The sequence below is a fragment of the Larus michahellis genome, chromosome 10 (assembly GCF_964199755.1).
Source record: "Larus michahellis chromosome 10, bLarMic1.1, whole genome shotgun sequence".
Classification (NCBI taxonomy): Eukaryota; Metazoa; Chordata; class Aves; order Charadriiformes; family Laridae; genus Larus; species Larus michahellis.
Genome location: NC_133905.1, coordinates 3,213,987 through 3,276,555, shown reverse-complemented (window position 1 = coordinate 3,276,555; position 62,569 = coordinate 3,213,987). Strand labels below are relative to the sequence as shown.

The window sequence follows — 62,569 nt, the reverse complement described above, 5'->3', positions numbered from 1 at the left end:
TTTAACGGATGTGGAACTCACGTAAGGGCTGGAGGTGCTGAGGTGCAAAATATTTTACAAAGTTTTTAAGGGGGTCTCAGGAAACGTATGTTTTAGTGACAGGGCTGGGAGCCCTTTGAAAAGTTATCCAAACCAGGCTAAATACATTGGAAGGTGTGTCAGATAAAGAGCTGGTCCTGCAAGCCCCTTACCACCGTGCGGCAGGATCCGCGGAGGGCTCAGCGCGGCGGTTTTGCCAGCAGATGACAAAACAGTAAGTAAAGACTCGAAAACCGAAACGATGGTTTTATGCATCTCTGTTTAAAGCAAATAATTAAAGTGAGGGTCTTTCCATTTGCTTCCAGCTCCTAAGTGGCAAGTGAATTGTGGTTGAACCCGACCTTCGTTAGCCACAGGACCAGAACCCAATTTGTGGATAAACACAAGGTGATGTCCCCACCAAATGGCATGGCTGTGGCAGCCTTGAAGGAGGATGAACATTAGGAAAGCTGGCGCCGGTGACGTTTGGCTGATCTCTGCTAGCTTTGAAGTCGGTGTGTAGAAGGAGCTGGGCTACTGCTGGGCCAGTGTGGGCAACCGAGGGGCTAGTCTGTGTGCCAATGTCTGCGTGGATGCGTTGTGCCGTGGGTGGAAGCTGAGAGTGAAGCGAGCCCCTGCACTGCAGGCGTGGGCTGTACCATGGCGAGCCTCGGGTAGCTCTGGATCCCTCAGCGGTGGAGATGTTCTGCCTGCGCGTCAGTGGGCTCAGCGTGCGTGTTTAAAGAACGCAGAAAGTTTTTGCCAGTTACTTAGGAGAAAGGTGTTACAGTACTTGCAAAAAATGTGCAAGTCAACATCAAATTTTTATGCGTATTTACGTGTGTTTCCAGTTATACTAGAAAAGTAGACAGGACAAAATACTTGGGCTGCAGATCAGACTTACATCAGTTGCTATGGGAATAAAAGGGAATACAGAGAATTGAGGGAATCCTTTAAACTACAGGATTTTTTTTTAAATTGTGTTCTTATTTGACTGTTTATTTAGGCCCTACATTAAGACAAAAATGTGTGTTTAGCCAGCTCCTCCTGCTGGATCCAGAGCAACTATTAAAGCTTATTTCCATAGAGAACATTGCTGATACTGGCCGCAGAACAGAGGAGAGAGAGAGGCCTGGGAGAGCCGCTGGGCTTAGTGGCACCGGGCTCGCTCTGCGGCCGGGGGCTCGCGCAGCCCCCTCCCTCGCAGCTTGGCAACGGGAGCCCGGCGTGATGCTTACACGGCAAAGCTGCTGCCCGTGGTTTGGCGAGGCTGCGGAATTCGTCTGCTCCAGCGTTTGTTTCCTGGGTTTGGGGGAGACCAAAATGGTACCCGTTTGGTCTGGAAACTATGACTCCATCTGGCCAGCACGGGAGGGATACGACGCTGCTTACAGTCAGTCGTATGGTAATCGTCTCGCTGCTGGGAAGAGTCACGGAAAGGTCTGCTAGTTAATTAGCAGGGGGGATTGTAAATAGCTAAAACCTGACTGAATTCCTCTGTCAGCTCAGGACAGGATCCTCCTGCCACTTCTCTTCCTGCCTCTTCACTCTTTGACCACAATCGGTTATTCTGGAGATAATTTTTCCTCTCACGGCTGCTGTTCCAGTCACTACCACGACGGTCACTGTGGCTGTTATTCATTGCCTATAAGAGGAGGAGCAACTCGGCGCTGTGGGAGAGCCGCATCCCCTCAACACCCTTCACAGCCTTTGTGTTTTTCCCTTTGAAAAGCCCTCTGGCTGAGAGCAGAGGCAGTCGGCCCCGCACTGCTTGGCTCGCATGCTGCTGTCCTCTCTTGCGTCCACTGATGGAAGGTGCTTGAGGTACATCTGCCCAGCTGTGACTGTGGCCGAATGGCATATAAGTTTCCTTGAGCTCATCTGCCAGCCTAATTCTGGCTGCGTGGAGGGCCTAGCGCCTCCACCAGCGTTGACTTCATCAGCATCGACAGTGGGCGTTGCGTGAGCCAACGTTGATGGCATCAGGCCCCTGGTCAGGGTTCGTGTGTGCGAGCGACGGGCAGAGGGGCTGTGGGCTGGGAGAGCTTTGCGATGGTGGGAAGAAGAGTGTGGGAGGGGAAAAGGGAAGAGTAGTTTGGTTTAGAGATACTGTCCGCAGCGCTGATTCACTGGGCTAATCGGATCTTGGGTGGCGTTTTTCCTCCGGTATCTGCTCTGGGCGTCTGTCACTGTTTTTGAGAATTTATCTTTCTCATCAGAACTTGGTTTTTTGTTGGGTTTTTTTCTTCTCTTCATTCAATGCCTGTAAGAGGAAAACATTTAAAAACAAAATGTCCTTTTCTCAGAGTTCTGTCTAGTAGGCCTGAGCCGTGATAAAGTGTCTTCCCATGTGGATTGCCAAGGAACATGGTTTCCTCGTGGGCAACAGCCAGCCGGGACTACCTACAGCCTCTGCTGAATTTTTGCTTTTTTGGTAGGAGTTCTCAGTTACCCCCAGTCTCCAAACAGTACTTCAGGGCCATGCAAGTATTTCCTTTTCTCTGCAGCAAAGGCTGCTGTATAGTCATTTTTTGTTGAAGCACGTCCTATGCCGTAGATCCTGGGGTGTTTCCTTAAGTCCCCCTGTTTCAGGCAAGTTTGAGAAATGGCAGACTGTGATTTAAACTGGCAGCCCTAATGGGCAACGATGGCAAGGAGCACTGTCTCACCTAGTGGGTCCTTGTCCATATCCTCCCACAGAAAAAAAAAACCTAATGAAAAATAGTTGAGAAGCTTTTTATTATAGTTCAGGTTCTGTTACTGGAGGGTTTTAAGCAACTGCTGTGGAGCTCCACCCTGCCTTGGGCAATCTGACCTGCATGGATTGAGGTGAAGCCATGAGGTGAGTGCAGCTCGTGATGACCGGTGTGCCAAACCTCCAAACTCTGCAGCACGGAAAAAGGGGGTCCAAGTATTAGTTATTATCTGGCAGCTGAAACCTCCCCTCCAACCCCTGTTGCATCAGTTAAGCTGAGCACAGCATGAGAAGGGGGCTGTTTGGGGAACCTCTGATAAAAGAGCTTTAGCGGTGCAAAGCTCTGTCAGTGAGACCTCTCCACAAACGTCATCTGTTGTTAATTCAGCCTTGCATGCTTACAAACCGACATTTGTGTTGATTATTTCCATTTTCTGGAGGAGAAATTTTTAAATATGGAAATGAACAGAGATAGTTGCACAAGCAGTTAGCATCGATTTCAGATTATTATTGAATATATGTATTACGGAAGTGCCTAGAGACCTTAGGTTATCTCCATCAGGAGAAGCGTGGCCAGCAGGTCGAGGGAGGTGATTCTCCCCCTCTACTCCACTCTTGTGAGACCCCACCTGGAGTACTGCGTCCAGTTCTGGAGCCCCTACTACAAGAAAAATATGGACGTGCTGGAACGTGTCCAGAGAAGGGCCACGAGGATGATCAGAGGGCTGGAGCACCTCTCCTACGAGGACAGACTGAGGGAGTTGGGGTTGTTCAGTCTGGAGAAAAGAAGGCTCCGAGGAGACCTTCTAGTGGCCTACCAGTATCTTAAGGGGGCCTACAAGAAAGCTGGGGAGGGACTTTTTAGGATGTTGGGTAATGGTAGGACTAGAGGGGACGGATTAAAACTAGAGATGGGTCGATTCAGACTGGACGTTAGGAAGAAGTTCTTCACCATGAGGGTGGTGAGACACTGGAACAGGTTGCCCAGAGAGGTGGTGGAAGTCCCATCCCTGGAGGGGTTCAAGGCCAGGCTGGACGGGGCTCTGAGCGACCTGATCTAGTGGGAGGTGTCCCTGCCCGTGGCAGGGGGGTTGGAACTAGATGATCTTTAAGGTCCCTTCCAACCCAAACAATTCTATGATCCTGTGATTATAGCAGGGCTTCACTGAACAAGGCATAGAATATGCCTGGGGGACCTACGCCTTCCTGCAAATAGCTTGAGACGGTCCTTGCCAGGGCAGAGAGTTAGGCAGAGGGAGGGAAGCCCAAGGGGTGAGGTGACCTGCTCAGGGTAGGAGCAGAGCTGGGCTGGGCTGCAGGTCTCCTGGCTCTGCCCAGCCCTTAAACTCTGCTGTCTTCCCCCCCAGGCTTCGGTGGGCAAGTGACAAATAAGAACGGCCATCTAAGCAAGAGATGATATTGCTATAACTCTCTCCGCGGTGTTTTTACCATCCTTCTCATGATACATCTGGCCTTAGACCCTGAGCTTTTGAGGGGAGAGAGGTGCTGGTTTTCTTGAGAATAAAGCATGATGCTAATTTTACGCTTTTCCTGCATTCGAGGCGCTAGAGAGGATAAGAAAAAAAAAAATCTTGTTATTTAAGTAATATCAAAATTCAAAGAGTGGTCTCAAAAGCATGTATAGTAGTTTATAGGTCTGTATAAATCAATATATTTGCTTGTTTAAATTCAAGAACTTGGGATGAGGTAATGAAAGGAGATCAAATGCAATTGTAAGTGGAGACACAGGGTGTTCTGACCACCTTTTAGGATACTTTGAGGATTTGGGTGTGAGTGAGAATCACAATGCTCCTTTACTGGAGCTGATGTTTTGTGCATTTGAATTTCTACTACCTTGAACATGGGGAACCTCAGGAGATCAGCTAAAGATTGTAGCCATCATAACTGCGTCCCAAACAGGGCTGGCGTGGGACCAACCCCAGCCTTTTTCTTGCAGACAGGTTCCAACCTAAAGAGTTAAGTTGTCATTTCCAGACACCAAAAACTATGAAATGCCAACTGGCAGGTGTGTCCTGCTCTCATGGAGTGACACTTGTGATGCCTCTCTTCTTGCTGAGTTTCCAGAGGCTATTCTTGGAGTAAAGTGGGGTTTGCTTTGCATGCCTTGTCCTGTCTAAGCTATTGCCATCATCCTTCCTGCTCACTGGTGCCTTTGGCCTGATCCCTTATGTCCCAGGATCTCTGTGTTTGTTCTTTTTGTCCAATAGCAATCCAATAGGATTTCCAATAGTGTTCAGGTCTGTTCCTACTGAAACCAAAAGGCGTTTTTCTGCTGACTTTGTTGGGAACTGTTAAAGCAGGGCTTGGTGTTATTGGAGCTGACTGAGCAGGTGGGGAAGGGGCTCGGAGGATCTAGTGTGTTTCATGGCAGAAGCAGTATTTTGGAGGGAAAACTGTCATGAAAGGCAATGTCTCTGTGATGTGGTAGGTTACCTTGCTTAGGATTGTTGTGGCAGGCATAGGACAAACAGCCCAGTGCAACTGGAAGAAGTGGAGGAGTCACTGGAGATAGATGGGAGCGTTTGTTCCTGAAAGGAGTGTACGTGTTTCCTTCTGTCTGGTCTATAAGATTCCCCTGATTGACTTGGTTTTTAACCCTTCAGACTATATTGATTCTTCACTTAATGCTGCAACAGCCCTTTTATTGAATACTCATTCCCACAAGTCTGAGAGCTGCACCAGCCCGACAGGGACTGGAACAATCATGGCAACGCACAGGACACGTGGCAAGCCTCTATTTTCTGGAACCGGCAGTAGGCCACAAGAGCCCTCTCCCATCTCAGGGTGAGCAATTTCAACTGCCGCAGCTGGCACGCTCGCTGCAGGACCCCAAATTGAGAGCATGGGGAAGGCTGTACAGAGGGAGCCCAGGTTTACGTGGCTTCAAGGCAACCTGTCCACAGCCACCGTCTCATTGTCAGCACCCAAAACTTCAGAACCTTCCTGTGATACTGGGATGGCCATTTGTTACGGTTATCACAACGGTAAAATTGTCATGGGTAAAAACATCCCATTGTCCAGAAATGCAAGACAATAGCATCGGCAAAGAGGGCCCATCCTCCACACCCCCCTTCCCCTCGCGACTCCTCCACCCTCAGGAAGTGGCAAGGCTGTACCGTGTGGCCAAAAACAAGGCAGAAAAACTCTAGAGAAAAAGGGAGTTAGAGCTGATCGGTAAGCCAGGCATGGGCGCTGAACATCTCTCAAGAGATAAGTCTCTGACGCTTGATTCTTTTCAGTCCTTTTGGAGACCGTGATAAGGAGGCGGCAGTTGCTTTGTCAGGGTTGCTCACGCTCTTTTGTGCGGCGTGTTCAGTCACTGAACTCGTTCAGATAAGACAAACATCTAAACTCCATTTCCGGAGACACATACCAGTCTTTGCACTCAGGCAATGGTTATACCAGGGGTGGGCTACTAGAGACAGGACTGATGTTGAACGCCCGAGAGAAGGATGATCCATAGTAGCTGGTGGTTCCGTGTCTCCTTTGTTTCCCCAGAGCTCCAAAGTTGGACTCCAGACTTTGCAAGTGGTCCAAATGTCTGAGGTTTTTTTGGCAAAGGTGGCCCACGAGCATCCCAGTAGTGGTGGTGGAAGTACTTCTGAAAAACTGACCAAAATTCTGGGTGCTTTTGGGCTGAAAAAAGCTGTGTCCTCCCAAAGTCTGGTGGCGTCCAGACTGGTGTGTATCCCCTTCGCAGGATTTCCCAGTCCTCAGCCATCAGAAGAAAACTTGCTGTAGTTAGTGAGTGCTTCAGTCGCTGCTGAAAGGCAGCCACAAGGGAACGGGAACATGATTGATTAAAGAGAACAACGTCTGGACGCAATTGTTTAGGACAGACAGTGCAGGAAAATAACGTAGGCAACTGGAAATCTGCAGAGAATTTTGTAAGGTGTCAGGACGTGATAAATGCCCAAGGTAGAAATCAGTCTGGGTGTTACTTAACACCCCTGCTGCAAGAAGTGCTGGAGCGGCTCTTGTAACTGCAGCTGGCAAGAGTTTCTTTCTAAAAATCTCATGCAAAGGAAGAGATTTGCTCTGGGGGCCGGTCCTGACTAGAAGGAAGAGACACTCCCCATTCAGTTGCCCTAATTTTTTCAGATTCTTTGCTATCTGTAGAGGGCTCCCAAGTAATTGCTCATCTTGCTTTTACCTGTGAGCTCTGAGAAGTCTTTGCCTGAGTTGGTATGGGCGGATGTACGTCAAATGGCTCGTGCTGTCCCTGCTTCAGCAGGAGCAGCGGGCTCAGGGCGGTCGTGCTGTCTGGGCAGCAAGGGTGATGGGAAGCTGTGTCTGCCGGTGTTATGTTTCCTATTTTGAGACTCAGCACGAAAAGACAGATATGTTTTGCTTAGAGACCTGTGGGTTTCAGAGGCATCGTAATATCTCGGAATACATCTTGCTTGTATGATCGCTGGCATCTCCCAGTCTGGCAAGAAGCAATCAAGCTTTTGCCTTCTCCTGGCCAGCTGGGGAAGTAAATACATCTAACAAACCCTCACACCCCAGAAAAGACTCAATTCCTCGGCAAGGGGATGACTCCTCAAGTTGGACAGTGGCGACCTGAAAAATGTTTGTCTTGTTCTCCTGGCCTGGGATGAAGCGTGTCCTCGCGGCCTGCTACACACCGTGGGTGACCTGAGGGCCCCTTTTCTCTCTAAAAGCTCCATTTTATAACTCACGGTATTAGTCTGCAGCTCTGCGCTCAGCCTAGCAGGAGGCTGATCCAGTTAGCCTCGGAGGAGATGAGAAAACGTGTCACTATTGGAAGGGAGGGACTGCAGGAAGAAAATGGCATCGTTTGACTTCTGTGTGAGCGACTTCCTGGTGGTTTTGTTTTTCAGAATAAAAATAACGTGGTTAAACTTAATTACACAGGTGATGTGCATCCCTGGCTCCTGACTCAGAACTAGCCCCTTGCAACCTCCCGAGGCCTGGATTTGGTAGACCCGAGGGTACAGCCGAAGGAGCAAAAAGAGCCGTGCACTGCTTCTGAGGAGATCCCCCATGGAACTGCCATCTCACACAGGGCCAGTTTATACCAGTAGCAGACTGGTGTTGGCTTGCTCTAAACTGGGTGCCTAATTTTGCTGATGTTCTACACTGAAAATGGACGTACTTTAGATGCCTCCTAGGAGTCCTGGAGGGAGAGAGTTCTCAATCAGTTCTCAATGCTGAAACATTGAGAACCGGCTTCATTATTCTGTCTGAACCTCCTCCGAGATCCCTAAGTGAAGGGATTTAACTGGGAAAAAAAAAAAAAAAGAATCTTTCCCCTCCTCAAACCGATTTCAACTAAAAGCCACCAAAAGAGCTGGGGATCTTCAGCACTCAAAGGATTTGGCCCCCATTGAAAGTACTGTCACCACTATGTCCTTGGGGGATGTTCCTGCCTGTGGCCCCACACAGTGCTCAGCTTAACCCTTCTGTGAGCAGCAGTTGCATCACTTATGTAGGCATCTAATCCCATTTATAACCCGAAATACCAGTTATAAGATGCCAATAAATTTTAAAAGCCCTACAATGGGAAGGCCTGTTATTAGGCCATCTAGGATGCGGTTCTGTCAGCGCAGGGTTATTCAATTAACTGGGATCCGAGTCATTAGTATGGCAGGTGTTTTCTTGTAAATTGCTACTACCAGAGCAATGATTTAAAGCATTTCTGAATTTCAGTGACATTTCCGTTTACTGCCGGTCGCCCAGGGTCAGATACTGGGCCTAAGGCGTGCGATGGTGTCCTCCTGCTGCGAACGGCTGAGAGACGCTCTTCCTGGGAGGCGTGGATGCACACAGATCTCCTCTCCTTTCTCCTGCTGCGTTGGATTCTCTTGCACGGATCGCTCAGAAGTGCTGTGTAATGGTGTGGGTTTCCCAGCTTTTCCCAGGCTGTTTTCTCCAGGGGCTGGGAGCAGTTTTGGCAAGCGGCGACCTAGTCGTGGTGCCGGGGACCAAGCGAATTCATGACGACCTGCTCCACAGTTCTCCCCTGTGTTCTGCTGATGTGCTGTGGGAACTGGAGTAACACGTCCTGCCTGCGGGGAAAACCACTGAGTTTTGCTGTCCTACGGCAGCGTTTTCCGGGTGGGAGTGCTGCTCCTGCTTTCTCTGAATATATCCATCTGTGTCCGAGGTAGGATGCACTTGCTGTGTGCCAACCCCCCCCTGCCCACGAGGTGCCAGTCCATTTTCGTGCCCCCTTCTTGCCCTAAGCTTTCATTTCATTCTTGCTCCTCTCATCTCCAGATCATCTGCCCGTGTCCTTCTTGTGGAAGGCAGCTCCCTGCGCCAGGGATCTCCAAGAGCTGCCCAAGTTTTCCTGAGCAGGAAAACTTTGTTGTTTCAAAGTCACATTGACCTGAGCACTGCAGCAAACGTGTATAGCGTCTGCTGCCGTTGTTTCGCATGAGGGAGCTGCAGTCAAATATTAAAAAGGCAGCAAGAGCATTAAATTATTCGGCAACGGAACACTGTCATTCCTCCATAAAACTATTTTGACCTGTAGTTTTCTATGGAGTCCATTGCTCTTAAATGTGCAGTGAGAAAGGAAATTAAAAATTAATCTTTATTTCCATCTCAGAAGAAAACCTTAATTCTCTGCATTGAAATTATACCCATAATCCAGGGTAATAAATTATAGTTTTTAATTGCAGCTAGTCACAGCCAATCAAATAGGAACGTCTCTCTTTCCCTTGCTTTAACTTTGCTATGCAGGAGAACACATGGAGCCCTGGAAAAAATTCACGTACGTTGACCCAGGCTCTTAACGTCATGTAGAATAAGCTCAGGACGTATCACAGCAGCCAGGCTCTGCTCTTCTCTGGTACCCTTGAGCCAACGACCTGGAAGTACCTCATGGGCACCAATTGCACCATACACACAAGGACGGGGAAATGGGTAAATTCTACCGTTTCCACGTGGAGAAGGTGCGGTGTAGCATCTTGTTCAGGTTTATGTAGTGAGTCGGTGTTGAATGAGGAACAAAAATCTTCATCCTGGTTCACCTGCTTTTGACTATCAGAGAGCACCCTGCTGAGCAGGGAATAGGAGCCAGGATGCCCTGCTCTGGCCCTCCGAGCACCTGAGCTCTGACGTTGTACCTCTTCTGGCAAAAAGGGCTGCTGGTTAAAGCAGGTAATTGTTTATGCTCAGTGCCTGGTGCAAGTGATCTCTGTGTTCTTTCACATTACAGCATGTTGCAGAGGCACGAAACGTTTCTTGGCGTTTGACGTGGCTGTATTGCGTATGACGAAAGCTACCTTGGAAATGGGCTTACTAAGGTATGGCGTGCTGTAGCACCGTCAAGGAGGTGCCTCTGCTCCCAAATAACCGATGCTTTGCATGTGCCGGCTCTTTCCATTGCCGTCCCACAATGTTTATCGCAGTTCTTGCATACTCGCCATGCTGCTAGATCATCCTGGCAGGCTGTCATCTCACCACTCGCAAGAGAGGCTTTGGCCAGCGTTTGTCGTCTCTAGAAGCAGCCCATAAGGTGTTCAAATACCTGTGCGGTGCAGGTACCTGAAATGTTTACGTAGCACGCTTTCTCCAAGCACCTCAGCCTTAGCGTTTTTTGGGTTTTTTTTTAACCTTTCATATTCCAGGCAATAAGATAGACCTGTGCTAACAAGGTGCCTTGGCACTTCTGAGCGCAGCTAGGAAAAGGGAGCGCCAACAGGAATGTAATCCTCAGCTGGAAGGAGAAATAGGGATGGTTGAAGTCCACAATTCTGATAATAGCTCCTGGCTTTTTTCCCTTTTTCTTAATTGTACCTTTATGTGGAAGAGTGGACAGGAGAGAAAAAGGATGGAGAAGTGGCTAAAATATCAGGCACGGCTGTGGGAATTAAGTGAGGTTCACCTGACCTAAAAAGTCTTCTGTGGTGGCACAGTGTTATCAATATAATCACAGTGAAGGTGTTTGTTACTAATCAGGATTAGCCTGGCACGTCTACAGTCATTGATTTGAAAAAGACTGTAAAATCTCCGCAGTCAGGGTCTTTGGCCTGTGACCATTCCTCCTCAGGAGCTCAGTACCGTCAGTTGGAATGAGAGCGAGGTGGAGAAATCCTTACCCCAGGATACCTAAAAAAAGTACAGACAAAAAAAATCTAACAACGTTTTTGCCCAAGAGCACTTACGTTCCTGATGAGCAGTCCCTAGATTCCAGGCAGGAGGTTTTATGGTGTCTTACTCTGCCCTTGTTACGGGGTCTCACTCTGCCCTGCCCTTTCTAGAGGGCTTGAGGTGGACAAAAGGAAACATTAGCGTGGGCGAAATGTCCCTTTGCCATTCTGACAGGTTCCCGCCCTCAGAAATTCGGCTGCCCACCCCACATTGCCGGTGGGGAGCTGCTGTGCCCGTCAGCCAGGGCTGCTGTCTGCGGAGGCTCTCTGGACCCTGCGCTGGCTGCGTGAGGGAGCATCTGTACGCCCTGCAAAGGGCCCGGCTGCAAACCCAAATGGTGCAAGCCCTTTTCCAGGTGACTGCCTTTCCTGGTGGGATGATCGGCAGCTCTGCATTAGCGGGACACACGTGTGCTGCAGCGGTTGTGCAAAAAGGCTGATTTTACCCACAAGGAATTTCCCGAGGGAAGAGGAGCGGTCTGGGTGGGAACGGCTGTCCTCCTGCCTGCCGTGGGGAGCGCTCCTTCCTTCGTGCGCTCTCCTGCCCCAGCCCTGGGGCAAGCTGGGAAGTGAATTAGGTGGTTACAAGGAGATAAATTTTGACATCCTGGAGTTCTTCTGCCATCTCTGGGCATCTCAACCCTTTCATGCGTTTCGTTACCCAGAGCTCACGCAGAAATGCGTGTATCGGCAAGGGCTGCTTCCCTCTGAAGTCACGGAGGCGTAGATGTAGATGAGCAGCTTTTATTTTTTGTCTTTGCTGCTGTCAGCGTGCAAGTTTTAGCTAGCTTAAAGGTAACTTGTGTGCGCTCACATATGGCAAGCACGCCTCTGATTTATTTTATCCAAGCTGCTTTTAAATGTGCATTCTGTCCCTTTCCTAGGCAGGATTCACCACGGCATAATAAACTGAAGTGCTTGGAGGCTCTTCCTGGTGGTCCGGTTGAATTTTGCAGACAGCTTCCTTCTCTTCTGGTCCTACCAATTGGATTTACCTCTAAGTAATTCTCCTTTCTTGGAGTATTTGAACATGAGTGAAGGTGCGTAGCTTTTCCGCTCTCACTGTTTTCCCTCCTAAATTAGTTCCTCACAGCTCTTAGTCATTTTTTAATTCTGTCTTTATTTCCCAGTTTCTCTCTTAGTTTCCTACAAATAATGCAGTGGCAAAAAGCAGTTGTTGGGCCTCTTCTCCTACTTGTTGAAACTGCCGAACGGCATCCTCGGATGGCTGCTGAGGTAAGTAACAAATGCAGTTTCTTACGGCTCATGAAAGTGGTTCTTAAATTTTGAATGAGACAACTTTGTGCTGCGGAAAGCAGAGAACTGCCAGTTACGCACGCACCCGAAACCTCTGCTTCCCAACAGGGAGCGATCGGGGCGAAGGGGAGGACACCCAGCGGACTATAACTTGTATGTGTACACAGACAAGGCTCCTTCTGGAAATTAAACGGTTTATCTGAAGTTATCAGACTGCTGACTGCTCTTTAAAAGAGGTACTTCGGGGTTGGGGAAATAACTGCAGTTCTGCTTGTCAAAGCCAAAGGACGAATGAGTGGTCCTGGAATTTATTATCCTGTATGCGTAATTTCTGTATTTAGCAAAATATTGAAACTAGGATTTATGAACTAAACAAACATGTTTCCGGAAGATGATGGCAGCTGTACGCCTGTAGCAGTAGTGGCGGCATGGTGAATATATCTCATCAGAAAATCTTTTGTTTTATAGGACAATAAAATTAGCGAATGAAAGCAAAGAGAGAGGTAAAATGGATCTGGATTTTAACAAGCATATGAATCAATATCTCATGAGATCTTGCCTGAAAAAATTTAATTGTATTTGACTGAGCAAGGACACGCAGAAAATAAGGGAAAGGGAATAGGAGGGGTAATCTTGTGACCATGGCTGGAGGTTTGACTAAGGCGGGAGGGCCTGGTTTTCAGGGCCTGGGCCAGGGGATTTAATTCCTCGCTCTGTCAAGGACTTCATAAGGGCCCATCGCTTCTTTTCTGTGGATCTTGGTTTGCCATCGTTAAACCAAGAACGGAACTATTGCTCTTCTTGCTCGTGAGAACAATGGCATTTAAAATTGAGAGGTTCCGTGAACCGTGGGAGTGGAGACCCTGTAACAAGGCCAGATTTTTCCACTCTGCCATAAGAGCAATTATAAGAAATTATCCATTTTTCATCATTTCATGCTTCATGCACAAGGAGGGCAGACTCTGGTTCCTATTAGAATCGTGACATTTCATACACGCTTTCCATCGGTGCTGCTGTTGACGCAAGCTGTGGAAACAAGAAAAATAAGGCAAAAGTTCTTTGTGACTATGGGACAACCCCCTCCCCGTAAGTAAGTGTTATACATCTGTTACAGGCAACTGATTTTTTTTTTTTATTATTATTTTTTTTCTTTGATTTGACTAGGATTGTGTGGGAAGAGGAAAAAAGATTTGCCCGGTGTTCGGAAAATTCCTGTAGTGACAGCAGGAGAGAAAAAAAGTCTTCTGCTTTTCCTCCATCCTGGAAATAATCAAGAGCAGCTCTTCAGTGGGGCTGTGCAGTGATCCTTTAGGCTCGCGACCGTGCCGTTTAGTGTTTGCTTGGCTTCCTGGCGATTGGGAAGGAAGGGGATTGCCTTCCCTGTCCCCCAGCAGCCTGGGGACGCTGCTGTTCCCGGGCCCAGGAGCATTGGCTTCTGCCCACTCCCCCCAGCACGTGTGCTCGCCGGAGAGATTGTCTCTGACGCAGGCTGAGCGGCTCTTCCTCACCCGCTCTTCTGTATCAAACACTTCCCACCTTGAAAACTTCCTTGGTTAACTGCTCATTTCAAAATCATCATTAATGTATTTGCACAGGGATTTTGGAATTTAATTAGCCTCTTTTGAACTGCTCCTAGTGTGTTTGTCTAGAGAAACAGAAAATCCCTCCCTGACTTGTTTGCTTTCTTCTTTCGTTGGTTTTCACTGGAAGGGAAAGATACCGATGGGTTTTCGCAGGGTTTGCATCCTCCTGATGCGACTGGTGCTGAGGATAAGCCGTGGGGCTCTCCGAGGAAGCTGCTGCTTCTGCATCAAGACCTCTCCGGTGCAGGGGAGGGTGCGGGAGCGTTGGCACGGGCCGGGCTGCTGAGCACAGCGGGACTTGGTCAACTGGTGGTGAGGATCTGTGCCGTGTCGGAGCACACGGCTTGCTCTTGCTCCTGACCCAGGCACGGCTGCACCGTGGCAGCTGTGCTGGCTGAACCGGGTTCCCGTTTCCCTCTCCTTGGGAAAATCAAATCCCTGACTGCGATTTGAACGTGTCCCGCTTCCAGAGGCCAATTGGCACAACGTTATTTTCACCTTGCCTCTTGAAAGCGCGTGTTGAGGGCGGGGGTTCTGCTGCGCCGCATCCAGAGCGTGTTGCAGGCGTCTGTACACGCGTGTGGATCTGCAGGCACTCGGTTTTCATTTGAAGACTGTTTTAAGGTGTTTTGTGGGTGGTTTGTGATTGATTCTTTTTTTTCCTTGTGTCCGATCCTGCTTTGAAAAACAAGGCTGGGCAGAGCAGGACGGGGTTTCTGGTGTTCCCGGCCGCCGCGGGAGCACGCACATGCGCTCTCTTTCTCTCTCGCAAACCACAGTGGTTACGACCACTGCCTCTGGTACTGTTGTAGTGGTCCCAAATAGAGGAAGGATGACTAACTTAATCACTCGATAGTTTTGATTTCTAAAATTAAACAGCCTGCCATATGTGCAACCCTGTTACTATATTTACGCCAGCAGTTAGCAGACAGCATCGGCCGAGTTGGAGGGGCTTCGCAGCTGCAGCTTGTGCCTGCGCTGCTGTGGTGTGTACACAGATGTTTCTTCGCCCTTTCCCTAAAACGCAGCCCTGTAGACATTTCTCTTGTAAAAACAAAAGCACTTGTGCTCGTAGAGCTTTCTGGACTAACTCTCAGCCATCGCTTTGTAAGCGTGTCCCGATGCTCCTTGGTGCGTCTCGGTTCCAAAGAACAGTTGGAAGGGTTGAGGGACTGGAGCAAACCCAGGAGACGGTGCAGCAAGCCAGAAGTGCAGGCTCCAGCCCCAGTGCAAAGCAGCTGCTCTCTGAAGTAGTGGGGAGAACGAGGGAGCTCTCAGGGGAGCACCCGCCGTTTCCCCAGGGAAGCCCAGAACTGGGTTTCCCTGGGGAAACGGCGGGTGCTCCCCCAAGGAATCGCTCGGAAAGCCGTGCGCGGCCCCAGGGGACATGTGGCAGCACCCTGCCCTGCGCCGCCTGAGCTGTCGGGTGAATAAGGGGGGGATGAGATGCCTTTCTTCCACCGTTGGCTTTGTTGGAGCTCAGTTAGCACCGTGCTGATTTATTTGGATTCTGGGAGAGAGGAAATAAGAGGAATAAGCAGTGGATAAAAGCCAAGGTGAAATGTACTGGAGTGGAAGGAGTTGGAGCCTCGTTCTTCGGAGGGGGACAGACTGAGGGATGAGATGTTAGTTATTATTTCGGTTCAGGCAACATTCCTCTGTGATCTTAGACACTTAACTTTGTTTGCTAGCAGGAAACCTGGCGTGCCTGGCAGAAGGATTAAGAGATGGCATGAATATTTAGCGCTAACTAACTAAGAGTGTTTGGGTGAAACTGAAATATTTTGACATACCAAATCTGATTTTGCCAGCTGACTTGGTGACTTATACGTGCTTTGTTTGGTGTTGAGCAAGTGTTGCTGCAAAGCGTTAGCAGCAGTGTGTTTTGGTAGGGTTGCACGTGCTTGTTGAGTAGGTGGCAGGAGAGGGTTTGTTTTTCATTTGCTTAGGCTTTTTATTTAAAACAATTGGAATCCCTGGAGATTTCTTTCTTGGGGAATAGAGCTATATGGATCTGGCAAGCGTACGTAATGGAAGCAGAGAGTATCTCTGTCCCTTAGGACAATGTCAAATTGAGAAAATCGTATCAATTAGATTAGAAAGAAACAGATTATAGACAAGTTTCTGGGCTTGCTGCACACTCTCCTATAAGGATGCGTGAAGATCCTGGGGTACAGGGACACCTCAGAGGACCCAGGGGTCCCCTGTGCACTTCGTAACCCTGTGCACTAACCTATCACTTGTCCTTGCAACTTTTGGAGGTGGTTTTCCATACCTGAACCATCATTCCACTGTCTGTAAACTGCCTATAGCTAGTTCTTGTTTGACTCTCGAAGTTGCTTAAGACTTGCATGCGTGGACCAGTTTTCATTCTGGAATTTTCCCCCCAACATGCAAATTCTTTCAGATTTCGTTGATACGTAGGGGCAAAATTAAACACTGACAAGTTGCTTTTTCAAAATCTTCCCTCCGGTATTTGTTTTGGGGTAGTGGTGCTGTTTCTTTCGATCTGCTTCCTTCTGCCCCTTGTTTATTGGGAGCCAAGGAGGAGGCCCGTTGGACTGTTTGCTGTTGTTTATTAAACTTGCTTCCTTCAGGAAGATTTTCAAGCCCACTGTGGGCAAGGCAGGGAAACGCCTTCCTATGCTCCACCTCTGCTCAGAGGGCAGGAGTCTGGTATACAAAAACAAACAAGCAAACCTTGGGCATAATGCTTCCTTAAAGAGAGACAGACCAGACTCTCAGCATTTTAAGTTTTCTTCTGAAAACAGGCATCAGCATTTCCGTGGATTCACGGAACTGCTTTTGTATACCTTAGAACGGCATTTGCCTTTGCAGGCAAAGGGAGCCTTTATGATTCCCGTTTTGCCTGTGGATAGTTCCAGGTAAACCACTTACAATTCTCGGGTGCCTAGAAAGCAGGGAGCGTTGGGAAAGGAGGAGGGACGCGTCTGTGCCAACGGCAGCACGGGCAGCGGGAGGGTGAGCTGGCTCCTCTCTCCGGCTTGTCACCGCGGGTAGCTCAGCCTCCCTGCTCAGCTTCTGCACCCGAGCAGTACTGTTCGCCAGTATTAATAGTAATGATACACGATAAACATTTGGAAAAGGTTTGAATTTGTTTGCAGAGAGCTGCTCTGGGGACGCAGGGTTGACTTTTTCCCTTCCCCCCCCACCTCCCTTTAGTTTAACTAACTTTGAGTCCATACTTGGATTCATCTTTTAAATGGTAAAACTGCAGTGTCAAGGAACTTGCCGTTTATGCCAGCAGGGCATTTGGCCCTCTCCTTTTTGCTGTGCTCGCCCTTCCTCCCATCTGAACGGCGATGGGGGATATATTGATCCTAGCTTTTAGGACTTGTGCTATTTATGAACCCAGATTGCAGTATAAAGGTACGAACACCATTTGAAAAGGGAAGATCCATATTAGGATGACAAAGAGAATAAATTAAAGCAGCCTCCCCTCTCTAATGGTCTGCCGGGCCGCCGTTACCGGAGGGAATGCCCCAGTGCTGTCTACCTGAATGATGCTTTAAAGTCTTCATCGTCGGGAGATTTTCTTGAGCACGGTATTGATTTTTGTTGCTGCATTAAGCTTTTAGCTTTGCAGATGGTTTTCTTTGAAATCGTTAATGTTGCGATGCGCAGCATGAGGGGTGAAATAGCTCTGCTGCCGTTGTGTAGGTACGGTCCGTGGTCACTTCCTTCTCCCCTTCCTCTGTGGAAGTCCCATTCGGCTGATGCACCTGGAGGAGAGCGAGGAGAAAAGGAAGTAAAGTTGCAAGCCGGGATGGCCTCTGATCTGGGTGAGGAAGACCAGTTTTTTCAGGAAATTGAAAGCAATGGCTTAAGTTTTCTTGGTGGGTGTGGGGTGGGGGAGTCAGAGCACAGCCGGGGGCTGTGGCTGGGGTCTTCTGGGGGAGTAGAATGGATGTGGGGAGGCTGCAACAGCTCAGTGGGGCCCGAGAGCCGTCATCACCGTGCTTGTTCCTGCTTCAACAGGGAATCTTAGATAAGCCCAGTTATCAGGTAAACTCAGACTTTCCCACCTCAAGACCGATGATGGTTAAAGGTAGGTGGTGACAGGGCAGGGCTGGAGGGCTGTTACTAGCATTGGGCTGAGGTCTAGAGCAGATCCCAGGCTTGCTCCTGTTAGACAGAGAGACTAACACAGCTGAAGCAGTAAGTCCAGATGGTTATGGTTGTGTCGCATCCGTCCAGCTCCCTGTTTGACAGGAACAGCTCGCAGGCAGGAGCGTGATACTGCAGTGCAGCTATGCTGTTTGAAGCAGCTCATTCCCTCCATCCCTTGTCTCTTCCTTCTCCATGCCCTGCTTCCTAGCCTGGCTTCCCACTTTCAGGGCTATCCCTCACCCCAGGGGAGTGGGAGGGATGCTACAACACAGGCTGATGCTGCAAAACTGTCATCCTCTGCCAAAGTGTGCAGAGACCCCCACCGGGATGCTCAGGCAGGGTAGGGATTATTCACAGTGGGAACGGTCTCATCTTGCAGTTGTGTTGCGGGGGGCGGATGTTAGTACCAGCCCTTTTGCTCTGGAGGAAAGAAGGGGGAGAGGGGCTGACCCACCGCTTGGCTGTTTCCATTTGCTGTTGGCTGTTTCTCAGCCCCTGTGCAGTATCACTGCTGTCTCGAAACAGCTTTGTCCCAGGAGCTCACAGGGCTTTAGAGACACCTGTGTGCCAGTCCTCCTGCTGCTTCCGAGTGGAAGGATATGGGCCTTCTCCGTTCTTCATGGGCAAACTGAGGTCTCGCACGTGCCAGGCAACCATCTAGCAGTGCGCATCCGACCTTCACGTAGTTATGCTTGACCCTAGATGTTGTTTAGCGTAATGGGCCACAAGCCTCTATCCAACAGTACTGCCCCCTCTGCCAAACCATCAAAAAGCCAGTTTACACAGGATTTCAAGTTTCTAGGGGTTTCCCACTGGTCAGGGCAGGACCCAACACCATACTGTTGACCCATCCACGGTTGCAGGAAGTCCGAAGGCTGCTGAAGACGTTTCCTTTCAGATTGCGTGCAATAACCCCCCCCACCTCCTTTGCTGCACAGCCGTTGGTAAAGTTGATAAAGTCCCCTATGCTTTATTACAAGGGATGAAGCAATGATATAGGACAAATAGAGTCTTTGAGGGCCAGAAATAAATCACTGCTTTCCCAGGCTGTGATGAGCCGTTCTTGGATCAGTCTGGCTCCCTGGTCCTTCAGGGTCTGCCTGCATGAGCCCAGCAACCTGGGTCCTTCAGGTCTAACAATATTGTTTTATTTCAGGACAGGGCAGGGAGCTTTTTGCCCTTAACAATCCTGACTTCACTGCTGTGGTGAGTTCCTGGGAGACATGGAAGTCTCGGAGGCAAGAGTACCCTGTGAAGAAAGGAGAGGGATGTTGTGATGTGGTCACAGAAATGACAAGTGCCAAAGGCCTAGTGGCTTCTGTCTCATCGGGCACTCACGGTTATTTTAATGTCAGTCCTTCAAGGGAAGGAGGGCTGGAAGGGACCTGGAGAGATCGTCTAGTCCCTTCCACCGCCCTAGGATGGAATCAGCTCACTCAAAGCCTTGTTTTGATGCAGTGTAGCGCGTTTGGGCTCCGCTCTCTGCTTCTCTTACCTGCTCTGCCTGCCCCACTCCCACCAGACCCTGTTGGACAGCCCTCTGCAACCCACGGGGATGCTGCTCAGGTAGGAAGCTGTCCTGCCCTCTTCTCTTTCGTTTCGAAGAATGCCGCAAAGCCAGCGCGCAGTTTATTTGCGGCGGCAGTTAAAGGCAACGCATCCCGTTGCTCTGGAGACACCATATTTGTTCTTCCGCGTTGCCATCCTTCACCGAACGCGCTAATTCATACGCGCAAACTGTCTGCGTAAAGCCGGAGCACTAGTAGCAGCTCTCCCTCTCTGCTTTGATTTAGTTCTTAATATTTTGCTCTCTCTCGTGTCTCCATCCAGAGAGCTCACATAAGAGGGCAGTCCTCCTCATTGCCAGAAGGTGTTTCCCAGGTTGGCTGGCAGCGTGTGGGCTTGGGGAAGGGACGAGCCTCCTACCTCAGCAAGTGGCAGAGCACATTTTTCTTTTCTCCGGACTTCCCCCCTCCCCCAGTCCACTAGTGTGTCAAAACCTTGAGTTTTGTGTAAAGTTGTTAAATAAGCTTCTAGGCAAAATAAAAGATCAAAAGGGGTCTAATTAGCTGCAGTCTGCTTAGGAATTGTGGATGTTCACCTAGTTTTATAAATTGACACTTTTAATGTTAAAACTCAAAGCAAAAAACGATGTAATTATTCCCTTTTTTTGAAGCTTAGGTTTAATGTCTTTATTGAAAATTGGGTACTTCTGTGGCATCTCGAGATGCTTTATTCTATCAAATCTGGAGCAAGTCATTTTTCATTTTGGATTGTAATGTGGTATAAATGATAAGGGCCTGATTCAGAAAGCTTTTTTTTTTTTTTCTTCCCCCCACTGGCAGCCTGACGAGAAAGCTTCATAGTCACATCACAATAACCCTGAAGATAATCTATGGTTTGAGTCTTTGTGAAGCTGCTCGCTTTAATACAGGGGAAAGAGTGAGACTTTGAGCTCTTAGTTAGGGTGCCCAAACTTAGCTTGTCATCACGGGATTTTTAGTTCTTTTTGTTTTTATGTCTTTTCCCAGACACAGGATGCCAAGGCGAAAGTCTATTTCTCCTACGACGTTTCTGTGCTGCGATCGCCTCTCTGGGAGTACTTTGGGTCTAATTTAAATCTCAGGGAAGGTAACAGGTAGTTGAATGGAGAACATCTGGTGGTTAAAGCAAAGGAGGAATGAGTCATAGATGAGTTTTGTTATATGTTTTTCAAATTTATTCTGATACGACCTGATCATGTGTCTTGTTTCCCACTCTCTGATCATTTGGGCGTGCCACGTATGATTCACTTTCACATGTTAAACCTCGCTGAGTTTGACCTCAATAACCTCAAGTGGCGTGGACAGATGAGGGGAGGGTCATCAAGAAGTCATGTGTTAGAGCTGGATGGCTTACAGATATTATTTACACCGGGGCAGGACACACGGGCTCCGTTTAGAACCAGAGGCTGATGGTGCTGGCGTTTTGCTAATGCATAGGAAGTCCTGGTGCCTGCCCTGAAGACCTTACCACCCATAGGGAGGAATGGCAAATGCAGGGTTTGTGTGAGGGTGGCTGCAGAAAAGGGTCGGTCCCTCAGTGAACTCTAAACTTTTTTTTTCTTTTTTTTGGATGTTTACCTAAAAGTTCATGCACATGGAGGTAGGCTTCTTTGATCTGAGATTCTCGTGAGAGCTGTCTTTGTAATTTCAACTGCTCCCTGGCTTGTGTCAGAAATACTGTGAGTGGGGTCTCCCTGGGGATTTGGCACAGCCCAGGTTTTTGCTGGGCTGGAAGGGAAGTGGGGTGAGATTTATGCATCAGAACAGGGCTCGCAGTCAAGAAATTTTTATTGGCATCTTTTATATTGTCCTTATTCGAAAGTTTCAATTCCTGATGATCACGCTGGGCAGGGGTTCAAGGTTTCATTTGCACTTGGCTCAGCTCAAATGCTGGAGGAAACTTCTGTGATGGGAGACAGATCCTTTTCCTTCAAATGCATGATTTCTCAGTAGACGGTAGGATCGGATTAGAGCTTCCTTTCAGAATCCAGTAGGGATTTGCTTGAATATTTGCAACTCTGCTTCTCTGATGCAGTGTGGTGATTAGAGGAGAGCTTTTCAGGTGTTCCTCTGAGGGTCTGAGAGCAGTGCGGCTACCTGCTGCTGTGGCTTTTTCAGTAATTGGAGCTCACCAAATGAAAAGCTTGGTACGTCCATGTATTTTCCTGAGAAGAATGGGTGTTCAGTCTTTATTACTCCTAAATTATTCCATCGGCTAACTAGTAAACAGACATCGCTTTCTATCCGCGAGACAGCTGCTTTCTGGAAAAGGTTCCGTTGTCCTTTTTTGTACATACTCTGTATGGACTTTTCTGCCACACACCACGTGTATGGTCTGAGGCCTTTTCCCGTGTGCCTACTTAGCAAGGTGCCCAGTGGCTTCGGTGGGAAGAGACCGAGCCCGAAAGCATCACTGAGAGCCACTGCAGTTTGATGCAACGAGTGCTCGATGCGATTTAGTGGCTGGTGGTAACAAAAGGCAGCTTTTGTTTAGCTGCCTTAGGAGCAAGCGGAGATGCCCACTGGCGGTACGTAAGTTGGCTACGCGTCGGGTTGAGGACTCGACCTCCAGTGAACAGTCAAATGTGGAACTACTCCATGCTGTTGGCCGTGTTGCTGGGAGGGTTTATGTCGTGCAGAGCATCACTCCCGGGAAGCTGAGCTTGGACAGCACGGAGCAGCTTGCATCTGGCTCTCATACTGCCGTAATGGTCATTAAATAACACTTTAACATTTCAGAGCTCAGTGCTTTTGTATAAGCATTAAATAAAGATTTTCTTTTGAGGAAGTTTAGCTTAATCATCTGGTTGCGTGGCTGACTTTGAGTAGCAGCACTGAAAGCCTGCAAAACTCCCAAAATGCACCAGAGAATGAAAGTCCTTACGATTTCATGAACCATACAAGATGAAGTAACTGGACTAATAGGTTTGTGATCTGTAACTGAGGGACGTGAATGTGTGCACATGTTAGAGGTAGGAAACCAGCGCTTCCACCAGAATACACGGCTGCATCTTAGGTGAAGTGAATACACTCTTCGGTTTTTGCTTCATCTTTCCTAGGTTGCTAACACCTGCCCGCCTACTCTAAGTGCTTCCGTTAGAAGTATGTGATTATTTTTTTTTTTTCTCTTCCCTTTTTTCCTTGCTCCTCAGGAACACGCAAGTCTTATAAATTCCCGTTATTGTTTAACCCTTCAGGAAGTTGCCTAAGTTGGCAGATACGCTGTACAGCTGCCCCTCGAATCCACCCTGTTACCTCCAGGTAATGCCTGGCGCTTTAGTGCCAATCCAAAAATTCCTGGGTTGTACATCACCAGTTAGGTAATAACGAGAGAAATTCTTATCTGAACATGGGATTATAACTACACATTAAAGAGTTGGATTAGACGGGTTATTGTATGTATTATTACTAGGTTTTGACTACCTACAAACCTAAGGCATTAATCACGTAATTATGTAACTTATGATTACGTAAAAATGCTCCCTCTTCAAATCGCTGTTGCAAATTTGATCTTTCCTCTGCTGAAGTGACCTGTCAGCTGCTCGTTGTGATTCATTAAATGCGTTGCAGCTGAGTTATAATCATCACTAGTTTTACAGAATGCACCCAAAACCAAGGATAACCTTTTTTTTTTTTTTTCCCACTGGAAGAAGCTGTCATGGGTGTTGATGTGTGTCTCCCTCACCTAGAGAAGCCCATGAGGTCTTGGTCCTAAAGCTCACTTCCGACGTTTTTGGCTGTTGAGAGTTTCTTAGGAGTTTTCAAAAATAAGAAAGGCCTCTTGAACGCAACGTATCAGCATCCAGAAAACAGAAATTTGTAAAATAATATTAACTTCTATAATTGCTTGGGTTTTATAGCCTTAATTTCAGATTACTTTCTTTTAACCATTTTGTTTTCAGAAGCGTTCATCAGAGCACTGGGTTTTAATTTCTTTTCGACTGACAAATTTTGGAATCGGACAAGATACGTCTCTCCAATTACTGCTGGACAAGGCTTATAGGTAGAGATAATGTCTTTTATTAAACAAACTAGTACGGCTGGAGAGCACAGGCAAACTTTGAGGCATATGAGCCCTTCAAGCCCAAAACAGAAGCTTTCGATGCTAAGCGCGTGCTGAATAAGCAGCTGCGTGGGGTTTAGTTATAGACGTGTCAATTAGACCATCTTAACGAGGGGGAAGATAGTGAGTACCCCTATCTCTAGGTCAGAACAGCGACTACAAAATGTTGCTAGATTATTTGTAAGCATTGTCTGGGACACAGATGAAGGGTGGCAGAATTTTACGAGGGAAAACTCAGGTGTGGGAAAGGCGTGTTTTCCCTTGAATGATCTAGTAGCAACATATGAACGTGAAAGCTCCTATTTTATGCCTAGGAGTGTGGTGTGTCCTCCAGAAATGACTCAAATGTGCTTCAAATTTTCTTCCCTTTTAATCTCTGCAGGCTTTTGCAGGAAGTTCGGAAAATGGCTTTTACATTTACAGCCTTTTCTGCTCTGACACAGGCAGAGTAGTCTTCAACGTGGAAGCTGAAACCCCGTCCCTGGGGTAGCGAGCCCATGGGGAAGGTCACATATGGCTGACAACGCTGAACTAGTGAGATCTGCTGTTCTGGTTTTGTCAATGATTACCCTGGCCTGACAAAGGTTCTACCATGAGCATTGTGGTAACTTCTTAAAGCTGATTGGGAGCTGTTACAGAGTGATAAAAATCAGATATTTCTGACCATGGTGATCAAAGGAGGAATTCAGTGATACTACAATAGGTGCTTGGAGTTCTGCGGGCATTGCCATCAGTATTGTTTAATGACCCAAGCGCTATGGCTACGTTGGGTAAATAGCAGCTTTGGCAGGCATATAGAAAAGAAGTTCTTAGGAGACAGGGGCTTCAGGGCGACAGCATAACCCGCTTGCAAACTGTCTGCTTTCCCTGGGCGCTGGCAGTTGTCATAGTGTGACTATCAGCCAGGAGCTTGACCCCGCTTCCAGAATCCTGATTTATTCAGAAACCTGCGTATTTCCTCTCTCGGGTTTCAAACGCATTTCTTGTGGTCGAAAGACAACAGTTCCACCAGTTGAGGGTTTCTTTCTGGCCGAGGTTACAGGACACATGTTAAAAGCTGGTGTCAGGTGAACGTTGCCTAATAGGATTCTGAAATTTTCCTCCTCCTTTAAGAGCGGAAGTAATTTAACACTTGGACCCTACCTATAGGAATATGCTGGTTCGGGAGCACAAACCCTCCGCTCTGCCATGCTGAAAGATTTTAGCAGCCTGTGCTAAGAAGTTGGGAAGCTGGGTGCACGGAAAGCGTTACACCGAGGGCTGGGCGAGGGTAGCCACCAAGTCCCCTGGCGACCCAGAACAGTTTTCCCCCCATGTTGGCTTTCACCGAAAACTTGTGGGCATCCTCGCGCTGCTGGGTGTGCGTGGAGCGGTGGCTGGGGGGATGTTGGCTTCCTGCATCTCGGGTCTTTCATGCCAGAATCCCCCAGATTTGCCTAAACCTGCCACACGTTGGAAGTGTGTGAATCTCCTCCTCGTTCCTGCCGACCAACAACCGGCAATTTCCCAGGCATCGAGTTCGTGTGCGTGTAGTATTGAGACATTTCTTTGGCGCCATTGTTTAAGTCTTCAAACCATGGAAGGAAACCAGGAGCCTGTTTAGATGTCACTAAAGGTCGCTGGCTATTTTTATAGATCACATTAAAGAAAACCGAAAGTGCACAAAAAGAATATTCAGATTGTGAAGTCAGGACTTTGAAAACTATTTTCGCTGCCAAACTATCACCGATCACTGTAGAGCATCTGCAAGCTGGTTTTTCATAGCTTGGCTAAAGGTGTCTTACTCTCCCGGTAAAAAATATTATTCCCTGGCACCATTGTGACCTTCCTGCCAAATTTTAAAGCAGTGCTCCAAATTGTAGCGCTGAGACTGTTCAACCAAATACTTGCAAGGGACATCAGTTGTTTGGTTTTGACTTTTTTTTTTTATTTTTTTTTTTTAACTTGGGTAAAAAGTTTTCCTGCAGTGGATGAACTGCATTAACTGGAATTTTCACCCCGAATTCCAGCTGGGGCAGACAACCACCGTGGAAAGCTTTAATTCAGCAGATTAAAGTCTGGCAAAATTCTAAGCAACCGGAGTCTCATAATAATAAGTTCTGTACAATGTGGTCGGCCTATCAAAGGGAAATCGTTTTTTCTGTCTGTTTTGGTTTTGATGTCATTCCATCAAATGTTTAATTGGGAGACACAGCATTAGCTTCAAACTCATTTTGAAGCAATGAACATTAGTCAGACGTAAACAAAGGGGCTGGGGGCAAACGACACGACTGCCGAGTGGTGGGAGAGGTTTTAACTGCTCCCCTCGATGAACGCAACTGCCGCGGAGCAGAAATCAGCCCTCGGCCTGGGCTCTGGTGGAAGGAAGCGGGGCTTCTACAGCAAACGGGAGGCACCGAAATTGCGGAGTCGTGAGCGAGGTGTGCGAGCGCTCAGAAGAAGCGGGTCGGGGTGGGGATGCTCTTCGTGTGCAGGGCTGGCGTTGGAGTGAGCCGGGCAGGGAGGTGGTGGGAGATGACAATTTTGGTGCAGCTGAGTGGTGGCTCGACCCAAAAACCTGCCAGCCTGCTCTCCGCGGGGACAGCAGGGGTAATAGTCCGGTGGTTGAGAGGTAAGTTATGAGGTTAAACTGGAGGTTGTGAGGTTAAATTGGCCCCCGTGCAAATGTGGGTCAAAATGCTAATACGTACACGTCCAAAACCCGTGCTGGCAGCGAGCTTCTTGAAAAATTGCACTTGCAGTGACCAGACCTCAGACACCATAAAATAAGGAATAACCTTTGCTAATTCCGAGGCATCGCCACTGCGGAGTATTACAGATGAGGGACCGCAGGCCAGAGGGGCCGGTGGGACCCACCCAAGGTCTTATCTCAAGTCGGGGCACAGCTGACGGGTCATTCCCAGGTTCATGGTCTCACCACTGGAACAGGCTGCCCGGAATTACTGGGAATACGTTTGTTTTTAATCTTTGCACTGTTCTCCTTGCTTGAGGTGCCTGGAATTTATCTCCAAAATATTTTGGAGGGGAAATGTGATCATAAAGCTAGAGCTTTGGGCTATGCATGCTTCTTTTCAGGCTCCTAATGTCTTTGAAAAGGGGTAAGTGTTACTAACCTGCCTCCTTTGTTTTTTGACAAGGAGAGCAATTTAAAAAAGAAAAAAACCAATTTTTTTTAATCCCTTACACCGAGTTCATGTCAGCTTTAGCTTAACTCAGCCCACATTGCGGGAGCTTTGGGAGGCGTTTCATGTTTGTTAAAATAGGTTTGGGTCTTTTATTGCTTTTACGACTCTATCAGGAACTGGGGCCAGAGCCTTGTCGTGACTGGCACGTGCAGCGGGCAGAGAAGTCCTGCCCTCGGTGGCGTAGGTGAGAGCGAGCCGCTCGGCCCCGGGGTGAGGTTTGCTGAGCAAACAGCATGCCCAGCCTCCTGCAGAAGGGCTGAGCCTTCGGTTCCTCTCCAGCTCCTCGCACAAAGCCCCGCGCTTCCTCTCCTGCATCTCTGGAGCCTCGTAAGACCCTTCCTCTTCCCAGCGTATCGGGCTGCGTCTCTCTCAAGCTGCCTGGCAGCGAATTGCCGCTCCCCAGTCTGCCCTTGATTTTTATTCCTTCCACCCCCCCCTTCCCACGCAGAAGGAAAAGGCTGAAAGTTCCCGGTTTCTGCGGTCACCGGCTGAGCGTCCCAGCGAGCTCATATCTGCCCTGTTGAGAGACGTCTGGGCAGGGGGAGAGCATGAATGCGGCCGAGGAGCGCTGGTGTCAGGCAGGCATCGTGCCCGCCTTTACCAGCCTGATGGGAACAGACAGGGACAAAGGTAAAGCTTGTGGCATGAAAAGGCCGCTTGTTGCGGCGTTTCATGGCCAGTGAGCGTGACCAGCCTTTAGGGCTAATTACCAAAGGGGAGAGAAGTATGTTCTTGTCAGCAGACCTACAGGGTTACTATTTAATGAAGCAGATATGCCGGTAGCTTGTTCAACGGCATGAGCAAGTGACTGACTTGTGTCCACGAGGATGTAGGTGCGAGTGGCAGGGCGCTTCAGGTGGCGTTCGACCCCTGCTCTTCTCTCTAAGTGCACTTGGGCACAACCCTCCTCCTCTTAGCAGCAGTGACCTGCTTTCCTCTTTTCCAGTTTTCCTCTCTACCTTCTCAGCTCTTCTTTTCCCCTTTTTTCTCTCCCGTTTCCCCCTTTTTCTTACCCCGGCACCTCTTGTTTGTTCCATCCCATCCTTCCAAAGCTTTCCACTTTATTTTCCCCTCCTCTTTTTCAATTACTGATGCTAAATGGCATTGAGCAGCGGTGTCATCACTATTTCATCAGGCCTGCCCGGGTTCCCTGCTCGTGGTTTGTGGAGCATGTGTGAGCCGGGAACAGCCGGTCTCCTCCCTCCACTTGCATCAGGCTCCCCCGCCAACCACGGTTGCTCAGCGCATCTGACAAGTGTCACTTGTCCTTTCCTTTGGGACTGCCCGTGGAGGTGTGCAGGGGGTTGGCGAGCTGTGCCAGACCCTGGTGTCGTGCTGGCAGGGTTACAGCGGGTGCGAGGATGCCTCCATCCGACCGGAATCCCTTTGGATCGCTCTGTAGTCGTACGCCCAAAAGTTTGTTATGGGTTAATCCCGTGCCTGTGGTGGTCTCTGGGGGGAAAGATGAGACAAAGCACTGGGAAACTAATCAAATCGTGATTACTTTTTTAAAAAATTTTTTTTGCCCAAAACCAGTGGGTATGGGCAGACCCAATGGCTCTTTCTGACTGCTAAACTCATACTCCGAATTCATACAATTTACTCCGTCCAATATCACCTCTAATACTTGTCCTGACTTCCAGACTGGGGTAGGTATTACTAAGGAGCAGCAGCATCTATGGTATGACTCCTCTTAAAGTCTGTTGTGGGAACTACTCATTTACTCTGCTGCAACATACGTTTTGACCTGAGAGGAGAGCTGTGTTTGACAGGGGATCTTTCTAATACAAAAGTTGATTAATATATACATTAGACAGTTATGGATCTCCTCTAACAATGCCCCTTGTGCGTTTACCAGAAATGATAATTTGTCAAAATTTCACCCAAGCTGATGGTCCTCCCGGGGTGTTGGGAGGAACATGCCAATTGAAAGCTTGGTGTGGCAGCGGAGATTTTGAAGCACAAGAGCCTCGGTGCGCATGGGGAGCGCGGCCTGCCGCGGGGAGGATGTTGCAGGTCAGGAGTGACAGGCATTGGCAGAAACTTTGGGAGAAGACGCACCAGGTCCGTCTGCCTCGAGCCTGCTGTTCCCTGCCTGTGGGGATGTCCCTTGGATTCTTTGGGTAGGAGGTTTGAAAAAACACGTTTGACTTGTATGTTGCCTGGAATTTGTGCTGTTTTCTCTGTTGAGAAAACATTATTTATTTTTTTTTTCCTCGGATGTTAAGCAAACAGATCTTGGGAAAGAGCTGACCTTCCTTCTCCGCTTTGTCTCTGAACGCTACACAAACCACCTGATATGAGACATGGAAGATGTTTTAGTATACAGTTGTGTGTTGGCCTCAGTTCAGGCTGCGAAAGTGGCTGCCACCCATGGGAGAACGTGGAGCTGGGATGCGAGAGTCAAAGCTGTGCTACCACGCGGGTGCTCTGGGTCCCGGCCTCTTGCTCCGTGTCCCTGCAGAAAAGATGGGCTGTTGAAAAGCAGCCCTAGCCGGCTCCAGGACCTGTCACTGATCCGCTCGCGGTGATGCTAGGAAATGCGCTTGTTTGTAGTTGTGCTGCTTCACGCTCTCCGTTTCTACCAACAGGATCCAAGCCGGCTCCCCGACGCTGCAGGCCTGTGCTGTCCCCTGGGAAAGGTCCTCCTGCTGCACTGGCCGCTGGTGACCTTGCAGGGGACATGGAGTCGCTGGCTGTCACGGCACCAGAGGGAGCAGAGAAGGATGCAACAGCATCACGAGCTGAGGTGGAAGCAGCGGCAACAAGGGAGGTGGAAAGCCCAGAGGGAGCAGGTCTGGATGGAGAGGTGGTCACCGCTGGAGGAGCAGCGGCGATAGCAGTGGAGGCATCAGAAAAACCAGAGGCAGAAAGAGTTGCTGAAGCATTTGCCCGGGCAGCGGAAAGGACAGCAAAATCAGAAGCAGCCAAGGTGTTGCAATCAGCAATAGCTGAGGTAGAGACCAACAGTCTCAGGTTCCCACTGGGGTGAAGGGGCTGTGGGTGCATCTTCCCCTCGGCTGGGCTCACAGATACCCGATGGCGTTGGGAGGCTGCGGCTCCAGCATTGAAGCTAAATCTGGCCTTTCAGCCTTGCCCTCTGAATGCCTCAGGTGGATGGGACCCTATTTCTCTCGTGAGACCCCACCTGGAGTACTGCGTCCAGTTCTGGAGCCCCTACTACAAGAAAAATATGGACGTGCTGGAACATGTCCAGAGAAGGGCCACGAGGATGATCAGAGGGCTGGAGCACCTCTCCTACGAGGACAGACTGAGAGAGTTGGGGTTGTTCAGTCTGGAGAAAAGAAGGCTCCGAGGAGACCTTCTAGTGGCCTACCAGTATCTTAAGGGGGCCTACAAGAAAGCTGGGGAGGGACTTTTTAGGATGTTGGGTAATGGTAGGACTAGAGGGGACGGATTAAAACTAGAGATGGGTCGATTCAGACTGGACGTTAGGAAGAAGTTCTTCACCGTGAGGGTGGTGAGACACTGGAACAGGTTGCCCAGAGAGGTGGTGGAAGCCCCATCCCTGGAGGGGTTCAAGGCCAGGCTGGACGGGGCTCTGAGCAACCTGGTCTAGTGGGAGGTGTCCCTGCCCGTGGCAGGGGGGTTGGAACTAGATGATCTTTAAGGTCCCTTCCAACCCAAACAATTCTATGATTCTCCTTAGCCTCCAGCTATGGGAGAGATCTCTATTTTGGAAAAAATTGAAAGCAATCAAAAAAAAAAAAAAATCCTTGAAATTCCTGCTGAGAGTTTGTGCTCTTTTCCCATCTGGTTTCCCTCTGTCTTTCAGATGAGCTTTTTTTCATGATAGCGGGCACTTTATCACGCCTGGTATAGTTAAGAATACAAAGCACTCTCCATTACAGCCCCGCCGGCCACATGCTCATCCTGTTCTAAAGCATTCATATTTGGGGATCAAAAAAGGTCCACGCGTGGTGTTTACTCAGCCGAGAATTTTTATTTGACATTTGAGCAATTATGCCTTGCGTTGTTCGTGAGTTTGCTGAGGGTGATAAACGCACTTTTCCCATTTGGAAAAAAAAAAACCTGTCTTTTAACATTGACGATGTGGTGACAGATTTTCAGCAGGGCCGGGGGTCGGATTTGCCAGGGCTCAGTGCCCGCTCCAAGCGCCAGATTTTCAGATGTGTTCGGCACCCAGCAGCTCCCTGTTGGGTGTGAGGCCCTCGGACATGTTTGTTCCCATGTGTGGAGCTCCTTTGAAAAGCTGCCGGCCTGCAGCACCACTGAGCATCCACCTTCTGCTCGCAGGGAAATCTGGATCTCATCTCCCCGGGCTCCGATTTCCTTTTGGTTTGCAGGGTCGGTTTGCTGCTATCGCTGTTTCCTGGGCCCCAGAGCTGTCCTGAGTACATGGCACTTCTGTAGGATCTCTTCTTTTAACTTATCCCCCAGTTCGGGCAAGTAGCTTCACTCAAGAAGGGCCCTTCGGCGTGTGTTTGGGTTTTGATGTGTTCTTACGTCTTGTGGAGCTCAGCTGGCTTTAGGCACATACCAAAACAATTCTCTAAATCAGCCTGTGAATAGGGACCTTTATTTTTAAATATCAGCAAATTCTAGCGACTTTTCCAGTGCTCATGTATTTATTCTCTTGACTTTTCAGCTCAAAGAGAAGAGGAGGAGCGCGTGGCTGAAGCCGAGGAATGCCACTCAGCAGGAGGAGGAGGAGGAGGATTGGGTGAAGGAGGGAGAGGTGAAATGAAGGAGGGGTGGCATTCTGGGACATACCTAATGGGGGCTGGTACCCTGACACTGTGACTGCTCCTGGAACGCAATAGGGCTGTGAATTACATCTCTTTTGTGACCGGCCATGCTATTACAAATAAAGATATGCCATACTGCACACACAGCGGCGTCCGTGGTCTTTTGAAGGCCCTTGTCTCCTGGCTTTGTGAAACGGCAGCTCTGCACCTCTTCCCCAGAGATGAGCAAAGTGTGCTGTTCGTGTTGGAAAACATGCTACTGGCATGAAATTATATAAAAAAGAAATAGTCTAAATAGGTCAAGTTTTCACTCCTGTAGGCCAAGAGATGGTCCATGGGAGCACAGCTAATGTGAATTCGTTTCACATCTTAACAGAGCAGGCGCGTTTACCAGTCTATCCAGCTTGCTCCAGCTCTGAAGTGTGTTTCTTGCCTAGATGGGAATGGTGGGAATGGTAGGTATGATCTTTTTTCCTTTTTTTTTTTGTTTTTTGTTTTGTTTTGTTTTCCTAATTCTGCTTATTCTTCTGGAGCAGGGAATGGGAAATGTCTCTTCATCCAGATGGATAATGGTGAAATGCAGGACAGAAGTAGTCCAGAAGAAATTCAAGAAATGGGAAACAACATCTTCAGAACAGCAATGGACTCGTCAGCATGAATGACGTTCCCCAGGCAGTGCAGATTGGTCATGAAAACAAGCTTCTGATTTTTGAGAGGAAAAAACGTTAAGTTTGTCGTAAGATTGTTTTCTCGGCCTGTGAGGTGTAGGTAAGTCTGTGTTGTAGTAAGCGTTGGACGCCGGGGCAGTCACCATAAGAGGTAAATGGTGGTAATGTGTTACGGAGACAATGGGATTAGAACAAAGCCAGGCTTGGTGTGTGTCACCCAGGTTTTCCTGTGAAGGATGAGCACGGCTCAGAAGCGCCTGATGCCTTCAGCAAATGCCTGCTTCGTTAACTCCTTCCAACTACTGCATGGTTTGCTGCACCAGGCTTGTGTTTAGCAGCCTGGGGAGATGGGGGTCAAATCCGTAGCTGGACAGAAAATTTCTGAAGCAGATGCAGGTGGCAGTGCGAGGGCCTGTGTGTGATTTGTTGCTGCGCCCCGGGTGTGGTGTTCAGGCAGTGCCACCAAGGACGCCGGGTGAAACAGAAAACCAGCTCCCGGACCACAGATGGTCGTGAGCGAAGCCTCAAAATCCGTATGAGTAGTGACAACCCGTCTCTAAACTCCTGTGTAGTTGCAGCTGGATGTGATATTCTCCACGTACTTTCCTTCCAGCTTCCAGTGGTCTTTCTGCGGGAAACACAGCATTTGTTCTGGTGCACCCCGAAAGTGGCAGCACACTGGTAACACCGAACGGCATCGCGTGGAGCTGTTTTCCGGGTGAAATGGGGTCTGTTGGGGCAGACCCCCGGTAGAACGGGAGAGGAGGGTGGCGGGGTTCTGCCGCTACCCTGCGCCGAGCTGGCTGGCGATGGAGATCTCTCTCCATCTCCCTCTTGGGGAAACGTGTCCTTGTATCGCGACAAAGTCAAGAGGTTTCGGTGCCGGGCTTGGGTCCTTGCACCTCCGCTGGCTCCTCTCTCCGTGTAGTGACAGGCTGGGGAGGAGAGAGGAGGGGAGAACAGCAGCGTCTGATTAAAACTCAGCCCCCTGGCCCTAGATCTGAGGAGGCAGAGCCCGCCCTCCCTTCCCTTACAATAATTTTATTTTATTACAAAAAGAGCCCATATTAAAAAAGCTCATGATTATGTTTTCTGTTCACCAAGACTTTTCCTGTATTCGACCTTTGGATAACCTCCAAGGCTTGCAAACATTTGAAAGGAGTAAAGGAGCTCATTTTATTGCAGGGCCTCAGCATACATTCTTTCCAGCCTATCTTTAACATCAGTTGACAAGAATTATATAATTGCAGTCTGTGATCCCTTTAAGGCTAAAATGTATTCGTTTTCCCTCAAAGAACACTTCAGGTTTCAGAGTTAAATGTATGCTTTTTTTTTTTTTTCCTCCCATATGGGTTATTCTCTAAAAAGCCGTTTTCTCTTAAACTGGCAAGTCTCATTCTAACAAGTTGCATGGATTTATTTTTTACTGCGGTTTTAAGCTCACATGTTAACAAGTAGAAGAAATAGCCTCCAAATCCCAACCTGTGTTTCCCATTCCATTGGAAAATTAGTGGGTTACAGAGAACACGCAGGGGGATTTATGCTCCTTAGGTAGAATCAAATAAAACTTCAACATACTGATTTAATCAAATTAGTGTCTAATGCTAATTGATCGGCAGTCTGGAGATGGACAGGTAGGCTGGGTTGGATTTGGCCTTGCATTTCAGAGGCATGACGTAATCTGCTGGAATTTCTGGTTTCCTATCAGCATGGCGTCTGCCACCATGTTGTAGGAAGCCGTGGACATCGGATACTTGGGTAGGAGCTGGGGAACGATGCCAAAAAAGAAGTCTGAAGATATTATTACCTGGAATTTAAAAAATGAATTTTTCACTGGTGTTTGCGCTCCTGGAGAGTGAAAAAAAAAAAACAAAACCACCCAAAACAAAAAAACCCACACATAAACGCATGAGTATTCCTGGAAGCTTTTCATGACAGTTGTGTCCGTGTGTCTGGGGCCAGCGGTGCCCGGAGGGAACAGAAGGGATGCCACCGCGGTGCTCTGAGCACATCTGCAGCACCCCTTGAGAACGGAGTGAGAAGTTCAGAGAAACCGCGTAAAAACCCTCACTCCTCCGAGTATTTCTGGACAATGAAAAATGGAGGGAGCAGCAGCCTGGTCATGGGTATTTGCATGCAAGAAGGGAAGTTAAATTCGTCTGGTAAATTGGCTGTTTGGGAGTAATTTAGCTGGTTGAAGCTGGAGAGGAGGCTGGCCTCAATGGGCCGATTGTCTGCCCTGGTGCAGCGAAGGGTGGGGTTGAAATCAAGAGGTTTGGGGGGGTTGTTAAATCAAGAGGTTTGGGGGTTTGTTCTCAATGTTGCCGTGGACTTACCCCAGACCTCAGTTTTCTTACCTGAAAAGAGGAGGACAGTGGCAGCCTGCCTGCCTTCCTGCTCTTTTATCTGAGCGCTTGAGGAAGCGCAAACTTCTATTCCAAATAATGCTTGCCAGTAAAAACGGGTCCCTTCTTCAAATATTTAGTTAATCTAACACTGATTGCCCCCATTCCCTAAGGGGAGGGGGGCGCAGGGGCAGCATTCCTGGTTTTATAGAGGGGCAGGTTTGAAAGGGCTGTAAACGCATGTCGCGGGGGTCGGATACAATAACCGAAGAGAGAGGAGCCAGTAACAGAATCCTTTTAATGAACTACAAGCCCACAGTTTATAAACTTGGACACAGATTACGCTCCTGCCTAGCGTATAAAAATAACCATATTTGGATGCCTTTGTGGCCAAAGGATCTCATAACCTGTTAAGTTTTCGCTGCCTGTTTTTTCTAACGCAGGCAGGACCCGTGTAATACCCTGCGTTGCGCTGAAAGGGAAAATCTCCGGTCTGTTAAGCTGTCCCCTGCCTTTGGTAGCCAATCTGTATCAGGATTCACATTCTTGTTTCCGTTTCAAACAGGAGACTAGTTTACAAGGCAAGTTCCTCCTTGGAGATCACAAGAGGCTTTCTTTCCCCTTTCTTTTTCTGAGAGGAAGGATTAGGTCACCAGTAATACCGTTTGCCTTTTTTTTTTTTTTCCCCCCTCTCCTTTGGCTAATCTGCTCTCCAATATGTCCACGTTACAAGAGAAATAAAAGGCTTTAAGTGAGCGCGGGATTTTCCCCCCCCCTCCCCGCCCCGTCACCTCAGCACTCCAGCCGAGAAGGGTGATTTACAGAAATCACCGCATGGAAAAGCCTTGAAACGGAATTTCAGACGCTTATAAGACAAAAGCGGAGAGATAGCAGAGCGGGAGGTGCCATCTCCTCACCTGGCAGGGTGGTGTTCTGCCTGCTCTTAAGGAGTTTGGCGGATGGCGATTACAAATTGCGTCTGCACCGCAGCCGGGTGTATCGTACGTGCAATTACAGCTTTGTATAGCGAGCTTGTCTGGTCCCTCACCTGCGATCAGGAGGCGTATCGTTATTCAAAGATCTTTGCGTTCTATTATCTGTGCGCGTTTTACGCGGCGCGAGCATTAACGGTACCACGTTTTAAGATGTGCTTTTTGAGTCTGGCACCCGTCCCGGTAGCGTCCCCGTGCATCGCCTGGCTTCACCCAAGAGGAGGATAACGCCGATTCTCCTACGCGGGAAGTTTTGGGCCTCTCTAAACAAGTTGACTTTGGTCAGAGCGTACTGAGCACGACCAGGTTATTTCTTTAGCGTAACCTATATTATTCTCGTTCAAATACCAAGTTCTGGCACCAGTTTTGTGGTAGGGCACAGAGATTTTGCAGCAATAAGTACGAATTTGCATTGGGTAGTTTGTACCTAGCGCAGGCACAGCTTGTTCGTACTGGTCACGTTACGTTCGGCAAACTACGCTCTAAGGGCCACGTCTGCCTTGATTTAAACCAGCACAGCTCTGCTGAACTGCGTGCTGGTCTCCGCCAACCAAAGTTCTGACTCTCAAAATGTTTTCGGCTGTTTTTTTCAGTCCTTTCTTTCCAAAGAGTTTTAAAAATGCAATTAAATGGACAGTAATACTCAGCAGTTACGCATAAAAAGCTGTTTATCTAAGGATATCAAAGCACTTGACAAAGGTGGGTAATTCTCCCAGTGCCCTTTTTTCGCAGGGTGGGATGCAGAGACAGCGAGCGGTTTATCTGAGCAACGGAGTCGGTAGCAGAGGTAGTAATTAAAACTTCGGGTCTCATGACACCCAACTCTGTACTGTAACCGCTAGACAAACTGCCTCCCGGAACCGTATCTCATCTCTATCTCCCTACATATGCACAATAAAGCCTTTGTGGTATGTGCTGTACACTTGCTATTGATAGTTGTACCAGCTGAAAGATAATGCTTGCTCTTCTAACTGGCTGCGAGCGTGCTCCGTACAACCTCAATTATCTGAACGTAACGGGGGAGAAGGGGAGAATTTTGGATAATCGAGGTTTCAAATAATTGAAGGAGTTTTCGGTGTAATTAATAGACGTGGTGGGGACGCGGCCCGTTTTGGGGAGCAGGTTGGGATAACTGGTGTCGAACCGCGCGGTCGGTTAATAACCAACACGCTGCCGTTTGGGATATGGTTTTGGTTTTCTGCTTTTTTTCTGAAAGGAGGTGTGTCTCTTCCTCGCTTTGTTTCGGAGGAAAAAAAGGGACAAATGCATTTCAGACGCGTTGCTGGTATCCCTTTAAGGTTGGTGAAGACCAACAGCTGTCCCGTTGCTTAATGGAAAGCCGCTTATAGACGTGGGCAGTTTAAAAATGCCGATCGATAGGCATTATGCAGCCCGGATGGCGGCGGGGCGCGGGCTATGTGGGTGGCTCTGAATGTCTGCGGAGAAGCAGGACCAGAGATCATCTGAAAAATAATTTCCCCTGCATATGCCGTAAACTCTAGGATTTCAAGTATGACCCGGCTGTTAATGAGCTCCATACAGGCAAACAAATGCACGGTTACTGTAGAGACGCAGTCATTTATGAAGATAAAACATGATCCGCGGGACCGGGTAACTGCTCACATTAGTGTCTTTGCACTGAAAGCTGCGATGGAAATCTTTACTGGTGTCACTTTATATTTCCCCGTGCCACCTAGGCAGGCGAGCCTCACATCACTGCCTGCTTTCTCCACGAGCTGATTTGTTTCTAAAAGCAAGAGGGTAAAAAGAAGGGATAAAGTTTGCAAAGCATAGCACGGGGCGATCCTGACCCGGTTCAGCTTTCATCGCACCGACCGCTCTCACCTCAGCTCGCTTTTTAAAACCAGCTCTGTCCTCTGCCTCACACCAGGCGCAGAAATTAAGAGCAGCCTTTACTCTGGAAGCCGTTATGAGCTAACAGATGGGTGCAGGTAAGGCTGAAATACCTTCAGGAAGGGATTAACTTGGTTTGGTTCTTATGAAATACAGCGTTAGGTGGAGGACGGCTATTCGGCATTGACCAGCCTCGCAGCTCATCCCCAAGCATTCATCCTTTCTGAGACCGCGGCAGCTACCTGCCCCCCATCAGAGCAGCACACACGTGCGTTCAGATTAGTACCAAAACCCCAGTTTGCTTTATTTTTCTCGGCTATTACCTGAGCGACAGGATAGGTCGACATCTGGGAGCTGATGTCGGACTTCTTTTCTGAAAAGATCTGTCCAATCTTAGTCGCTTTAAATTATAATCTTAACTTTTTCCGCCTGTAAATTTACAGTGCCTGGCCTCACCAGCTACTTTAAATGCCCGAAAAATAAACATATTTCCTTGTGTGCTTCAGTGCTTACCCCAATACGCATGTTTGTGCAGAGAGAACGTGCATATTTATTATCTTTAATAGAGTCTGGATGTACGCACACACGTGTAATTCTCTTTCTATTTAGACGCCAATCTGTGTATGTGCATTTATGAGGGATCAGTGGAAACAGGACTGACCCCGACATTTTATGCGTTATTAGGAGGAGCAGCGGTTCACCCTTTAAAATGACTATATTTGGAAATCTGATTCTAAACTCACGCTGGTTTAACTTAATTTTGTGGCTTTTCTCCAGATTTTCATAACCAGTGGAAGTGAGGACAGGATCGAGAGGAACGCTTGTGCTCCTTGAAGGCGAGCGTTGGCGTAGACACGCTTGTGTGTTGGCCGCTCTGAGGGACCAGGTAAGCGCGCAGCTGCCGGCCCCGGCGTGAGAAATGGCTGCGCCGAAGCACGGTGCTTTTACAGTTCAGTTTTTGTGCCTTTTCTCTTGCTAAGCTTTTTTTTTTTTTTCCCCCCCCACCACCACCACTTAGGTCGTTGCAAGTCCCATCTACGTATATATATCTATTTGAATTTTTTTTTGTTTTTTTTTTTTTGTTTGTTTTTAAATATCTCGTCAGATGCTTTTGTGGGAACCTTGTGCTCCCTCTGCTTTTCCCGCATCCCATGTTTTGGGATCGCTTTGTGGCGCGTACAGCAGTGAGATAAAGCACAAAGGGCCGGCGATAAAGCCCGGGGTTTTTGTTGAACAGTCCAGACAGTGAAAGTTTACAAGAGAGGCGCTGGGAAAGCTCTGCCGTGAATAGAGCTATTATTGCCATCATCCCATTGTTTTGACTTGGGGGGGCGGGGGGGGAAGGCAAAATTTGGGCATTTCATATTTATTGAAGGGTTTCATGGCGCTGGGTGTGTTTGGGCTGCGCTTTGGGCAGGGGCCGGCGCAGGACATCGGGAGGAGCATCGGGGGTACCGGGACTTGGGGGGGAGGCGGGGGGGGGGGGGACGAGCCGAGGAGCCGTTCGTTACCGGCGCAGGGGGTCGGGGAGGGCCGGGCGCTGCCGCTGCCGATAGAGGGCAGCAGCCCCCTGCCGCCGGCAGCGCGCGGGGCGGGCAGCGCGCGGGGCCGGCAGCGCTCCCCCCTCCAAACCCTCTCCCCCCGCCTAAAGAACCGAAGTCCCGCGTTATCTGTCGTCTTTATGGGAACGCTCCGCTGCAATAAAGGTGGTTTTTGTGGTGCTTTGGGGTTTTTTGGGTTTTTTTTGGTTTTTTTGGTTTTTTTTTTTTTTGGTGTTTTGATGTGTTTGGTTTGTTTTGGTGTTTGTGTTTTGTTTTTTTTTTTTTTAAATTTGCGTGGGTGCAGTTGTGGATAGGGAGGCTTGTGGTGCGGTTTCGTAGAGAACCTTCCCCATAATTTCTAAAAAAAAAAAAAAAAAAAAAATACGCTGAAGAACTAGAAACAATATTGTGTTGCTTGCACACACACACACACACCCCCCCCCACACACACACCCCAAAGAGCATCCGAGCAAACGTGGGAATACAGAATGCCCAAGTTCCTGTAAAAGTAGCTTTTTATTTGTGCGTGGGTACGTATGAAACCTGAGCGGATATATCGTGTTATGCTTAGATCTTTGTTTCAAGATACAGCTATGGGTAGATTGCAGGGTGGATTGCCTTTTAGTTGTTATTTCAGCACTTCTGTCTTCATTCAGTACACGCACATTTGGTATTAAAAGCTCACACTTCTGACTTTTTTTTTTTTCCAACTCTCTTTTTGCCTGTTAGGAAGATTCTTTAAAAAAAAAAAAAAAAAGGCAAAACCAAGAGCCATTTGGGTCCCGCGTGGGTTTGTTCCTCCGATATCGGCGGCATCAGTGCCCGGCTCTGAACTTTGCAGGCGAGTCGGAGGGCGAGCCGCTGGCCCCCGCGAGTTCGCACTCGAAGCCGCCGCCGCACAAGCACGCCGAGGCGAGGGGCAGCAAGCGCACGGAGCAAATGGTTAGAAACGAGCACCCCTCCTCGGTCCCACAATTTTCTGTTTGTCTTAAACAGCGCTTTATTGCACCTTTCCTGCAGTTCGCTCCGAGGACAGCCACGCTCGTAATCCCTGTCCGACAAAGAGGAATCCCCCTCCTGGCTCTCAGCTTGAAGCCGCGGCTGGCATTCTGCTGCTCTGATTTGTTGACTTTGATATTTTTAAATTATTATTCCGCATTAGCTCTCGTTCGAGTTGCTGGTGCAGCTTACCCTCCGACCGCAATCTGAGCCTGGGTGACAGTTGCTATAACCCGACTTCAGCGTTTGCCACCGCTGTGTTTTCAGGGTTTGTGATTTCAGCAGAATCTGCGGCTTGTCGTTTCGGTGGGAGCTCTCAAACTGCGGCGGCAGCCGTAAATTCGGAGTGAAGAACCCACGAGAGGGGCTGCGTGCGCGTGTGGCGCCGGGGCCGTTAGATACGGGCAGATTCTTTAATACACTGAAAATATTATATTTGATCTTTGGTGCTCTGGAAGCTTTTGGTGCTATTTTTCGGTGATGGCTTGAACTATTCCCCAAACTGAAAGTAGTTGCTTTTCCTATATTTTGACAGCAGCTTCTAATGAATGGAAGCCCTTCCCGGTGTCTAGAAAAATCAGTGTATTGGATACGTGCTGAGTAGCAAGCACGATTCTTTTTGAAGTTGTTCTATATTTTGAAGTATCGATGTTTTCCGTGTTAGAAACAGCGCGTGCTATTCCTTGCGACTATGACATTTGCTTTAAACAATGAAGTCTTTGCTCGGGAACGGTCCTGTGCGTGTTAGGGAATAAGTGCAGCACTGGCCCTAATCAATAAATAAGTTTGCTTGTGGCAGGAAGGACAAAGCTATCGTATAAGAAAGGAGTCCATATAAGTATTTGATAATTTGGGTGTTGGGTTTTTTTTTATTTGAATTTTTTCAGGCAAAATAGCGTCACTTACAGCAAGTAATTAATCTTTTTCTCTTCTAAAGAAAAAAGTAATCTAACTGTGCAAACGATACCGAAAACTTAGCACTGAGCCTTGATCTTAGAGGATTAGTTCCCATCAACTTCCCTGACTCCGTTCACAGGAGTAAAGGCCACAGGAGAAATCCCACACAGGGAAAACATCTTCTTTGCCCTGGAAACCTCGTTATCTCGTACGATCCAGGTATAAAGAGTTGGTTCATTCCGGATGCACAAAGGGGTCCTGCCTTTCTCACTCCAGCGGGGTTTTGCCAGGGCAAATTTACTCCTGGCTTACACCTTCTGTAACCTCAGTGGGAGCGAAGCGCAGCCCTTTAGCTCTGATGGGAGCCTGTTTGATCTAGTCCTTTATTGCCAGGCGGTATCAGGAAGGGAGCTGAGCACCGAAACGTGACTACCACCGAGCTGCTATTTGTTGCACTGCATTATCTCTAGCATCCTTGTTATTCTAGAAACTTTTTTTTTTTCCTCTTTCCCCCCACTGCCTGGAACATTTTGCTGCAGCAAATGAAGAAGGGGGGGGGGGAATTGAAGAGACCTTCATTTGGTGGCATAGAAAATTTGCATAAAATATCGCTCTAAGCATTGAAGGATCTTATTACATAGGGTTTTGATGATAATCTTTGTTGAAATAATATTTAACACATGCTGCACTTTTAATTAAGTATCTGAATAATCTCAAATTAATACCAGAGGTTTAAAAATAAGTTTTCATTTTAGTGAACTGTAACATAATAGCAAGCTGCATGGCAACCCCCTCCTTTACCCTTTGATTTAATTAAATGCCCTTCTGTGTGCTGCTTCTTCTCACTTCAGAAACGCACATAAAGAAATCGGACCCGAACGTTTTATTTAGGATTTTGCCACTTTCCTTTTCTTTACTTACTTACTTTGCCCTGCTTCCTCTCGGGCTTTGATTGAGGTGTTTCTCTGGGGATGGGCTCGTCTGGGGCTTGGCGAACCGGCCTGCGCCTTTGAAACGGGCAATTACAGCCCGTGGCGCTTGCGCCGGTGTCTCGGCGCGGCGGCGCTGACACGCGGGTCCCCGTTGGGGAGCAGCAGCCTGTGGCGGGGGAGCCTGGGGGGGCGCAGGACGCCTGGGTGTGCCGCGGGGGGGGACGCAGCCCCTTACATCCCGGGGCAGCTCGCCCGGCACGGTGACGCGCTGGAGTGCGTTACGCTCCTGGAGTTTGATTATAAGGTAAAAAGGGGCTTAACGGTGTAATGGTTTCAGAGAGCAATCAAACCATTGCAAATAAATTCACGTTTATTCTATTTATTTTTTCAAATTAAAAAGGCCTGATCCGGCCAATTTGTTTACCTTCCAGTTAGGCGTGTTTGACAATCGCTGCTTCATTATTCCATCTTAAGAAATTCCATTAACCAAAGAGTTGGAGGGCGGGGGGGGAAGGGGGAAGACCTCGCTCAAATCCATGTCAGCGGAATTGTTTTGCCGAAGCCGCCTGGCGCGGGGAGCGTGGGTGCGGGCTGCGGGGAGGCCGTTTACCACCTGCACGAAAACATATTCGCAATTTGGGAGCGCGAGGATGCGAAGCAGGCTGGCTTTGAAGGCTTTCTGTTAGATTTTTCTTTTCTTTTTCCCCCTCCACTCCCTTTATCCCTTACCATCTATCATTGTAAAGGAGACATATATAACCGCCGCGCTTTGTATATTAAGGGGAGCTGCCTGCTTTTTCCCTTTGCTGAGATAATGACGCCGAGGGTTGTTGACTGCTGTTATCTCTGATGACAGCCTTATCTGCATGGCTCTGATTCCCGCTCCCGGAGTCGGAGATATCCAGTCCTTCGGAAACTGACCACTGCTCCCATTACGGCTGGGCGGGCTGGAAAGCGAATACTCGGGGGCAATAGAGCTCTTACTGGGTCGCGCTGGTGTTTGCGATGTTTCGCCCTTTCCCACAACACAAAGTATTGAAGGGAAACGCTGGGGGTGAGGAGAAAGGAGAGCCTCAAAACAAGGTTGGGTAAAAGGCAAATGCCCCCAGCCCTCCCCAGACTGCCTCCCATGGGGACAAAAAAAAAAGGGAATAACCAATTGTTGAATGGCGTTGGTGCGTGGCTCGGCTTCTCCGCACCATGAGGACCCCTTGCTAAGGGAGCTGGGAACGATATTTACGCAGCGGAGGGACCGTTACACCCTCCTGGCTGCCCCGAGTAAGAACCCGAGGATTTATTTTAATTTCTCTAAACGTAATAATCTGCAGTTAATTGGCTAACGTTCGCCATGCCTCCAAGGTGCGCGGCGCTGCCGTGGTTTGGCACGCCGCATTCCCGTCCCTTGGCAACCTCGAAGCAAATTTCAAATATTTATGAATTTAGCCTCTTAACGCTCTTGAGAAACAGCCGTGTTTTACCGCCGCGGAAAGTGAGATACAGAGATAGCGTGTGCGCTTGGCTGGGATCCCCCCGAGCTGGGAGAGCAGTCGGCCGCGAAGGCCGGGTCTCCTCACACCTCCCCGCTCATCCGCACCCATCCAGTCACCCAGGTTTTCTCATGGTGACCCTTAAAAATAGGCAACTCCAACCCATTTTCCGCAACGCGGGGTTTCTGCTGACCCGGCTTTGTTTAAAAGCACCTCTCGGGGTGGAAAAAAACCTCCTGGGTGATTCCGCCTTAAAGCAGCGCTGAGCCGGAGCTGGTGGAGCGAAGGGCGGGAGAGCCGGGAGCTGGATGCGGGGCCCTGCCCCGCGCTCTGCCGCCTCTTCCCCGCGAGACCGTCTGCCCTTTCTCAAATATAGGGAGCTATTAGGAGCTTTTTTTTTTTTTTATCCCCCCCTTCTCCTTGTCATATCTTCTAACATACGTTTCAATCTGAGCCCTTAGAGCAATCTCACGGACGTGTGGTCCAGCCCGTCCCTGCCGCCCGCTCTCCCCAGTGCGGGCTCGCCTGAGCGGCAGTTCCAGGCGACCGAGGTTAACTGCGAAGCCAGCGTTACTGGAAATACACATCGCTGAAGTATGCTGATGCTATTTTTTTTTTTATTTTTTTTTTTTCCCCCCATTTTAAAAATGTGTTGTACTGGAAACTGCAGCCGGGGGGTGTTGGGGGGGGTGTGGGGTGTGAAGATACTGAGTTTGCCCTAAAAGTTTAAAGGGATGTTTATTTTGCCAATGCTTCAGAAGAAGGAAAAGCCAGACTTTTTTTTTTTTTTTTTTTTTTTTTAGTACTGAAGAACAGTTATTGATTAAAAACCAGAATTGGTACTGAAAAATCACTCTAAATTTAATTTTTAATTTTTTTTGGTTGAAAAGGCAGCAACGGATAACTGAAAAGTTTTTCTGTTTGAAAGGCGTTTTTGCTTGAAAAGCCATTTTTGTCTGAAAAGCCATTTTTGTCATGTCAGAAGTTTGGTTTTGGTTTTTTTTTTTTTTCCCCCTCTCTCCCAGTAGGGTTTTGTGCGGTGTAACGTGTGACCACCGAGGGCTCCTTCTGCACTTTTCTTGTGGCTAACTTGAAACAGGACTGTTTGCCTGAGACACATAAAAAAGTCCCGATCTATGAATGTTCAACTAAGATTGTAGGAAATCTGTTGAGGATATTGTTAAATGAGCAGAAAATTCAGTTGCAGACCACGGTGTGGAATGTTCTTGAGCTGCTTGAAGAGGAGCTTGGGTATTACGAACTTGTCTGTTTTTTCCCCTCCAGTGCTTCCAGCTGGTCTAATAAAAGTGAATACCTCACCCTGTGGATCCTGCTTTGCTGTTGTACACAAGGACGGAATAGGTCAAGTGCATAACGCCTATTTTCCAAAGCTATGAGGGACTGGAGAGGGTTAGGATGGGGAAGCGTTGCCCCGTCTCACTGGGGCAAAATTGGGATTACAAACTCGGATGTAACATTTCCTTTTGTTCGGGTTTGTCTAAGGCTCCGGCTCAACCCCGCTGGCTCGGGGGCTTCAGAGCCTGACCCAGGAGGGGCCCTGGCCCCCCGTGTCCTGGCTGCTGGCTCCTCGCTCACGTCACCGAAGGCGCATCCTTCCCGGTCAGGGTCTCATCAGCGTCGTCGTCGCTGGGAGCAGAGCTGCACGGCGGTGCCTGCCGGAGCTGGGCTACCCCGTAAGTAGCACGTAAACCCCGTGCTAAAGCCGGACACCATCTCTGCGGGGATTTGAACCCCCGGCTCACGCACAGAACAGCGATTTTTCGTTTGAGCGTGCTGTTCCGCAGCCCTGGTGTTGGTGTAAGGGTGGTGCAATTCCTGCGTTTGCAGGGTGGAAACTTTCTCCCTGATGGGTCCTCTGCTGCCATTCCCCCGCCCAGCGCGTGCCATCCTTGCCCACGAACGCGGTCGTTTTTCCGTGCGGTTTTCAGCCCCACAGCACCTCTGGGGCACTGTGGGCTCCTTTCCCCCACCCCACAGCCCCGCGATGGGGGGACGTTTCCCCGTGCATTCGGGATGGAGTTGGCAGCGCGTTTTGTGCGTCAGTGAGACTTATCTGTGGCTGTGGGAACGTGTTCTGCCAGAAAACCGCGTCTCCCGAGCGTTAATTACCCAGCCCTGTGTGTTCCTCCGTTCCCAGCTGTAAAACGGAGATACCCTTCTTAACTCACGCCATCGCTTTAGTTCACCGGGGCTCGCAAAGCGCTTCTGGATCCACAGATGGGAGGCACTGGAGAAGTGACAAAGATGATTAATAAGGAGGTTATTAACAAATGCCACAGGTCAAATTCTGCACCGGTTCCCAAGTTAGTGCTTGACACGGAGGTCAGTGCCGTGAACGACTCCCCATGTGGCTGGGAGCTGGACTCGGCACTCGGATGTAAAGCCAGGGTAGGCAAAAATTAGGTTAAATAGATTTGACCTGCACCTGATAGGAATGTTTCTGAGGGAATGAGGTGTTTTCTGTGGTATTACGGAAGCATAAAACCATCTCCCCAGGTGAGTTATGGGTGGTCCCACAGGCTGATGCGGTTGTTTTACAAGCGGGTTGGTCTAAACTTTTGCGCTCTGAGGGGCTGCTGACGTGCTTAAGCAAAATCTCTGATGGTCTTGGGCAGGCAGCAGAGCGCGTACTTGCTGCGAGGGGAAAGCACCGCTCTTCTGAAGCATGGTTTCCATTTCAACTTTCGGAGGGCTCTGGCTCTAGCCTGCCTGTGTTTATCTGTGCCGAGCATGAATGGGAATTGGAAAAGGGGAAAGAGAGAATGGCTGCTTTTTAAAAAGCTAATTTAAAAGCAGGCGCAGTCTTCTGTAAAGATGATTCTGATTGTCCAGAGCTCTTTTAAAGGGACAAGGTTAAATGCATTTGTATTGAGAATGTGGGATTAGACACACGCACAAAATGAACAACATCTTCTTTATTTATTTCATACTTAAATGGCCAAGAGTGTAAGTCAGTCAATTCCTGATGATTTGGGAATGCAAGGGGATTTTCTGCATTGTTTTTTTTTTTTTATTATTATTTCATAAAGCTCTTTATCTCTGGATTTGTATATTAGCTATTTCTACATTGCCACCAGCCTTCTCCTGACCACTATCCTTGTGTAACCAAAGGGGAAAAATAGGCGTTGACTGTAAAATGGCGCAATCGGTTGGAAGCTACAGGTAAAATACTTGTAAGCCTGTTCCCTTGTGCTCTGCTTTAACAGCGTAAAACTGCCTCGCGTGGGAAAGGCTGATATTCACACTGCTATTCTATACAAGATCTGAAACGACCGAGGGTTTAAAACAACTCCATGAAGCAGGGAATCACAGTATTATTTACAGAGTGCTGATGCTTTGGCAAAAAAAACGCGAACAGACCCAGTTCAAATGGATTGCAGTCTACGTTCAGCGCTGTGTCTGGAGCAGGGCTATCTTTTACTGTATATTTTTACTGTGTGATTTTAATCTTGGCTGTGCCTGTTCATTGCCATTGTAAAAGGAAGAAATCATAATAATTTGAAGAAAAAGCCTGGGGAAGTGGGAGTTTCTTTTTTGTTTGTTTTTTTTTGTTTTTTGTCAGCTTTATAGCAAGGGAAACTGAGGCACAGAGAGGTCCCGGAGGGTTTGCGGGTGAGGAAAGTCAGCAAAGCGGCGCAGGAGTTGGGGAGAGAGCCCGGGACTCCCACGCTGTGGCGCCGGCAGGAGATGCTCCTGGTGCACAAGCACCTTGGGAGAGCAGCCCAAAGGATCTGCAGCTGATGGAGTTTGCCCACACGCATCAGCAGCGCTTTTTGCCCAGGCAGCTAAGGGCTGGAAGAAGACAGTGTGTGCCTCACGAGTTAAGATTTGGTAGCTTGGTCCCTGGTGGAGCAGGATGCTCCAGACTGTTCGTTTCTCAGAAAAAAAAAAAAGAAAAAAAAAAAATTTGGCTGTAAGCAACTCAGCTTAAAACTCCCTTTGGATGAGCACAGCCAAAAACTTCAAGGGTTCTCCACGTGGGCTCTGCAAAAGCGAACTCTGGTCTCAAACTGCACGCCGGTGTCCAGAAAGAGATTTCCAATCGGTGGAGCCTCTTCCTTTTAAAAAGAAAAAGAAAAAAAGAATTAAAATATATATTAATTCTACCTTGTCACAGACGGTCTGCCTTGTCTCAGCTGTCTGGTTTTACCCTCCCACCCTTATTTTGGTAGTGTCGTCTCTCCAGATATTATCTCACCTTTCTGGAGCAAACGCAGCCTCCTGCTTACGGAGATGGGGCCCGGATCTCTGCCGCAGAGCAGCAGCGTGTCACTGCGTGAGTTCCAACGAGCTGGGTTGAGTCATGCCAGCTGAGGATCCCGCTGCTCCGATTTATTGCTGAGAAAAGACCAAAAGTGAATACCCAGCACAAGGGAGGTTCTGTCTTGTGTGCCCCATAGGCTTAACTAGCATACAGATTTTTTTTTTTTTTTGTTCACTGCTATTTCTTAAAACCAAAACCACTAACAAGCAAATGATGTAAAGGAGAAGAAGGGCAGAAATGCTGTGTTCATGGCTTATTACTGTTTATATAGCGCTAGAGTTGAGTAAGGCACTCTAAAGGCATTTAACAGGCATGATGGCATGAAATACTAACCCTAATTAAGCCAGATGGAGCTTCGGTGTTGATTTTAGTGGAGCCAGGGTTGCCCTTAACCGAGAAGTTCCTGTTTTAAGGGTAATTCTTGCCTCGAACGGAGGTTCAGCAGGAGGGGTTTGGATCTGCTGGGCAAGGTCTTGGTCTGGAAGAGCCCCAAATGGTGAGAAAGAGCCCTAAACACCGCGGAGCTGCGCTGCCGGGGGATGTCTCTGCTTAGTGAGGGCATGTCCCGATGGACCTATGACTAATCAGCCATGCTGGTTAAACACTTGTTATTCACGCTGTTGGAAACACTGTAACGAAAATAGCCTTCTACAACCAGGACCTAAATTTTCAGTACATTCCTACTTATTTCTTTTTTCCAGGTTTAATCTTGGCAGCGAATATTCCAGGATTCCTCTTCAGAAGAGAGCGGACTATGCTTTCCCAAAATCCTCGGGCTGAGTCACTAAAAATGTGTTATTTCCTTGCCGTGGCTTTGGCCAAAATTTAGAGGTCACAATCCAACACATCGGCCAAAACAACGACCTTGGCTTGCAGACGAGAAGGTTTTTGAAAGGTTGATTGAATTGTTGGAGGTTTTTCCCTGCTTTTTGTGTTTGAACGAAATAGGATACTTAAAAATTAGGTTTTTCAGGCTTTCTCTGAAGCTACGAAGGCCAGGTGCTCTTCTTTCCAGCGGAGGGATGTGAAGCTATTTGTGCTGCTCACCACAGGACACCTGTCTTGGGTACCCCAGTGGGGAAGCTCCTCTTCTGAATTTGCATACGCTCCTCTGGAAGGAGCGTTTAGAGACCAACCTCCCAAAGTCAGGCGCCCGGGTGACAGTTTGTGTGGGCACCCCTCGGCTCTGCTTTCAGTTGCCCCTGGGAGCCAAAACTGAAGCTGTAGGAAAAACCTTGTACATTATAAGCTGCGTGAAAACAAGACAAGAGCTGGCAGCACTGCAAGCTTGTTCTCTCCAGCCAGCTATGAAAACCTAGGTGTGGGAGAGAGGACCCAGCAGAGCTGTTTCCTGGAATGTGGAAAACACCGCGGCAAGTGTTCTGGGACTGGAAATCTGATTTTTACACCAGCCCCTTTGGCTGCATTCTTGCCCTCGTCTGGTTCTTATGTCTTCTGTGCCAACACATTTCACTGGCATTTACTGTTTGCGCCAAGTAGATTTGACATGGGTGAGTACTCACCCCTTCCCCCAAAACTGGGAGGGAGTTCTGCTTACGCAGTTGAGAAGCCATTTGGCGTGCCTGGGTTGCCCCCAGTCACAGATAAGCAGTACAGCAATAGCCACAGTATGAGCAAGAACAGGGGAACAGCCTTAGATAAATTTGAAGGAATCGTAGTTCACCCATAGATGCTCCAGAGCCATAAAAGTTGGGGAGAGTTGTTGCATCAGTTACTCCTCCCAATCTATTCGATCTATTCTTCTACTTCACGACCACGTGAAGGTTTCTGAGGCTGCAGATCTGTTACCTCAAGTTGCTGCCTCCTGCGCTTGTGTGGCGAGCGCTACGGATCAAACTAACTCTTCAGCTCCAAGCCCAGAGCGTCTCTAGAACATTAGAGTGCAGTAACGTCATTACCAAAAGGACCTGCTGGTTGGCAGAGGTATTTCTCTTTTGTACAAAGCTGTTTGTCTAAAGGCTCTGATTTACGTCTCTCGCATAATACTCAAGTCGTTCCCTTGCGTCTGCAGGTTCATCTGCTGGACTCCCATCTCCTCGTCAGCAAGAGTAGTGGGATTGGGAAGAACCTAATGGCTAAGTTTTACAGTGCCCAAATCCCCCCTTCATTGTTTCAGCATTTATGTAATGTTTCTTTTCTGCTTTTCCCTTCCAGAATGGAAAGGCCGCTTCGTGGAGCGCAGTGACCTGCCCTGGATGGCTCTCCCTGGCCTGTGGTTTCATGCTCTGCAATCTCATCCAAGACAACTGCATTTGGGGATCCCTTCCAGTCTGTCTCCCACAGAGCGTTTTGGAGCGGGTACGTTTCTGTGGCACAGGACTGAGCCCAGGGAGCACTGTAGAGCACGTATGGGAAGATGTTCCATGCAAAAGACTGCCCTTACGCGCTGCTCTCAGCCCCACGTGGTGGGTTGTATTTGCATACTGTACATAAACTGAAATAGGTCTTAAACAATTACACTGGTGTTAGTGCGTCTTTTTCCTCAGCCAAACAGTGAAGACCCCATGTCTCCTGTTGTGGAGCGTGCCAACGCTTTAAATATGCTCCTGTCAACATCCTACATAAATCTGGCCTTACCCAGCCCTGCCCTGTCCTTCTGGAGGTTGCAGTCCTGGAATCCCATCTCGTTCTTCAGTTATGCAGGGAGTTCATTACTTGCTCTCAGGTATGGTTGACGTGTTAATATGGGACCTGTCTCAGAGCTTTTCTGCTCTGAGGACTCCTGCTTCACTGCAAGTGATACGTGGTTGGTCTGTGCTTCCTTAGAGTATCGTGTAGCGGACCAGAGCATTTGATCTCGCTGTGTGTTTTTTAAGGTAACCCACTGTCTGAGATCGTGGGATCTGCTCTCCTTTCCACTATGAGTATGCCTGAGTACATGCTGTAACGAAGCCTGGCAGAGACCCCTCGTGCCTTTGATGCCAGGTTGCCCAGGTCAGCCCCGTACGCGATGTTTGAGAGGTGACAGTTCAACTTGCTGAATGTCACAGAGCATTTTAGCCCGTTAATCGTTTGGGTTTGAAGAGCTGATGTTCATACAAGGAATAGCTGTGAGGGAGGTAAAGCTGCAAAGTGGAAGGGGCTTTGGTGAACGTCTCTTTCTGTATCCAGGACTTCCACTCTTCAGTAGGAGAACTTGACAAATCTCCTTGTCTTTTGGGGTTTGTAGTTGCACAACTAAGTTAATTTGGTTGAGAACCTTCCATATGCTATCTAACCCCTGCTTATTTTGACTTTCTTGAATCAGCAAGGTCCCTACGTACCATGGGGGGAGCCGGGCAGGGCTGACTACACTTTGATGAATTTGGAGTGTCTTCATGGGGCACAGAACGCATTTCACAGAGCTGGTTTCCAAAATACCGAAACCAACTGGAAGGAGAAAGGTTTTCATGTGAACGCTAGGCAAGTGTTGGGTATGAGATGCAGCCAGGACTCATTGCTACTCCAAGGAGAGGAGAGCCCTGCCTTGGTTTGGTGGCACTGCCTTGGTTTCATGGTGCACGTACAGGCTCCAGCCCAGCCGGACCGAGCCAGGCACGAGTCAGGGGAACGAGGGCAGTTGAGCCTGTGTGCGAGGGCATGACGCCAGCCCCCGCCAAGGGCTTCAGGACTGGGGGTCTGCTCCTGCCGCTGTCCTTGTGGCAAGGGCACATCTCTGTTGTTCCCTGCAGCGAGGGGATCGTCATCGGGGTGAATGGCAGCGCGAGGAAAAGCTTGTAAATTCTGCTTGGTGGTTTGAGGACTGACTGGAGGGCTTTGGGAGAAGACTTTCCCCCTCTCAATGGGCTTTCACTTCCCAGCAGGGAGAGAGCAGAGCAGCGGGGCATTAACCGAGGGGGTTTAGAGGATTGGGAAGGGTCTGAAAAGAGAGGATTTGGTGGCGGTTCCTCTGGGCGAGGAACGTGTGGCGTTCAATGCTCGTATGCTACTCATTGTATTGGGAGGATAAAATGGGGCGGCCGGAGGGACTTGGGGCTGGGGGTCCGGTCGGCGCCAGCGTGGAAGGAGCCCAGCCCCAGCGGGAGCCCTGCCAGCCTGAACAGCCGTCCCGGCTGCCTCGCAGGCCTCCCCGGCACACGTCCCTCCTCACTTTGAAGCCCCCGGTGCTGCGAGAGGGGTGCTTTCTCTGGCTCTTGTTTGCTGATGATCCCTAAATTAAGAAATGCAAATCTATTCAGGGCAGATTCCTTTTCCAAAGGCAACTTGCCTCAGTTGCTAATTCCCCGCGTGGCTTCTATACAGACCCCTCGCAAACACCTGCAGCTTCCCCCCCCACCCCCACCCTTTTTTCCAGGGAGGGGGGCGGCGATGGGGAGTTTATTGAAAATCTTTGTTTTCTCTGCTGCGATGAAACTTGCTTTGCTCTTTTGCCTCCTTTTCTTTCCCCTTTTCACCGAATAAATACAGCTGATCCATCTCCAGCCCCTCTGCACGTGCCAGCAGAATAAATCGCCCGCCTCGCTGCCCCCCGCCCCAGCCCCCTCCGTTAATTCTTTCCCCTGCTGCTGTGTTTGCTTATTCTCCCTGCAGCTGTAGTGCTGGTCGCAAGCGTTGAGTTGACCTATGGCTGGTTTGTTTGGCGCTGGCTCTGCAGAGCCATCCCCCCCCCCCCCCCGCCACCCCCTCAAAAAAAAAAGACTTTGAAATCAACTGTTAGAGCCCTCACTAGGCTTCTCTTTTTTTTTTTTTCTTTTTTTTTTTTTTTTTGGCGCTTCACACCCCCCCTCTTCTTATTATCGTGGCACTTGCCTTTTGTTGCCAGTGCAAATACAGACACGCACCCGCACGCGTGCGAGCGCGGGGCAGAGCGGAGGGGAGCGCGGCCCCTGAAATATTGCACTGTCCAAAGTCCACGGGTTAAAACAAACATCAACACTGCGTCAAATAGTTTGCCCGTAAGAGTCTTTTGTTATGAAGATAAGCTTGTTATCTCTTTCATTCAGATTTTAATCTGACAGGTCATTTGCATACTGCCAGCCGACTTCAGGGTGTGCATTAGATCCACTTTGCATTTAAATCCTCTGTCACTCAGGCAAATAAAAAAGGGAGGGGAGGTGGGGGGGGGGGGCAGCAAAGAACCTCTTTCAGATCCTCCCAGTTATTGCTATTACTTTTTTGTGTCGATTGTTGGTGCAATTGATGGTAGAAAAGTTGTCCTGGTTCTTGGGGCTCTGCTTCTTTTCGGGGCAGCCGGGATGCTCCGGGGCCACGGGCTGCACGGCCAGGGTCTTCCCAAAGAGCCCTCTGTGACCCCTGGGCCCCTTCGTTACCCAAATCCTTCTTCAAACCCTGCTTCTGCAGACTCTTTCCCCAAACTGACCTCTGTTGCTAGCCAAAACCCAGACCTGCCCGGTGCTTGGTCCTGCCCTCAGTCAAGTTAAGCCTGCCCTGGGCTTGCACGAGAAGGCATCAAGCCCTTGGTAATGACGGGACAAGGGACAATGAATGTCCTGGCCACCATGCAGCTAACAAATCGCCTATTTAGCAACTTCCATGCAAATATGTCTCTTCCTTTAGTTGTTCTGCTTCTCTTACGTGTCTATATATCTTTTCTTCTCCACCTGGAGCCTGATCCCGCACCCTTACTCCTTGAGCTTCGTCACACGTGCTGGAGGGATCCCGGGGCAAGGCTGCTCATACAGGTAACGGAGGCGCATTGTGTGACTGTGAAGGACAGGAGCTGTGGGACACAGGTCCCCTGTGGTGCAAACGCAGGTCGGTGGGGTTGTGTTGCACTGTGGGCACAGAGCGCTACACCAGTTTCTGGTGTCTGTAAGGTACCGGAGGCACAAAAACCAACCAAAACACCCACTTGGTGAAGGTGTTACCAAAATGGATGGATGCTGTGGATCTGTGGTTCTTGTTGCCACGCTGCAGCCTTGCACCTGCCCTTTCCAACCCCGTTATAGGGCAGGAGAAGGAGGGGACCTGGCCAATGATGGTCCGAGGCCACTGATGGCACGCTCTGGGGTCCTGGCTCCCTGCAGGGGCATGGTGTTTGTCTGTGAGGGCACAAAATTGGGGATTTCAGTTTCTGGATTTGATTCCTCCCACATCCTCTACACTTGGACACGTTGCCCGTGCTCACCTTTCTCTTCCTGAGACCAGCACAAATAGCACCAAGACTCTCGTATTTCTTGGGGTGCCGAGCCCAGGCTCCAGCCTGCCCTGGTTTCGGGAGAGCTGCTGCCGGGCTGTCCCTGCCGGGCTGTCCCCGCCGGCCGGCCGCAGGGCACCGGGTCCTGCCTGCTCCTGCCAGCACCTCCCTCCGCTCGCCGTGTTTCCTGCACCTCCTCGGAGATGCTGAAACAATGAACCGGGGATAAGATTAAACCTGGTGCAATTCTTCTCCTGTGCAAAGAGGTGTAACGGCTCCACTGAAGACCACAGGAATTACCCTGAGGTAAGTGAAAGGTGAAACTATGGAGTCTCCTTCCTGAAATACAACGGAGAGCCCGTGAGATAAGGCCACAGTCCCCCTACAGAGAGAGGGATGGCGTCCCTGGGGATTGTGTCCCAAGCCACGGCAACAGAGCCACGGGAGAATGTTTCCTGCAGCCCCAGTGGGGTTAAAGATTGGATCTGGTGCAATTAGTGTATCCAAAAGCAGGGCAGTGAATAGTTGCAGGGCATTTATTCAGCTCTAATGTGACAAGTTCAATTCTTCTGTTCAGAGCCAGTAATTTTCTTACATATATTAATTATTTGAAATAATTCTCTGAATAACATCTAGAAATAATTCGGGCAATATATCTTCATAATGAAACCGTTGCTACTGAATGGTTGAAATCTCAGCTGTGCTGGTGACTCTGGCTTGGGTGAACGTTCACACGGCATTGTTTCTTTTCTTAAATACTAGTACGTGACTTTCAGAACCAGATTCTGGTCTGAATTGCTGTGTTTGAGGTCTCTATTATTTGCCATTTCTGTAAATGTTCCTGACAGTAAATGCCTTTGTTAGGATATTATTGGTAAAGCAAACAGAAAAAGCGTGTGAATGAAGGCAGACCAAATTTGAGCCATTTATTTGAATGGATAGTTGGGGAGGGGAAAAGTTTCCAAGATACGTAGCCAACTCCAAGCCTTAAATGAAGCTGCTGGGAGAAGGGTCTCCCTTCCCAGCTGACATCAGATTCCCTCTTTTCCAATTTTTTGTCAAGATCTCTCAGGGCATTAAGAGAAAAATATATTTTTATTTTTTTTTTCCTTGCAACCCATAGTAGCAAACCTTAATAAGCAAAATCCCACATAACGCCAGTGCATGGTAAAAGCAGCAGCGTTCCCAGCCCTCCTGCGCTCTGTGATGGACTGCTTTTACTCAGCGGGGTTTGCAGCGGGGCATTAACGTCCCCGAGCACGGTGTGTGGCATGGGCAGGGGAGGCGTGCGCTCCTCGCGCTGGAGCTGTCATCTTTGGAGGCGATCGGGACAGCGTGATTGAGATGCCCGAGGCATGCTGGGGCACGCACGCAAGTGAGAGATTTATCATCTGGCGGCGCTGCCGGTATTACCGAGACTAAGGCGGCATGGAGCAGGGTCCAGCGCCGGCTGGCCGAGCGAAGAGCGTGCCTTGTTGATGCTCTCCTGCAGTTTGGAGCCACAGCGGAGCTGTCACCGGCCGGCAGCGGTGAGAGCTGGCCGGGCACTGCGGGTACGAGCGGGCACTGCGGGTACGAGCGGGCACCGCTCCGCTCCCTGCTCCAGCCAGGCGGCCCCCTGGGCTCACAGGCATGGGAGTTCTGGAGGGATTTTCTGTCCAAAATCCAGACCGATGGGCCAAGGATGGAGCCAAGGAAGGGAAAGGCAGAGAGGCCCGTATGCAAATAGGGAAGAGCTCCTTTTGCAGCCCAGTTTCTCACTCGTGCCTTAAACCTGACAGCACTTAAGACCCCTGGACTAAGGGCAATGAATGCAAAATGAGAGCTCTGCAAAATCCCTTGGTTCCAGGCCAGCTCTCTTGCTCTGCTTTGCTGCTCCTTGGCATCGGTCTTTCAGCCAAGTGAGCAAGTCAATGGCGAGCGTCATTGCCAAAAAATCTTCCTAGCTGTTTTCTGTATAGCTAATGAGAATGCAAATGTGCTGGGTTTCCAGGCTTGCTTACAACCTCCGCTGCTTCCTTTCTATGCAAGGTACCTAAGTGCCCTTCCGCTTGCCCTGAGATCAACACACAGCACGCCGGCTGGTGGGGTTGTCCTCACGGTGCCGATGAGAAACAGGCTGTTTTGGGTGGAACACCAAAGGAGGAACCAGGGTCTCTCAAACACCTGCTCTGCGCTATCCTTCCACTTGCTGTCCCTGGAGGGTTAAAGAAAAACCAGTTTAGAATTAGAAAAGCAGCAAGAAGCAGGTCTTTCTAAGTTAGATGCCACACCAGAGTCAACGTCACACATCATCCCTACTGCGCACCACAACCAGCCCATGGTTGGGCAGTGTAGGGCTTCTTTGCTGGGATCTCCTTGGGATTTTTCCTTCTTCTTATCGGCAATCATGGCTCTTCTCTTGCATACTTGCCAGAGTAGTGTTGCTTTACTAACCCCCCATAAGAAGGTTTCTCCTCAGGCTTGCGATGCGGTACTGCGTACAGCTTTGATCCCCGCAGAAGCAGAGCGGTAACTCTGTTTGCACCTTTTGCCGCGCTTCTGTATTGAAGAGCGGAGCCTCTCTTGACCAAAAACTCCTGCCACAGCTCTGCCTGTGTTCTTCCCCGGGCACGGTGTCACATGCCGTTGTAAAACCAGCCCTGGGTGCTTTCCAGCTAGCCGAGCCTGGACGGAGTCCAGGCAGTGTCCCCAGCACTGGCTCGCAGGGACACGCGTTGCTTGCCTGGCTCCCTTTCTGGGGATGTTGGATCAGAGATGAGAGCCGAGTAGCTTATGGGCATTGTCGCATTCTCTGTCCTGATGGGCGCTCTAGACACTTTGGGGACGACGGGGACAATTCAATAAAGGGACACAGCGTCTGCATAGGAATTTTTCCACACAGACAATGCACGAGCGCCGCAGAGCGAGGCGAAGCTGCCGCCTCCTGAGCGTTGCCTTTTCTTCCAGCTCTCCCGTCTGGTGTACGTCTCCAGATTTGCCTCCAGTCTCCAAGGGAGCCCAGGTTCCTCTGGCTGACCCTTCCCACCCTGGCCACCAAAGGGCTTCCTCTGCCCCGAGAACACGTCCCTTTTAAAAGCAGCCTGACATCTTTCCTTTGTCCCTGGCTTTCCACTAGGATTTTCCGTGATGCAATCCCGTATGGGGTTACTGGCAAAGAGCTGTTAAAAGTCAGTAGCTGTGCCTGGAGCAAACCCATTGTTCTGCCAGCGCAGAGCCCTTCAATGCAGCTGACTCCTGCGTGGCCCCGCTCCTGCTCCCCCCCTCCCGGCACCGCCGGCGAGAGGGACGTCCTCATCCACACGCGGGGATACGGCCATAAACGCCAGGCACAGCACAAAGAGCGATGCGTGATTAGATGCAGGCATGGCCTCCCCCGGACCATCACACCGACCAGTAGCACCAGCCTCGGCCGTGGTGGGGGACCGGGCTGTGACTCACCAGACGCATCTCACTTTTTCCCGGGGAAGTTCGCAGACCGCTGCGCCAGCCGAGAAGGGTTATTTTGGAGTGGAAAGTGAGAAGCTGTAGCTTTTTATCCTTTTGGAGGAGCAATTTGCAAGGAAAACAATGCAGGATTCTCTGGAATAAGGAGTATTAGCTGCATCATCTTTTAAAAATAATTTACTCAAGTAAATGTTGGCCGGGGATTAGCACCCCTTGCAGGCACTTGGGCTGCAGCGAGGGGATGTTTGCTGAGATTTATTGATGCCGGGGATTGTTAAAAATGCATAGGTGACATCTAGTGCCAACGCAGCTCTCTGGCTCGCTAATGAGATAAGTCAAAGTCTCTGCGAAGTTTTCAGCAGTGTAGCCATTAACCCCGAGATTACAATATCCTTTGTGTTTTTCCAGCGTGTTCTGCCAAGATTTCGCCTTCAGTGGAGGAAAGATGAAAAATGCAGGGCCAGAGAGTCTCTTACAGCTGAAAACCACTCTCTGCTGTTGCCTGGGACAGAGAAGAGCCCGTGTATAATCAGCACTGAGCAGGGAAACATCTCTACTGTCCAGCACCGTCGTTTTCTTCAGTGTTGGACAAGTGGAAAAAGGAAAAAAAAAAAAAAATCACAGAGAATGGTTGTGTCTGGGGAGATGCAGTCTTATGTCCCCTGCCCTCCTCTGCTGCTGACGCTTGGATGTATGGGACTGCTGAGCTCAAACTTCAGAAGGGCTTTCTAGTTAGTTACATTGGATATTTCTATATCCTTCAAGTGGGTCTTATTACAGGAATTTTTAAAATTTTTTTTGGTAGTAATGAAGTTTTCATCTCTACTGTTAACTACAGATTACACAGACTGCAGGTGAATTCCAGTAGTAACTGTCCGATACTGGAGACTACCAAAATCCTTCAGCTAAAACATTTGTAGGAAATAAATAAACGCCGTTTTAGTGACGCTGAAATGTTTAATGACTTCATATTGATGTGCCTGAGCTATTGTGTCGGAAGGACCCCAACTTACATTTTCTGTCTTTCTCCCACAAAACATGATTTTTTTCCTAGAAATTTCCTTCGGTTTTATTTAAATCATTAAAAGAAAAAAAATACTACATCCCTCAAAAAATAGCCTTGAGTTAAAAAAAAAAAAAAACAAAACCAAAACAAAACCTTTTGTTCTGCTCCAAATTTTTGAAAAATAACATCTACATCAAAATGAAAAGCAACATGTTTGGGATGTTTGAAGCAAAATTCTTGTTTCCTTTTATCCACCGTAGTTCCTCGGTGAAGAACTACTTCCACTTGGGACACTTAGACGATGACCTGCAGATTATTTAAAAAAAAAGAAAAAAAAAAAAAAAAGAACAACCTAGGGTTGTAGAAGTTTCAGTGCCGGGGTAGGTGCTGTGGGACTGCTCTCTAAACTTCGCTTGCGCAGTTGAAAGAACCAGGGCATTGACTCAGGCAGGAACTAATGGATTACTTCCAACCTTCAAGGAACAAACCCGAATAGCTGTGATAGCAAGATAATATCCACTGTGTTATTGCTCGAAGCGTACTTCAGTCTCGTCTCTATGCTGAATAAACAGCTGTGGCCTCTTTGCAATGGTACAAACATTCCGTGTCAGCGGGTGTCCCATGAAAAAGGCTCTCCTGACCACATCTAAGTTTTCACTTGGGGAGGTGATTTCAGCGTGGATCTCGGTGCTGTCTCAAAGCCTGATCTCTCTGTCTGCCAGAACTGTTCTTCGCATCCTTTCTTTAGTGTCTGGGACAGGAGGAGCTCACCTGCCCTTCCAGCCCTCTGGAAGAGGCAAAGCCCTCAGCAAGATGATGATTGTTTCCATGGTCCCCATAAGGTGCCACTTCAGTCGGCGGCCGACTTTGCTCGTGCCCGGCTCCAGCGTTGGGTTTTTCAGGATCGCCGTTCTCCAAATACATGCACGCTGTGGCCAAGGATGAGTCAGAGGTATGCTGTTAGCGGTGGTGCGCTGGGTGGTACAAGTTAGTCCTTGTTCGTGGGAGTCCGTGAGCAATTAAAGGAAGAAAATTGTAATTAATGCCAATCAGCATGAGTTCATGGAAAATAGAATGTGATGTCTCTCTTTGGTTTAGTTGATAAAAGTGATAGTAGTGTACAAGACTTCTGTGAGACATTTGACTGGGTACCACATGACATTTTGATTAAGGATCTAGAGCAGTATAAAATCAAGAGGGTGTGCATTAAATGGATTAAAACCTGGCTCCCTGACAGGTCTCCAAATGCAACTGTAAATCATCCGCCAGCTGTGTTTGTAGCAAAGTCCCTCCAGTATTCTTGCATTTAATATCTTTATCAATGACATGGAAGAAAATGTAAAATCGCCACTGATGTGGTCTGTCGATGGTGTAACGAGCCAGGAAGCGGTAAATAACGAAGAGGAGAGGTCAAAGATAGGGAGGAATACAGAGCGCTTGGGGAGCCAGGCTCAAGCAAACGACAAACATGGCGATGCAGGTGAATGCAAGAACAAAGAATAAAAGCTGCATTTATAGGACAGTGGACTCGAAGCAGGAGAAAAGCTTCTTCAGTGGGCCAAAGTCAGCTGAATGGATGGTCCCGGTGCTGGGCTGTAAATGAGCAGGAGGACACTTTGAAGTAGAAAGAGCAGAAGAGGGTCTCTACTACATCTACTGCTGATGGCAGTGCTGCCGTGGTGAGTAAAAAAGTCGGTGTGTTGGAGATGGTTCAGGGAAGAGCCAGGAAAGTTTTGTAAGGGTGGTAAAGCCCTAAGTGACCCCGTGAGCTGAACCACCAGAGCAAAATTGAGGATAGAGTTGATCCTGGTGTGCAGATGTGAGGAGCGAAGAAGATACTAGGATTTTATTTTTTCTGTCTAGCAGAGACCACTGTGCAGCAACTGGAAGCTGAGTGTGGAGGCATTTGGATGGAGAGAATGGCTTCAAGGAGTCTGCTTCATCAGGAATTAACTGGTGTCATCTGGGAGCCAGGCTCAGTAACCCGTGGCGTTCCTGCTTACAGAGGGTCGGTGCCTCAGCAGGAGTAACCAGCATTGCTGCGGTGGCATTGCCGGGTGGGTGAGTGGCATCTGCATGTAAGTAAAAGCTGAAGTCCTGCTCACGTTGAAGTCGGTATCAAAAGCGCCAATGGCTTGGGGGAGGTAGAAGTACCCCTAGAGTTCTTAGACGCCTTTTATCCTCGTCTATACACAAAGGTGAAAAAAAAAAAAAAAAAAGAGTGATTTTTAAACCAATGTAGTACAACTTCCTGAAGGAACAGCTCAACATCTCAAAATTAATTTTATTTTGCAGGATCAGGCTAGAAGAATGCATTGACAAGTGGCAGATCAGTCACTGCCAACTGTTTATATCTTGTGAGCAGAGAAACGCCTCAGGCGGATTCATTTGGCTGTTTTTATGCCAATACAATGAGGTCCAAGGGAGTCTACAACTGACATAATTTACACACCATAAAGTCAGAAGACATTGAACACTGTATCCAAGAGGGACCTATTTTAACTTACATTTGCTTACAATGCTTTTGGGAACAAATTCATGTTTTGGCTAATCCATCTAGCTGGGCACTGCATCCAAAAGAGGCAGCATTGCTCTTCCCCTTCCCGCCCCATCTTGTCTCTCGTGTTGGATGAAGTGACCGTGCAACCAGTTGAGGAGCTGGGTTTGCTGGGTGCTTGGGCAGGCTCTGTTCTGGTGAGCTGGTTTCTCCTTGGATCGCTGAACCAATGTGAGCGGTACCAGGCTGGTGAGGGGTCTGGAGACCAAGTCATATGAGGAGGGGCTGAGGGAGCTGGGCATGTTCAGCTTGGAGAAGAGGAGGCTGAGGGGAGACCTCATTGCCCTCTACAGCTCCCTGAAAGGAGAGTGTAGAGAGGTGGGGGTTGGCCTCTTCTCCCAGGTGAATAACGACAGGACCAGAGGAAATGGTCTGAAGCTGCGGCAGGGGAGGTTTAGGTTAGATATTAGGAAGAATGACTTTACTGAAAGAGTGGTCAGGCACTGGAACAGCCTGCCCTGGGAGGGGGTAGAGTCACCATCCCTAGAGGTGTTTAAGAAACATCTGGATTTGGCACCTCAGGGCATGCTCTAGTGGCAGAGATTGTAGGGTTTTGTGTGTGTGTGTGTATGGTTGGACTCGATGATCTCAAAGGCCCTTTCCAACCATGAAGATTCTATGATCCTATAACTACAGTCCAAGAGGGTGGGCAGGACTTTTGTGGCAGCCATCAGTTAGAAGAGATGGAGCCTTTGATAACATTGGGCTCTCGGTTGCTTTTCTTACTTGGACTCTTTGAGATGGGCATTGCGTTATCTTAAATCCCTCAACGCATCAGCAAAGCAGGTCAGTAGCATGTTCTGATGAGCTGAATCATGCAGGAAAGCAGTGTACAAGCGCAGTGGCCAGGTTACGCAGGAGCAGAGTTAGGCTAAGAGAAGATGGTAAGTCTAAGCAGAAATGACATGCAGCGCTGCGCAGGGCAGAAAGTCGCTGTGAGAGGCACGGCTGCAGTTCACCTGTGTGGTCTGGGGTGATGCTAGAAGAGCCGTCATTTGCCTCTTCCATAATCTGTCGCCCATCACTGCTGCCTGTAGCAGGGGAAGTTTAATTTCCTGTGAATGGTGGCGTCGTTTGCAAAGTTTAATCCTACGTCTTTCCGAGCCTCTATTGAGAAAATAGTTGAGTAAGTCCGTCACGGTACTCCTGACTGCTTAGTCGTTGTTGGAAGTTGTCCTCTGGCCAGCATGATCTCCATCGGCTTCAGGGTCACCTGCAGGCTGGGCTGCTGTGGCATCCCAGGTTGGCGGATTGGAGATGTTGGTGGAAGAATTGCTTGAGCTAAAGATGAGCGTCTGATGTCAGGGGACTCCTGCCAGTCATTGTTCTGCTGCCTGTGTGGAAACAGGCTGAACTCTGCGGTTTTGCTATGTAACATTCTTATGTAGCCGGCCGAGTCGCCAACATGATAAATGCAATTATTTTTTCCAATTGTTATTTTTGCCCAAAGCATGCAATTGACACTGAAGTCTGCTGGGCAGAATGGGAATGTAGCGGCTGCTCACATCCCCGCGGCGGCACGATGATGTGAAGGCATGAATTGCGACGATGGGAAGCAAACGCTGCCCCGTGGCGTGTACCGGGGGCAGGCACCCGTCGGTGCCTCCGTCAGTCCCACCCTCGGGTGTCAGCGGTCGGGGGTAACCCGCTTTCTTGGTGTCGTCGGAGGGGGAAGGATGGGGGTTGCTGGGGGCAATTCCAGCTGTGATTTTCGCTGGGAAGGTGGGAGGGAGCCGGGGTTGGGTTGTGCAACGTAGTCGAGGGAGCTGTATTGCACCACCTGGGAGGGGAGCCATGGCGCCAGAGCTGCTTCCCTCTCCCCTACGCCCACGGAGGCCAGCAGCCCCCCCGGCTTCCAACAGGAGTGTTTCCAAAAGGGGGGAAAAAAGGGTTTGGGGCCCTTCCCCAGGGGAGGCAAGTCTTAACTGGACCCTGGGCTCAGGAGGGAGGCAGAGCTCTCTCGTAACGCCGGGGGCGAGATTGCTTTCACAGGGTGGGGGACGATGTGCCCCGGGGTAATTTGGGCCATCTGCGCCCGATGGGAAACCAGCACTGCGGGGTGACCGGTGCTGCGGGCTCCCTACGCCACGG

The 62,569-nt window shown here is 49.0% G+C and overlaps 1 long non-coding RNA gene across 1 annotated transcript; it reads left to right on the top strand.

Annotated features, from left to right (window-relative positions):
* The first annotated feature begins 11,753 nt into the window (after window positions 1-11,753).
* On the top strand, window positions 11,754-29,400 carry LOC141749525 (uncharacterized). Its single transcript, XR_012589392.1, has 3 exons — window positions 11,754-11,897; window positions 11,988-12,093; window positions 29,212-29,400. It is a non-coding gene; the product is annotated as an uncharacterized LOC141749525 (long non-coding RNA).
* Window positions 29,401-62,569: the final 33,169 nt, after the last annotated feature.